This window comes from Hermetia illucens, chromosome 1 (genome assembly GCF_905115235.1).
Source record: "Hermetia illucens chromosome 1, iHerIll2.2.curated.20191125, whole genome shotgun sequence".
Classification (NCBI taxonomy): domain Eukaryota; kingdom Metazoa; phylum Arthropoda; class Insecta; order Diptera; family Stratiomyidae; genus Hermetia; species Hermetia illucens.
This window is the reverse complement of record NC_051849.1, coordinates 80,612,173-80,684,261: the sequence shown is the minus strand read 5'-3', so window position 1 is coordinate 80,684,261 and position 72,089 is coordinate 80,612,173. Positions and strand designations below refer to the sequence as shown.

Below are 72,089 nucleotides of genomic sequence, written 5' to 3'. Positions count from 1 at the left end.
GTCTCCTCGGACAATATCGGCTAAGGTCGTTCTGCTGAATATCAACTCAGCAGTCAGCAGATAGAAACGTCACGAATTATCCAATTTCCTCTCCACTCATAAACCCTTAACGGAACTAATTTTAATCCCAGACATAAGTTCTACATTCCCAATTGCACCACATTCTGCTCTAACCGAACTGCCAACGAAGGCGGAGGGACTGTCATCTTGGTAGTAACTTCCCTTCAAGCCCGACAAATTTACACTCCCGCTCATAATCAAAGCTTCTCTTGAGCAAACTATTGTCTCCGTGTCCACCCCGTCATATTTCCCTCCAGTGTCTATGGTTCTAACCAACACCTTGATCTTGCTGATATTATGCAACTAGACCGCCGCCTAAGAACACACTCAATAGGGCACAATAAATGCACCTCCCTCGTGCTAGGTGGCGAGCTAAACGCCAAACAGTTCATGGTACAATACCGCCATGAACCGGAATGGTAATAGGTTGGCAGCCTGGTACGCCCAAAACTCCCTCTCCCCCCGTCCCTATCAACCGACCGTTTTCCAACCGTCCAAACTTATCCTACATCGAACTCTTCCTAGTAAACAACAATCTTCTTACTCTGTCTTATGGCACCACTACACTTATTGGCCTTCCAACCGTCCGGGCCTCAGTGACCCCGATGGTGTAGTGCTGCTAGCCAACTTTTCAGAATAGCTACCCAAAACCCAATCCAAATTCCTTCCTTATTATGTAGCCTCTAACTGGAACCTTCTCAATCAGCGACTCGAGAACAAACTTCTCGTCGTCATTCCACCCCACCTCGCTCCATATTACTGCCCCAGATGTTGACGAAACAGTGCCCTGTTCCCAAATTCAAACCGTCACCTCCCGCACGCTAGAATCCTCAATAATTTCATACAATACCAAGAAATGCACAGACCTGGACCAGACCATTTTTATCTTTCTTCGGTTCCTTCAGCCTTTGTGTCGCCCACCAGCGGGGTCAGCTCGTCGTGATCGGTTTCGTCATTTGATTCTATGAAATGCTAATCTAGATGCAATCGCGAGGCTTTTAAGTTCCACGTCCTGGTAAACTAGAACTACCAACCAATTTCTCTCCTCAAAACCACATCCAAAGATCCACACCCCACATCTTCAAAAACAATATCGTTCCTTCTTTCCAATTTGCTAATAAGCGTACCCATAGTACGTCCCGCGCCCTCTTACCCTTAAAAGAGACATATGCTCCAACCTGAATATCTCCGCTGCTGCTAGTCTACTTGCTATTCAGAAGGACTTGGACTCCGTCTGTTACGAAGACCTCATCTTTAAACTATGTAACATTTTCAAACTCCATCCCCACATTTGCAGATTAGTTCTTAGCTATATATCCAACTGCCGCACTTCTGACTCACTATCCGATCGATATTCTCCTCCTGCAGGCATCCCATAAAGATCAGTCTTGTCAGCTACTTTTTTTTCTCTCTACACTGCTGACATCCATCTCAAACACCCCACCAACATTCCTTACGTCGTTAAAACCATCCAATACACTGACGACCTGATCCTGTATACCGCATCCCATAATATTCCAGCTGCTCAAATCAGACTTAACCTCAAAAAATTGCTTCACTCCTGGAAACTCCTTCTTAGCCCAAGTAAGTGCGAAGTGATCGTTTTCCGAGGTAGAGTCAAATTTACCCGGAAAATGACAACGGGCACACGACACCAAAACATAAATGTTGGGGCGGCTTCTATACCCTCCATTCGTTCCATAAAATACCTGGGTGTCCAGCTGAATTCCTGCTTGTCACCAATTCCCCACGTTGACTTCATCGCCTCCAATACTCGCATCGATTCAATTATTCTGTGGCTCATCCTTAACAGAAACTCCTCAACCCGCCCTGAAATAAAACTCTCTACAAAGAACTGGTAATGCCTCTAATCGCATACAGTTTCGCCGCCTTGTGCGACCTCTCGTTGTACCAAATGGAGTGACCATACTTATGCGAGAGGAGGTGCCTCCGTCTAGCAACGCCCGATTCCTATCTCCGTTCCAACCTTTATAACAATGTCAACTCACAATGCGTCAATGACACAATAGCCTCAAGTTTCCCTACAATAGGAATTTTATTTAACATTTTTCTTTAAGGGGGTCGTCCCGGGTGTCGATCTGCGGAATCGATTTCTTTTCGGGGTCAATTGTATCTAGATATAGTGTAGAATATAGTCGTACGGAAATTATAGTGTTAAACATGTAATAAGTCACATGCCAGATTTATGTCGATGGTCGTAATAATCCGGGTATTTATCAGTCTGAATGACGTTGGAATGACTTCGCTAAAAGGACAAGAAATGAAGCCAAGGCTGTACATGTGTTTCTTCAAGAAACCTAAGGTTTATGGACTAGATATAGCAGATTAATGATCAGTTAAAATGTTATGGCTAAAAAGCACATTCTGCTTTTTAAATGCTTTTTGCTCGAAACTGCATATTGAAAATCTGCTGCCACCATAGCCCAAAACCTATCTAACGAAATTCTTTGAAATTTTCACAACTTATTCAGGATAATTGCGATCCATTCGGTAGTTTTTTTAATTCATTAAAGAAGCCTTAAAAAACACCAGAAATCACAAAAAAAAATTTAACACGGCGCCAAAAATTAAGCTTTTAATATTTTTTAATAATCCTAGTTTGCGGACTATACGAGCCGACCCCGCTTGTGAACGGGACAAAGGCTGAAGAAAAAGAAGTTTGCGGACTATAGTTAAGTCTGCACGTTGAAATGCCGTTTACTTTTTTTCTTTAAGATGATCACAGCGCCACACCTTTTTTTGGAGACGGATGTGTAAATTGCTCGGTATTTCAATACTGAACTACGTTATCGGGCTGGAAGTGGAAATGGAATTACTACGCTTGCTGTAGATATTAATAAATATATAATGAAAAATTCGTATTTGTATCTCTATACATTCTTCACAAAAAATTTTTCTGATTTTTTCCTCGGTAGTCGTAAGTCTAAGTTAAGCAATAGATTAATATTTAGGTATAATTTGAAAATGTTAAGGATAAGGTTTTGTGTTAAGCCTTACACCATATCAACTTGAATAAATTGAATGAAGTCGAGAAACCGGAAGCTGGACGCTTTTGTGCATTTCTTTTATAAAAACATTTGAGTCGACATTTGTCCCATTTGTGCCTAGCACGTAGCATATCATCATCAACGGCGCAACTACCGGGAACCGATCTAGGCCTGCTTTAATAATGACCTCCAGATATTTCGGTCTCTAAGAGCCACATGGCGTCCAGGTGTATGCCATCGTTCCATCGCAGGCAGGATCTGAATCTTCCTCTTTTTCTACCATAGGTATTGTCCTTAAAGACTTTTCGGGCTGGATCAGCCTCGTTCATACGGATTAAGTGACATGCACACAGTAACCTATTGCGCCGGTTCTTATACACACCACGGCGGTCGTGGGTGTCGCTCATAGATTTCGTTGTTCTGTAGACTGCCGAATCGTTCATCCTCATGTAGGGGGACAAAAGTCGTTGGGAGGATTCTTCTCTCGAACGCGGGCAAGGGTTTGCAATTTTTTGTGTTAAACAGGGTCTGTTGGCTGTAAACAACCGTGCGCGAATTTCATCATCATAGCTGTTATAGGTTCTGATTTTCGGCCCCAAGTAGAAGAAGTTATCAACGGTCTGAAAGTTGTATTCTTCCATCCTTATTCTACCCGTTCGACCAGTGCGGTTTCATGTTGTTGGTTGGTTTTTGATTTATTTTGCTTTGGCTTCATAGATGTGCAGCCAAAGATCTCGCTCCGCCTGCTCGTTTTGAATGAAGGCAGTTTATACGTCTCGGGTTGTTCTTCCCCTCATGTCGATATCGTCACCGTATGCCAGTAATTGAGTGGACTTAGAAACGATCGTACCTCTTGCATTTACCTCAATATCACCCCATAATCTTAAAAAGGATGCATGACAGGGCATCTCCTTGTCTTAGATCGTTGTTGATGTCGAACGGTTGCGATAGAAATCCTGCTGCTTTTTTCTGGCCTCGCACATCGGTCAGGGTCAGCCTAGTCAGTCTTATCAATTTCGCCGGAACACCGAATTCTCTCACGGCCGCGTATATTTTTACCCTGGCTATGCTATTATAGGTGACCCTTTGAAAACATAAGCGAATAGCCATGCACTCGGCACTTGCGAGGCAAGTTTAGAAATATAACCCCCATTAACGTTCACGCCACTACAGAAGAGACTGCAGAGTTGGAGAAGGATACCTTCTACTAGGCAGTAGAACGAACCCTCGAAGCCCGCCTCAGATATGATATCAAAATCATACTTGGGGATTTTAACAGCCAAGTGGGGACGGAGCCCGTATTCAGGCGATACGTTGGCAACCACAGTTTACATAGGGATACCAATGATAATGGACTGTGGATTATTCAGTTAGCAGTATTGCACGAAATGGTTGTTGGAAGTACCTGGTCTGTGCGGAAAGCGGTCCACAAACATACGTGGGCCTTTCCAGACGGGACCACTTTGAACCAGATTGACCACGTGTTGACCGAACGCCGTCACCTCTCAGCCTTGGTGAAACTCAGAACATATAAGGGGGCCAATATAGACTCGGGTTACTACCTCGTTGACATGGTGCTCCGAGCTGAGAGGTGAGAGATAACACTGAAACCATCCAAAACACAGCCCTGCGCGACATCTATAAGAGGGAAATGGATGCCGCAATAACCGCAATCAACAGAGGACCTGAAGATGAAGCATCAACATGATTTTCACAACCACCTAAAGAACGTTATCATTGATACGGCCACAAACATACTTGGCCCAGCCGTAAAAAGAGTCGGAACGGCTGGTCTAACGATGTGTGTTAGCTAGCAACGGAACGGAAGAATGCTGCATACCGAGCAATGTTGCATTCTCAAAGAACGCGGGCCCGCTCAGAGTCTTATCACGAACTCCGTCGAGCGGAGAAGCGACTTTACAGACGGAAAAAGGGAGCCTGGGAGAACCACCAAGTCTCTGAACTAGAAAAATACAGGAAGCAACCGCACCAGGCGCGGAAGTTTTAGCAACAAGTCAGCAGGATGAAGCCTTATAGTCGATGCTCATCCCGCCGAGACAAAGAGAGAAATCTGATTTCCGACAGAATGGGAATATTGCAGCGATGAATTGAGTACTTTGATGGGCTACTGAATAACCAGAACATCGGCGAATTGGAGGTCGCTCCAACTGAAGACGACAAATACTGCCACCATCAAGTTTAGGAGTCCGTGAAATTCATCGGCTTAAAAATCATAAGTCGCCAGGAACCGATGAAATTACAACCGAATTCGTTAAATACCGAGGCGGCCAGTTATACCAAGTAGTTCATCAACTGGTGGTCAAGGTATGGGACAGCGAATCAACACACAGTGCAGCAATTATAGAGGTATCACGTTGCTGAGTACCATCTATAAGATATTCTCCGCTATCTTGCTTGGCCGAATAGCTCTATATGCCCAGAAAATCATTGGCCCATACCAAAGAGGCTTCACTCCAGGTAAATCAGCAACAGATCAGATTTTCTCTGTGCGGCAAGCGATGGAGATACTATTGGAATATGGACAACAGTTGCACAATCTCTTAATCGACATTGAGGCCGCCTATGATAGCGTAGCTAGGGTAAAACTGTACACGGCCATGAGAGAATTCGTTATCCCAACGAAATTGATAACACTGACTAGGCTGATCCTGACCAATGTGCGAGGCCAGATAAAAACAGCAGGAACACTCTCGACATCAGCAACGGTCTACGATACGGGGATGACCTATCATGTGCCCTCGTTAACCTGGCCCTCGAGAAAGTGATCCGTGATGCTGAGATAAATGTAAGAGGTACAATCGTTTCTAAGTCTATCAAATTACTGGCCACGCTGACGATGTCGACATCATGGGAAGAATGACCCGAGACGTACAAACTGCCTTGATCCAGATCGAGCAGGCGGCGATTGGCACGAGACCTTGGGCTGCACATCAATGAATGCAAAACAAAATATATGGTGGCAACATCAGCAGGGTCGAAAATCGCAACCGATAACAGCTACGATGATGAAATCCGCGCACGGTTGTTGTCAGCCAACAGAGTCTATTTCAGCTTACAAAAACTGCTCCGCTCGAAACGTCTCACCATAGGGTCAAAGCTCTTACTGTACAAGACAATAATCTTGCCAGTTCTCATGTATTCCTCGGACATTTGGGTTCTTAGCAAGAAGAATTGCGAACTCTTGGCCGCGTTCGAGAGAAGAATCATCCAAAGAATTTTTGGTCAACTTCCCAAAGCTCAACTCTTGTGGTTCCCAATGTCGACCCAGATGGTTACTATGCCTATCCCCAACATGTCCAGCTCATACATACTGACTACTTGTACATTACGTTAACATTTACGCGACCAAAAGCGCCGATCTTCCGGTTTCCAACCATTTATTTTACGGACTGCGATCTCCCCATTATCACACAATGATAAGCCTTTGCAACAATAAAGCAGGAAAAAGTGATTTTTCGCTCTACTGACTTCCTTGCTTGATGCTTGCTACCGACCTGAATTATATTTCTTCACTTTTTCTCTATTCAGGAATTTATTGACCAACATCTCCTTTCAGGCATCTCTACGTGCAAACAACTGTATATTGTTTATTTCCAAACGTGTTATTAATATTGCCGGAAAAAAAAGAAAAATATTAGAAAACATTTGGCCAGACGCAATATTTTCTTTTGTTTCCATTTCAATAAGCCGTAAGCTTCAATCAACCCAATTTTCCTTTGTTTCCTTATACGAGGAATCCATACGAGCCGAAAATAGAGGGAAAACAAAAAAAATTACAATGGCCCTCCTATTGACGACATTCCAAACGAAAGGAAGGAATACGATTTTATATCTACAAGAAAACTCTCATTCGATTAACTCGACTATTTACCTTTTTTCTCGTTCCCTCTCCCGGTCCTCGGCCCCCATAAAAATTTGTCCTTCGTTTATTCGGTGGACATTGGCAACATTCAGAGTTCAGATCGTTTTGAGCTCTAGTGGGCAAACTACAAAGCCTGTGATGGGATGCGAACGAAAACCTCGAAATGTTGCATGTTCTCACTGTAGTTGCTGAGGAAAACCAAAGAAAAAGATCGATATGCTGCTAATGGCCCTTCTAAAGTTTGTGATGAAACGTTATTGAGATTGCCAACTACGTAGAAGGAATCGAAGGATCAAAAACTTCTGTAGATTCGGAACGTAAAGATACTTTTAATAAGGGTTACTTCTGAAGAAAAGGGAATGCCAAATCCATCAAGGTTAGTTATTTGCAAATAAAGTTGACCAACTCGTGCGCTCGTATCGCATATGTCTATGCATTAAAATACACAAATGCATTCGCATATATGCACCAATCAACTTAAAACTCCTTGCATTCTTCCATTGATTGCCGCACTGAAAAGCAAGAATCCTGAAAATCAATGCTCGCGATTTTGTAACAAACTGTACTTCTGCAGACTTTGGCTATACATATACTCACACATTGCTCTGAAAAGGACATGTAATGGCAAGTGAGTTCTGGTGAATTCAATCAAACATAAAATTTTATGTCAAACTTTCAACATGAGCGGAAAGGAACTGTAGGAGCATGTGAGGACTGGCGTGTGTGATTGGTGCCAGAGCCAAAGTCGGCAAAGTAGCAAAAGGAAGTTGGACCAAGAATATTTGCGACATATCGTAGAAAGCATTGCAGCATCGATGAGGGAAAGGACATCTGCTCCGCAGACAAACTGAGAGCAATCCATATCAAGAAAATCACTGTAGACGTCGTTAAATGTTATCGGCAACGAAACTTTTTCAGATATGAGGGCCATTAGAAAGGACAAAACACTAAAATCAGAAAGGGTTGTAGTTCTTGTGGCTATAACAGGGCTCTCGTCGTTAAAAAGAGCCAACTAAATCAATTATATTTCTAGGAAAATGTTCTCTATTGAATTCCAATAGGGTTCGATCGATTATAAAACACTTAACTGTTGGGCGAAAGTTTGCCGAGTACGAAACTCTCAATGAAAGCTGTTCTTCGTACTTTTTGCATCGAACATTTAGGAGGGACAAAATTCGACCGTATATCGAACAGGTGGAAAAAACGGAGAAATTTATTCAAGATCAAATGGCACCAGCGTCTTTGATTGGAAGTGTGCCTCAAAGGGAGAATATGGAGCTGAAGAAGTCTATTGATATAACCCCGGCGAAGCTCGTAAATTAAATAAAAGGCAGGAGGTCATGGTCGAATTTAGCGGCAACCCTGCAAAGGAAGCTAGCTTTAATCGGACTGCGGAAATCGGTTTCATTTCCACGGAACCCAAACTGCATTCAAACTAATAGCGGCAGGTAGAGCGAAACTAAGCTGGATTATGTCCCGACTTAGGAAACAGGTAGGACTTAAGCGTTGTCTTGACAGCCGCATGCAGAATTGATAACAGTACTTCCAAACTGTGTAGAAAATGTGATACCGTAGATCATACCAAGAAGGATTTCGCTGCCGATCCAAACTCTATGCTATGCATTCAGCGAGGAAGTATGTATGTTAAAACGGTGCTTTAGATGCCTTGGCTTTGGTCACATTGCGAAGTCATGCACTAACCCAAATGACAGGTCAAAGCAATGCAGGAGATGCGGAGTGGAAGGCCACATCAGCAAGGACTGCGGAGCTGACCCAAATTGTCTACTGTGCAAAGAAAAGGAGGGTGTGGACCATCGGCACATTGCAGGCAGCAGCAGGTGCCCGGAATACAGGAGAGCCCTTAGCACAAATCGCAGATGAGGTTGATACAAATCAACCTCAACCATTGCGAGGCGGCGCAGGATCTACTCGCGCAAACCATCCGCGAGAAAAACATCGATGTGGCCATACTAAGTGAACCATACCGAAACCGCGGTGGTAGCGTTTGGGTCAAAGACCAAACGGGCCAAGCAGCGCTGTGGACTTGTGGAGAACAAGCCTTCCAGGAAATGATGGAGCACCCGGAGGAGGGCTTCATCAGAGCGAAGGTGAAGGGCATCCACATCTACAGCTGCTATGCTCCACCCAGCGCTACACTCGTCGAGTATGAGCGGATGCTTGCTGCTCTTGCTTTGGATGCAAGAGGACGTTGGCCGATCATAATAGGAGGCGATTTCAATGCGTGGGCTCTTGAATGGGGCAGCCGGATAACTAATGTGAGGGGACGTGTTCTCCTCGAAGCATTCGCGGAGCTGGACGTGGTACTGGCGAATGTTGGGTCTTCGTACACTTTCCGGGGAAGGGGCCTGGGGTCTATAGTGGACCTGACATTCGTGAGTGCCACTTTAGCCAGTAGAATCGCTTGGCATGTCAGTGAGGACTATACTCACAGCGACCACCAGGCAATCTGCATAGAGATCAAGGGCGGATCGAGCTCGAAAAAGAGTTTTCGCAAAATGCCGGTTGGTATGCTTGGCTGGACAGTGAAAGCTTTCGAGGGGAACACGTTTTCCGCGGTGCTCAAATCCGACATATCCCTGAATGGTACGGCTGGAAAGGAAGCCACCCAGATCACTCGATGGGTGACGGAAGCATGCGATGCTACTGTGCCCAGAAGGCGATTGCTCCCCAGTAGGCAACCCAACTACTGGTGGAACAACGAAATCGCAAGTTTGCGAGCCGCATGTTTTCGGGCAGGGAGGCTTTGCCAGAGGCTCAGGGGAAAACCCGGTGGCGACGGTCGAGAGGAGGCACACAAGCAATTGCGTGGCCGCCTAAAAGAAGCCATTCGGAGGAGCAAAAAGAACTGCTTCAAACAGCTGTGCCACCATGCTGACATAAACCCTTGGGGCGAGGCTTACAGAGTGGTGATGAAAAGGCTGCGGAAATCACCCCAGGTGACCTGTCCGCGCCTCCTGAAACAGATTGTTACCACTCTGTTCCCTTACCACGAAAATAGGGGAAGGCAAATTTTTATCCAGCCAAATGTCGGCATAATACCGCCTGTAACTGTGGAGGAGCTGCGGGAAATATGTGGTAGGTTCGGTGATAACAAGGCCCCAGGTTTAGATGGCATCCCCAACCGAGCTTTGAAACTGGCAGTGAAGACTAGGCCCGACCTTTTCGCCAACACCATTCGAGGCGTGCCTAAAAGAAGGAATATTCCCTGCCCAGTGGAAAAAGCAAAAGTTGGTGTTGCTTCCGAAGCCTGGCAAGCAACCTGGAAACCCAGCGTCGTATCGTTCTATCTGCCTGTTGGATACAATGGGGAAGATGATGGGGAGAGTCATCTACAACAGACTCCTGCCCATCGTCGAAGCCAGCAATGGTTTGTCGGAACGCCAGTTTGGTTTCCGACGCGCCCACTCTACAGTCGACGCAATTGGCATGGTGGTAAACCTGGCAAAAGGTGCACTGATTTCTGGCGGCTGCTGTGCCGTGGTGGCGTTAGATGTCAAAAACGCATTCAACTCGGCCAACTGGAATAGAATTAAAGGGGCGTTCGCTGACATGGGTGTCCCCGGATACTTAGCGAATTTGGTGGAAAACTACCTCTCAGAGAGGACTCTCTGGTACGGGACGGATGAGGGCCCCAAAGAGTACATTGTCACACCCGGGGTATCACAGGGATCGGTACTTGGTCCCCCGTTGTGGAATATCATGTATAATGGGGTGCTTGCTCTTCCCGTCCCAGAGGGGACTACGATTGTCGGCTTTGCTGATGACCTAGTTGCGGTTGTTGCAGCAAAATACCCAGAAGATGTGGAGGTTTACGCAACGGAAACAGTGAGAGCGGTAAAGTCCTGGCTAGAAAAGGCCGGGCTGACCTTGGCGGACGCGAAAACGGAAGCGGTCTTAATAACGAAACGCAGGAAAAATAACACTGTAAAAGTGGAGGTCGGTGGACATATGGTCGTATCAAAGCTGGCTATCAAATACCTGGGGGTAATAATTGACACCAAATTGAGTTTTAGGGAGCACCTAGAGTATGCATACCAAAAGGCAGCCAGTGCCACCACGGCACTTGCAAAAATGTTGCCAAATATTGGTGGGCCGAAACATTGCCGGAGGTTGGTGCTAGCCGGAATGGTGCGCTCCATCCTGCTCTACTCGTCGCCTGTGTGGGCAGAGGCGCTTGCAAACTCTCAGAGACGGAAGCAGGTGAACTCGGTTTACCGGCGGATGGCTTTGAGGGTTTGCAGTGCTTTTAGAACCACATCAGATGAGGCAGTATTGGTGGTGGCAGGCATGATCCCGGTTGACATTCTGGCCAAAGAAATGAGTGTCCTGTACAATGCAAGACGTACAGAGAGGCAGTCACAGCGTAGAAATGCGGCAAGGTCAGAGTCGCTTGATCTCTGGCAACGCAGATGGGACGAGTCTGTGAAAGGTCGATGGACGCACAGGCTCATTCCCAACATTAGGGTGTGGCTTGATCGAAAACATGGGGATACCAACTACCACATTACCCAGTTCCTCACGGGACACGGTGGCTGCTACAGGCAGTATCTGCACCGCTTTGGGTTGGATGATTCTCCGAACTGTCCCAGATGCGATGGCATACCGGAGGATCCAGAGCATGTGATGTTTCACTGCCCACGATTTGCGATGGAAAGAGGGAGCTTAAACCAGGTGCTGGGCAGGAGCGGGACCCCGGAGAGCTTGGTTACTGAGATGCTGGAGTCTGAGGAGAAGTGGCTTGCGGTTGGCTTCGCAATCATCCAAATGCAGGAGGAGTTGCAGAAGGAACAAAGAAGGGGGAAAGCTGCAAATAGGAGAAGGATGGGTGCCTAAGAGCAAACCTACCCCACGAAGTAATACCTCGGAGAGACCGGGGGTGGTTTTTAATGGGTGTGAATCCCACACGCGCCCGCCGTTTCGGCGGCGGAGCTGCGGCGGACGTGTCTTTCTAAGATTTTCCACCTCCGTGTACGCACAAAAAAAAAAGTATGTACCATCACAACTAGTATAAAGTGGCAAATTCTAATAATTTAGAATAGATGTCATCTCAAATCCAAGATAAATTTATACAGATACTTTCTACTTTTACGAGGAGACCGACATTCACAGGTGATTCATCCAAAAAGTATAGACCATAGAGGAACTAAGTGAGCGATAGATTCTCCATTAATAGATGCAAAAGGATGTAGCTCAAAAAAATCAGTACAGCTCAAACAATACCAGGCAATATTAATGCGGTAGCTCTCGAATGACATAGCTGAAAGAGAAATATAATGGAACAAGCTTTGCTGGCAGCATCCACAAAATTAATCTTTAATAACTGACACACTAACGCCAATATAGCGATGAGCTTGGTTCCGTATGGAGCACGAAGCTCACAAGCAAAGCGATGTGTTTCTCGAACATCTGGCTATCCTCCAAGATCTACAGTCTAATTCGGGCCTTGGCATTCGGGGTGTCCTTCCTCCAACTATCGATTTCGCCTCCAAATTTCGAAATCCGAGCAGCAATGTGCTACCTTCGCCAACAGAATCTGAGTTGTGCTTCCGGGATTTTCCCACCGGTCTTCATCTTTCTGCCTTCCCGTCCTTTTATGTCTCTAAAAGTCGTCCATACGTTGAACGTGGCCAGACCATTGCGCCTTTTGACGTTTGATTACTTTGGAGACCTCAGGGTAGTTAAATGTTTAATATATCTGGTTATATCTGATTCTTCATTGGTCGTCCTCTCATTTAGCTACTATTTTTCTCCTCAGTACCCTCCTCTCAAAGGTATTCATCCGTTTTTTTGGAAGTCTGTGTTAAAATCCATGCTTCCCATCCGTTGCATAGCAAAGATCGTATTACCGATTTGTTTATTCGGAGCTTTACTTTAATAATAATAATAATCGTTGGCGCAACAATCCATATTGGATCAGGGCCTTGAAATGTGTTAGAGCACTTCATTCAAGACCGTAGACACTAGGAGGCAATGTGGTCAGCATTGCGCTCGCCCGAGATTATTACGCTGATTTGACTCAGGTACTCATTCACAGCTGAGTCGACTGGTATCCGACGTCAAATCACGATGCAAATTCCACTGCCACCAGTGAGATTTGAACCGCGACCTTCCGTATGACAGCCTAGTGCTCTAACCACTGAGCTATCCGGACACTTTACTTTCCTGTATATATAGTTGACTTCTAAAATCAGCAGTACCGAGTAGTAGTAGAACTGAATTCGACGATATATTCCATCCACTTCACTTACATCTTTTGTCAATTGAACACCAAAGTGTATAGAGTTTCTACATTTTATACATTTTATACAAGTTATACCCACAAATGGTTATGTTTTCTTGTTTGTCAATACCAGATTTAACAGTGGTGGTGCCAGCCCATTTTCTTCCTTCAATCCGACATTTGTCTCAAACGCATCTGTCAGGCTATTATTGACCTCCCTTGTTGCGCGAGACATTCTCATCCTTACGGGGTTTACTTGTTTTGCTGGAATTTCAAAGCTACCATTACTGTACACAGTATATTCTCGTACTTGATATTTGATAGATTGGATTCTCAGCATTTCCCTAGCGGCTGTTTGAGCATAAATAAATGGTGAACTGGCGATCTTCCATTTCGAAAAACTCCTTAGCGTTCATCAATTGTCTTATCAGCGTACAGTGTAAATGTTTTCTCTAGTATTTTAGCGAAGATTCTATAGGACATTCAAGATTCAAGTGTAATTTCCTCATGCCACTTTTTCACCTTTTTTGTGAACAGGTGATATTCACCTTTTTGACCACTCTAACGGAATCTGTCCTTGGTACCAGATTGAGAGAACCATCCGATTTAATGAATTCAGTGGGGATGTCATCTATGTTTGGCACCTTGTCAATTTTTTGGCATTTGATGACTGACTGTATTTCTTTCAATGTTGGCGGTTCAATGTTCCCACTATGCTCGGCGGTAATTCTTGTAAGTTCTAGTGATTGAGTTATATGGGAGTGGTTATGGAGTTCTTTGAAATAAGGCGCCCATCTTTCACGTACTTCATTTTCTTCCGCAATGATGGCCCCGTTTTCGCTTTTATAAAAAGTGGCGTCGGCCTCTTCACTACTCTGTAGGCTTGTCTCATGTTGTTGTTTGTAAAACTGTCGTTAACTTTCTTAGATCTTCACAAAAACTATATAAGCTGCTCATCGAAAATTTCCGCAATTTTCTCTCTTCGTCGTTATGATTCGCTCTGTCAAGTACATCCTGGCTCTCATAAAGCCAATCATTTCTCGGCTGCCGTAACACATATTCAGCCATTTCAGCCAGTTACCAGGTGTCATCTATGATATTCCTCGTGAAATTCAGGAGAATAGGATCATGGTTTGGCCTTATACTTTTCCGCTATCAAATTATTTTCCAGTGTTCCAATCTTAAATTTACGAATAGGATTGGTTTTTAATCCGCGGTTCTTTGAAATTCGGCATCTGTAAACGCTTTTTACCAGAGTTGCACTTTGGTTTTCAATATGATCTCACGTCGAAGATGCTGGGGGACCATCTATTGATGGTGAAAACGTGGTCTATCAGATTGAAAGTAGTACCATTTGGTGACGTCCATGTTCTTTTATGAAATTCTTCTTTCTTTAATTAAATTTATAATTAAATTTCTGCTACTTGCAAAGTCAATAAGACATTGGCCTCCCGGTCGATTTTCGATGTGTCTGTTTTTTTAAGGTTTTGTGTAAACACAAAACATTAAAATCGGTTTACTGTCTATCTGTCTGTCCGTCTGTCTGCATGTCTGTCTGTCTGTTTGTCTGTCACACGCATTTTTCTCGGAGACGGTTGTAGCGATTGACACAAAATTTGGTAGAAAGGTGAGAACTGCGAACGCTCACGAATATAGTGAGTTACATCCTTTTACGGCGAATTTAAAGGGGTCCCCATACATGCAAAAGGGGGGTGTAAATTTTTTTTTCATCAAATATAGTCATGTGGGGTATCAAATCAAAGGTCTCGGTTAGTACTTTTCGAAGCCGGTTCTAGTTTTGACATTTGTTGAAAAGGTTGGGAGTGCGGGGGGTTGAAAGTGATAATTTGTTAACGAACCCATTCTCAGAAACTACTCAACTGAAAAAAATCAGGGGGCTGCCATTATATGGTGCCTAGGCTCCGAAATATCCTCCATACCGATACCTTTTCAAATAAAGTTAATAATAGTACATTTCTATAATTTTTAGAAATTGACAGGGAAACCCCCTTTAAGTTCACCCTTAAGGCTACAGTATAGACCATGATCCTGCGTGAAAATCGCACTATTACTAACAAAGTTATACTAGGTCAAAGCTGCCGCTCCTCTGCAAGACTATGAATGTCAATATCACTTGAAAGTGGATATTTTCACATAATATATGCATATTTTACGTGCTACATGCTAATGGGACAAATGTACACCCAAATCTCTTTATAAAAGAAATACACACAACCTTTCATACCTGAAGCGTTTAGCTTCCGGTTTCGCGACTTGTTCAAACTTGGCGATGAAGCCACCTCGTTCAGAGGTTTTTTTAGCCTATCGTAAAATTATCTTTTAACTTCGTCAACCTTTTCTTCAATTGGGGTATGTATGTTGACAAGCCCACAATCATTCGTGTATGGTTTTCAAGTCAATAGCATTTGGCACTTTAAGCCTATTTATGATGAAAGTGACTGTAGAATCACCTTTCCCTGATAGTTTCACACTTTTGCAGATTCTGTGCGACTTAATATTGGTTTTGTCGCAATCATTCCAATTCAAGTGCCCTAGCTCTTCTTCCTGGGCTTCGGATTAGCATGCTATTCACATAACATAGCGGAGTAATGATCTTGAAACTACCTCAAAGCCAATTAGAAATGAAACGGTTCTGCCAAATGAAGCTGATGGCCAAACACGTCACCACCAAGGATGGAAGGAACCGTAGGAGAATTCAATCGGCTTAAGAATTATAAGATTTATATTCTAGCTGGTTCAATATGGTAACGAGCAACTACACTGGCAGCGCATCATCTTACGGTTAAGGTTTGGGGTAACCAACCAAAGCGAAATGATTATTTACGAACTGCTATTTGTTCAATGCATAAAAAAGTTGAAATACCGAAAGCTGGATGCTTCGGGTATAAAGGTTATATATATATACATATATATATATAATGATCTTTTGTGAGAAATTCCCTATTCACATTTTCCCATTCGCGTATAGCTCCAATTCGAAATATTCCTTCATATACATACATATCTATTTCGAAACTCCTACCCCACCGTTTATATGAGTTCACTTTATATGATAATGGCATTATACAGGGTGCGGCAGCATAACTTCCTTTTTAAAAATGCGCGCCACTCAGTTAGTTGATGTCATAGCGGAGCGCTAGTGGTCTCGTTCAAGAGGGGATACTGTAAAGTTTTGTCCCGACACGGTTCAGTCGCCATCATGCGTTGGAATAGTGAGGAGCGTGCCTTTGCTGTTGAGGTTTACTTTTCAAGCGGATGTTCGGTTATTGTAACACAGCGTGCATTTCGGAATCATTTTCAGCTCAATTACAACTTCATTCCAAGCTTTCGGTGACTCCAGCATAATCTTCATTATATTTTCAAGTGTTAAGCGCCTGTCTGCGATCGCCTGCAGCCTAGTTTGGTGTGCTGGAAACCTAGGACACTCAAGTATAACATGTTTTGCATTCTCAGCCATGTTACCACATTTTGGTCACCAAGGTGGCTCGTTGTGTCCAAATCGATGTATACAGACCGCAAATCAATTGTTAAATGGGTCACTACATTCAGACAAACTGCAAATGCGACAAAAGGAAGAACATTGAAGCAGTGAGAGCGTCAATGTTGCGATCGCCACGGCGTTCTGCGCGCAAACACGCATCTGCCCTTGGACTATCCGATCGTTCTGTGAGAAGAATTCTTCGTGATGATCTTCATTTTCATCCCTATAACATGGCGATAGTGCAGGAACTTTCAGAACGTGAATTCAATACTCGGATGAACGCGTGTGAGCTTCTTCTTGATGTCGTTCCCGAGGGTGCTATTGTTTTTTTAGCGATGAAGCCCATTTTCATTTGTGTGGGTCGGTTAACAAACAAAACATGCGCTACTGGGCTGACACCAACTCTCGAGAATTGCATCAAAAGCCTTTGCATTCACCCAAAGTCACAGTGTGGTGTGCAATTTCCTCAGCTGGAGTTATTGGTCCCTGGTTTTTTGAGGAAAAAGAGGTTACAGTGACAGTGAATTCGGCCGGTATGTAAACATGCTACAGAACTTTTTTTCCCACGGCTAGAAAATTTGGATTTGGGGGACACTTGGTTCCAACAAGACGGTGCAACAGCACACACTTCAAGAGCATCGATGACTGTTTTGAGGGAACACTTTCCAGAGCGCCTTATCTCAATTAGAGGCGATTTGGAATAGTCGGCACGCTCTCCCGATCTGTCCCCTTGTGATTTTTTTCTATGGGGTTTTTTGAAATCCCGTGTTTATGTGAACCGTCCAAGAAGCCTACAAGATTTGAAGACCAACATCCAAGAAGAAATTGCCAACATAACACCTGCTATGCTAAGAAGAGTCATGACAAACGCCAGAAATCGGTTGACGCAATGTATGGAGAATGGGGGATGTCACCTAACAGATTTGATCTTCAAAACAATGTAAATAACAACTTTAGACATGTACCTACATTATAAAAAATAAATAAATATTTTCCGATGCATACAATAGTTTTTATTAAGTTTTGAAAAAAGGAAGTTATGCTGCCGCACGTCTTAGAGTGTGATAAATTTACGTGAAACACACAATTTTGACCTTCTGTAACTTTATTAATAATAACTGAATTTTTATCAAACTAATTATTAATTAGAATTATGCATTTAGTTATTATTCATAACCGTACCAAATTTGGCACTTTCAGGTAAATTTCGAAAATATGGTATTATACTATTATTAACTTTAGATGCGGTAATGGGATGTATTTCGTATTTTTTTCAGATTTTTCAGTTGGGGAACGAAACCTGTTCCACTTTTTGGGACACAGATTTTGAGCCCTCATTCCCCTATGGTTCATCCGGTATCAAAAATAGTTTCGAAAAGTACTAATTAAGCCCTTTCGTTTGATACCCCATACAACCATATTCTGTAAAATAGTATCCCTCTTTCACATATATCTGGAGGCCCTCCCCCCATGAAATTCAAAACAACATGGCGCCAATTGCTATATGTAAAGGGATTCACAGACAACACGTTTGCACCAGATTTCGTCACAATGAGTTTAGCAGTTTCCGAGTAAATCGGATGTGATAGATAGACAGACAGGAACACAGACGGACAGAAAGACATCGAATCGATACTAATAAGGATCAGGAAGTTGAAGGATTATTGCCTTCATCTTTGTTGAACAGTTCCCCCTGCCAATCAGATCAAAGGCGCGGTGCTATTTCTACAGTTTCGAAGTGTCGACCAACAGTCAGCACAACTCTGTCATCTGCATAAGCTGAGGCGAGGATTGACTGTTCTCATAGTTCACATTGGAAAAAATTGATTGGCATACTCCTTAGAAGTGGCCATAGCGCACCTCAATGGGTTTCGTTATTTATGCCGTCAGGCAGCGATCGATACCTGTTTTAACGCGGAACCCCTAGGTTAGCATAGCATAGATCAACTGAGCGGGTGTATCATCAACACCATGTTCTCGGGTTGGGTAGGTTTGATACTCAATGTGTCCTTCTCTTTGTTTTCCCCATGGATGTTACCAAATGTATAGATGATGAGGCAAATACAGCGTTCAACTGAGTAAAAGGATCGGTTATCTACTCCGATCGTGAAGAGTTTGCCTGGTTTCTAAAGACTTTCAACAATCGCGTGAGTTATTGTCAGAGTATTGCCGTATCACCAAATAAAAAACCTCTTCCGTACAATGAGTCAAATATTAGATCTTCACAATGTCTTAGAACGAATAGCATTGCAAATTCTCAGACGTCACTTGAACCTCATCAAATTGTACTTCTTTAGAATCTTGCCTTTTATGCACAAGCTTATCTCCATTAATGGTCGTCTTAACCCTTAATGGAGATAAGCTTAACGTAAATAACTAGTGTGTAACGTTAAGATAATAATGTCTTGCAAAAAAAATAAAATGAAAGTTTCCTTCACTGTATGAGTAAATTCTTATTAATTTTAGGTTAAAGAAAATAAATGCGACAGAGAAAAAAATTTGCTAGCTCCTGTTTTTCTGATATAATAAATTAAGGATTTTCATTATGCCAAATACTATTATAGTTACATATGCATAACAGGTGGCTAAATTTACGAAGAATCAGTGGCAGGCTCATGAGATCTTTGTCTTTTGGCCTTTCTCTTGTAAGTGACCTCTGGAGCATCCCCACATTTATACCAGCAGTAATCCGCAAGCAGTGTTTCATTCCAGTAACCCTGATATATTGGTTTTTTCATGGAAATGTTTCGATGGAACCTTTCGCCACTGACAGCTGCACAATTAGGTAAAAAAAAATCGAGATGGAAGTGGAGAAAATAGATTTTTAGGGACATGTTACATCCGAGTTGATGGTGTTTTTGTAGGGGTGTTGTAACCAACTGAGTTATGATCTCTTTGATTCCCTAAAAATCTATGAATGAGTATTCCAAGCTTTCTTTGCCTTCCCTTCCAAAACTAAGTCGATGGCGGAATCCTTCACCAGTTGACGAACTTGAGGACCAATCTTGGAATTTTTCTGCCAAGTATTTAAACGCTTGCCCTTCTCGGTTCATGGCTTCAACAAAATTCTCCATTAAATCCGTTTTTATATGTAGGGGTGGAAGGAGGACATCCCTTGGATCCATGAGCGGCTTGTAACAAGATTTTTGTCAGAAGAATTAAGGTTTCTTGAAGGTCACTCTGCTTGAATGTAATGTGATTCCTATCCCTATTATCCCATATACATTGAGCAGTACAGAACAGTATTTACTGTACTCTGGTTGCATGTCTAACAGTATTGGTGAATTTTCCGTGGAGAATAAATCTAAACCAACAAAAAAAATCGGCGAAATAGCACAGAAGGAGGAAAAGCTGAATGCGTTTGGGCGCAACACAAAAATGCGTCGTTCATCGCAGCGATCAGCGAAAGAGGCAGTGAGGGCTATCATACCCGATGGGACATCGGGACACCCAAATAAAGAGGAAGCCTTACCAAGTAGCGCGACTGACAGTACGAGGGCGGCAATTCCAATATTCTGTAGTGCCTCTGTTCCGGAAAAAGCTCAGTTAGAATCGCTAGTCCTGAACAGATGAATTCGGACACGAACCGAATAGACGCGGAGAACTGGAACTGGAACTGGAATAGACGGAGCAGCGGAAGACGATTGGAAGGCAGAAAAAACTGCACTCCCCGCTGAGAGCACTGCTAGCCAAACGCCAAACGAACCGCAGATAACCCACTGCAAAGTGAACTGGGAAAAAAGCGGAAAGAGGACGACGTGCCTAAATGAAAATTTATCAAAGTAGTTTCCAGGGCCCAACAAAAGAAGACAAAGGAGGATAAAAGGAAACAACTGACCACGCCAAGTCAGTAGCAGAAAAGACGAGGAACCATGGAAGGACTAGACTAGCCGACGGAAGACAAGATATTTGCGGAAATCCTTAGTGAAATCCGCTAACGGATGAAAACCGAAGGATTCTTCCATATGGAAAACGAAGGGTGGCGGAGTTCTCGTCGAGCTGGGCCCGAAAACGACCAAAAAGAGTACGTTCTGCGAAGCGGTCAAGAGGTTATTGGTGAAAAAGGCTCTAATTTCTAGCCTAGAGAGATTTTGACTTCCTTCATAAGGAACTCCAGGCATCCCAGTTTTGCGCCGATATCAATTTCCGTGGAATACATGAGGACTGGCAAGATCATTGTCCTGTACAGAGATTTTGACTGCCTCACAGAAAAGGTCAAAGTGGAGGAAGGAATAAAGCGTGACTGTCCACAGGTAGCCAATGCCCTAGTAGGTATCACCTCTGTAAATGCTCGAGGTCAAAAAATCGTCGTGGTGGAAGTCCCCGAGCAATATGAGAGGATACTCCTTAGCAGGGGGAAAATCAAAATTGGATGGGTAGTATGCAGGATACGAATGAGGTCTGGAATATGGACACACGTTAGCAACTTACGAAAATGCGGACAAGAGGACAGCATGCCGGAGATGCGGCTAAGTATGAATGAAAGCGAAAGTTGCGTTCTATGCAAGGATCGTGGCACGTCTGGTAAGATTGTCGCACACACTGTGGGCTCGGGACGATGTCCAGCCTTTAGGGGGGTACTGGAAGGGGCCAGGGCGCGACTCGCATGCTCCGCATTTTATAAATTATCAAGCGCCAGAGTGCAACAGCTCACCAGCTGATAGCTCAATTCGCTGCGGAGGTAAAGGCTGATCTAGCACTAATCAGCGAGCAATACCTGAAGAGGAACCCGGCCTCATGGCATCTTGACTTATCGGGTAACGCTGCATCTGGGTTCGGGACGACGTTTGACTTTGTGTTCTTTGGCAAGGCTGAGGAAATGGATTTGCCTAGATTTGTCTGTGTTTGCGAATGAGACGATGCCAGACTTCCGGCGCCGGCTTGATTCCCTCGAGGACGCCGTTTCGGGCACGGAGGATCAAATCCTGCTAGGTAGTGATTTTAATGTTAAAGGCCTCAGTTAGACTCCGGAGGGAAATGGATTCTGGAAATGTTGACGAGAACCGGGCTCATAGTCTTAAACACCAAATCCACGCCAAAGTTTCTGCGCTCAGGCTGCGAAGGAAGAGCATCCCTGACATCAATTTCGGGTCGGAATCATTGGCACCATTGGTGGATGGGTGGCGAGTCCTGGAAGACTTCTCGGCAAGTAATCACCAGTACGTCGGGTTGGTTGGTTGACGCTACTTTCCGGTGTGCCCCAATCTGACGCTCCTCTTGCGGAAATTCAACGAAGCTCTCGGAACAGGGGCCGCCCTGGAGAGGGGTGGAAGCGTCGGAGCTTTAGTGATGAACCTGATGACGACATTATGTGAGGCTTCCATGCTTCGAACGGCCCCAGCGGTGACAAGCCTTCAATGTACTAGTGGACGGCGGAAATTGTGGAGAGAGTGTCATAAACTACGCCAACGACAAGGATAAAGGCACAGTATAGATCATCAGAGAGGAGACTTCGCAGCGCGTTAAATAAATGCAAAGTTCACAGCTGGAAGAACCTGGTCAACGAAGTGAATGGGGACCCCTGGGGGTTTGGCTATAATCTAATCGCTCGAAAAATCGAGTCTCTGTAGATGCCCTAAATATTAAGTACCTACCAGATGGACTGCATCGTACGGGTATTATTACGCAGGCATCCTATACAGGTGGATGTCAATTGCACAGAAAGTGTTGAAGATTAACCCCTTTTTTCTATGAGAAAACTCGAAGAAATGGTTCTCACTTTGAAAAACAAGAAGACGCCAGATCCTAATGGCACCCCGGCGGAAGTTTACAAACTGGTGTTCCACCAACGGCCAGACTTGCTGCATGGAGCATTCAAAGCTTGCTTGAAGGAGGGTATTTTTCCTTATCGCTGGAAGGGGCGCTGATCAGCAAGGGAAAGGAGACCCGGAGCTTTCGTCTTCATCCCGACCACTGTGTATACTTGACACAGTCGGGAAAGTGCTCCAGGAGCTCATCAGGAGTAAGCCCGCTGAAGCGATCTGCGCTGCCGGGGGTTGGGGTTGAGAACAGGGAGATCAACAGTGGATGCTGTTGTGGAGGTGGATATGGTTCATCGAGGCGAGACACATAGCATTCGATCTCGACGGTTAGTGCCCCTCATAACACTTGGTACCAGAAATGCCATCAATTACGTAAGATGGACAGGTATGCTAGGCACATTAGAAAACTCATTCCACTCTTGCAGATATTGAGGGATTATCTCAAAGACCACTCCCTGATCTATGAGACGCCAAAAGTCAGAGGGTGATGGAAATCAGGTGGGGAGTAGCACAGGGATCCAAACTTAGGTCGGACATCTGAAACGCTTCGGTTATGCAGACGACGCTGCGAGACTTGTTGCCAGACGCATTGTTGAATAGGCGCACAGCAGACTTGGAATATTGATGCAACGGGTATACGGATGGATGATTGCTAATGGTTTCATCCGAAGTAGTCATTTCGACCAGAAAGAGAATCCCGAGCATGCGTCCCACATCGATCGGCGAGTTAACTATAGAATCAAAATCAGCGGTTAAATACCTTGGATTAATGCTCGATTCGAAGATGAACTTCTTTCAGCAAATCAAAGCAGTAGCGGACAAGACTGTAGCTGGAGTCGCGGTCTTGAGTCGGCTAATACCGGCACTGTCTCAGAACTGGCCGTGATAGTGATCGCGGGAGTGAACCCAGTCGCCCTCCCCAAGGAGCGTGAAGCTTTCTACCACCGTAAGGGCGAAAACTTAGAGAGGTGGTTGCCTTTGAAGAACGTCAACGCAGTCTCAACGAGTGGCAACTCTCTTGGCAAAATGAGCCAAGGGGCAGATGGACTAGACGGCTCATCGACAATTTAGACCTGTGGCTGAACCGAACGCACGGTAATATTGGTTACTTCCTTACCCAACCCAAGTTTTAAGTCTGACTGCACAGGATTGGGAGGGCGCGATGTTCTGATTGTGTGTACTGCAATGGAATGGCAGACGACGCTGAACACAGCTTTTTCTCTTACGAAAGGTGGGACGGACGACATCCTCTCCCGTTGGTGAAAAGGATTTCTTGACTTGAAGGCTCTCATAGCCGGGAGAGCGGGAGGGCTGGCCCGAAGTAATGTATCAAACGATTCCAGGTTAGTTTCCTAATGGCGGGGTTTAGTTGGTGATCCGATTGCGGGAGTCCAACACTTTGTGAGTAAACCCATTCACCTAGCCTATTCGCAAAAAAAGAGTGTAGCAATCACTTTTAGATCGCCATCAATTTATCACTTATATTCAGCATATTTGATTGAGTCGAGGAGGGATGTCATATTTGCATAAGTCTCCTTCGTGTGAACTGCATGACCAATAGTAATGGAAGCCATTGTTGCCATTATGAAGTAACACAGTTTTCATACTAAGCTTGGCGGAGTCTATGAATAGTCTTCATTCAGTTAGGTCATGCTCCAAATTCAAACTTTTCATTAAACCGTTCATGTCAGAACTAAAAACCAAATAGTCTTTTTTCTGAAAAGAAAGGAAGACGATCTCGTTGATGATTTCTGCACATCGAGACTCTTAACATTATTTTGCAGAAGATTCCATTGCAGTAACCTGGATCCAAGAAATGCCGCCTTCTCTTCAGACAAATCAAGATCTCGAATCAGTTCAGTCAACTCCGAATGGGTCATTTGTGCGGTTGATCACCTTTTTCTTCAAAACCAGGATCACAGAATGTTAAAAGCATGTTGACTTCTTCCTCTTCCACACTGTCTTCGCTATTTATTTCTAACACATGAATATCGGGTGAAGTAGGAACTGATAAGTTGTTTAAATGTGGAATCGGTCGAACATCAGATGAAACATTTGAGTGTTGACCTTTTTTACTTTTCAGCATTCTCGTAGCATTACTGAACATAAATTATACCATATATGTCGAGTCCACGGTTTATCTTGGTCCTCTGCTTTCATATGGCGATAGGCAGTTTACACCAAAGGAGAAGAAAACGTTATTCTACCACAAATGTAACAAAAATTTTTGCTTGAGTTTACACATTTTCGTGGTATATGGATGTTACAGTCTTTTATCATAAAAACACTCCAAAACTATGTATTCCGTATCAATCATAACAAAATGAAATTCACCGTGGCAGTTATAACATCGTTTATAAAAACCTTCAAATAGCTTCATTCATTTGTATTTTGACAGTTAACAGATGTGCCAACATCAAAAATTAAATTTCGTACAAACCATTCGAGAATATACAGAATATAGACAATAAAGAAGTCGCATCTTTAAAATTAGGACTTTTTATAGTGATTTCTTAATTGACCGGGTAAAAATATATAAGAATAGGCTATTTTTAGGTCGGAAGCATCTTGATTTTTGGACGGTGAATTGATTTGTGACAACGACAATATTTGGTGGAATAAAGACACGTTATACGTTATATTTCTGCTTATTGCATGTATTCGGACCGGCAAGTTCTGACTGATCCCCATACTCTACATAACAAGCCTGACGTAATGTTAGTTGACAAGACGGGTCGCTCCGCATATATAATTGTGGAGAATACGTGGAACAGAAAGTGAACTATGAGCCACTGGCTCGGGAAATCATCGTGCATTGTGTCAGTATTAGACATGGTCGAAAGCATATGCTGGTGAAAACGAGCTGTGCACTCCATCTCTTGCACATCTGCCTTACTACAGGGATGATTCCCTGCTCCTCCGAGTCAGTTTTTTTCTCCGGGAATTATTTTGACAGTATAGCTAGTCGGATGCTCTTCACCGCGCTAGGACAATTAACGGCGACCTCCTCGCTCCAACCTTCTCCCCAGCTTTCTGCTTTTAGGATTCAGATTTGCGTTTCTTGGGACCATTTCTCTCTTGTAGGCCGGTCCCGTCGCCTTAAGGGCTTCTTCCGGTTCCAGGTCTTCTTTTAGATAGCGTAGATACCCTACGCCAATGAAACCTGTCAGCCGGAGTGCTTAGCTATTGAACTATTGTTCAAAAGTTTTTTCTTAAATTAAATTTTAATTGAGTCCAATTTTCAACAACACCAGTTTGACAAGAATAGAGATTCATATATAGATACGCATGTTCGTTATTTCGATTTCTAAATTTAATCTATATTACATTTTTACTTTCTATACTACGGAAAATGAAAAATTTCGTTTTGCAGGCTCTTTCTTATAAACTCGACCCTACTTTGGGAACTAATAATCTCCTTAAAAATGCTTCGTACCCTTCACTTCCGTGCAAAGTGTGATAATACCAAACATTTTTATCGCCAGAAAAATGGCAGCCTATCCTTAATCTTGCTCGAATCGCAATTAAAATAAACTTTTGCCCAAACTGAAACCGGCAAAAAGGGAGAAAAATCAAAACAGAAAAACAACATAGAAAAAAATCGAAATATAATCTACCCCGGAACATCTTTTACATAGAAGCATACCATTTCGAAATGTCAGTCTTTTGCACAAGGATTAATTTGTGAAATTCAAGATAAATCAGAAAGGACGGGACACAGTCAAGAACTTAATTAAGCGATTATCATTTCTCAGTTCTACTCTGTCCACGAAATGAACTCAAGTTGACGTTAAAGTTTCATAAGAAAAAAAAACTCCTCGGATTTCCATGCTGAAATTTAAGGATTCCAAGACAGATGTTTAAAAATTGAACGTTGCCAAATAGAAAACGGTGTAATGGGTTTACATGGGTGCTCCAGTTTTGAAGGACTTTTCCCATTAAGATTATGTCAAGTCGGGAAAAGTCACGTGAAAAGTAAATTCTCTTTAGATAGGGAGTAATAGCTGAAGGATACCTTATGGAGATGTGACACATTCTGATGCAAACTTGCAACAGTAAAAACCTTCGAAAATCCTGTCCTTGGCAACGCTGTCCTTTAACAGGACTCACGCACATACATACGGATAAAACGGAAAAACTTGAGGAAAAATTCAACATGCAATCTAAAGCGGCGACAAGTGTACGAAAAGTAAGAACCGGGGCGGGACTTTTGAAAGGACGTAATGAGTTCCTTGAATGTAATATTGCGCGACACAAACTGACACTCCGAGTAATGTTAATGATACTTTGACCCTTCAGTTAATTAAGAGTCAACTCCATTCCTGCAGTGATGATGATAATGGTGATGAGAAAGACGATAGGCAAGGAACAGCTTATCTCATTCCAGGGGGTTTAAATTCCAACTGGAAACGAACGAAACGGCAAAAGAATAAAGACATTTTTAAATTTCAGAAAGAGTATTCCAGCGCCCCCGAGACATATTAGTGTCTTTTGAATTGATGTCGACACTGAAATAAGTGCAAGATTATTATTCCTTAATGGATGTTCTACCAAATTTGGTGATTAGCAAATGAGAAACTTCGAAAATTTTAGGTCGAAAATATTTTGAGTGGGGAAACTTTGGCGCAGAGTAGAAGTATCTTCGTTTACAAGGTCTATATACGTACATATACATGTTTGAAACACTCATTTAATTCAAGTTGCCTCAGATATACGTTTGGATTAAGAACAGTTATTATTATTATTATTATTCTGTTAAGGGAAAGTCGCACCGCGTCCTTGAAGAACTATTGTGCCCCTTTTACTGATTATAGTGTACCTATTGATCATAGTATCTCAAGAAGGCCTATAACCGTTAGGAACTTTAGTATTTTCCCTACTTCCAGATCTTTCAGCTTTGCATCAGGTATTAAGTGTTCTCCCAGATGCCTCGACCTACTTTGCACAAATGCCGGACACTGCCCCAGGACGTGTATAGAGGTTTCGTCCTCCTCCTCACAAAACCTGCAGGCAATGTCCGTAGATATCCCTAGCTTCCCTAGGTGATAATTCAGCCGACAATGACCAGTGAGAATTCCCACTGTGATTCGGAGGTTCTTTTTGCTGAGGTTTAAGCAATCTTTTGTGCGCATGGGTTCGTATCCCCCATTTTTTTTCTGCTATGGATCTGCAAGTCATCAGAGCCCTTGTGGCTTTCCGACATGTGTATTCCAGAGTAGTTTTTGGTCTAGCGTAATTCCCAAATATTTGACCTCTGTTTCTCGTTTCAGCTCCATATCATATAATGTTATGGCTCCTAGTGAATGGTACTATGGTGGTTTTGGCTGGGTTGATCCGCAGTCCCACCTTCCTGTACCAGGCACTAGTAACCCTTAGTCCAGTTTGGATTCTATCACATAGGGTATCTTCATATTTGCCCCTATAGATTAAAACAATGTCGTCAGCATAATCGTGGACTTGGATTTCAGTATTTGTTAACACGTCCAGGAGTTTATCCACTACCATACTCCACATCAGCGGCGATAGTTCCCCACCCTGTGGACAGCCTTGTCGGTACCTCTATTTGCCTGCTTTCTAGCATTTTGCCCATCCAGAGTGCCAGGGTGTTTCCCACTCCTTTGCGGCTCAGGGCATCTTGTATCTTTGTGTGTGATGTGTTGTCGAATGCTGCTTCGATATCCAAAAGCGCGCACAGTGCAATTTCTTTTGTTTCTAAGGCATCCCGTAGTACCTCTGTCAGCTGACACAGAGTAGTTTCAGTTGAAAGTCCTACCCGGCAAGCGTGCTGACAGAACGTTAGTTCTAATATAGTTGTCTATGACCTTCTCCACCGTTTTGAGTACGAATGATGTTAGGCAAATTAGTCTGAAAGATTTAGGGTGAAAAGAATCCATTTTTGCCCGCCTCCATGCCCTTGGTATGTATCCCAGTGCTATGCTCCCTCTTACCACCCTCAGAAGAAACTCTAAGATAATTCCTAGGCCTCTCTGGATAAGTGCTGGGAAAATGCCATTTACTCCAGGAGATTTCAGTGATTTAAAAGTTCCCACTGCCTATCTTAGCCTAGCTTCTGAGCATACCTCTTTTGCTAGTTTCCAGCTCTCTTTCCTTCCCCTTTTATTCGTTGTAACAACAGTTAACACACATAAATCATTCCAATGTTTGCAAAGGATTTAATATTAAATTAAATGAGGGCATGTTTTCTCCTTATTTCTATTCACGTAAATGTTTCAGCAACATAACTTCGCTTTAACGCTCAAGGAAAAGATGGATTTTGGGCAAAAATAACATGTCGTAGCTTTCTGGAAATATAGCCCTAGATCATAAGGAAATCCTAGCACCTTGAGATTGGTTATGCCTTTTGCAAGACATGTCGAGGAAAGATTAGCTTTCACAATCAAGAAAGGTGTGAAGAATTTATGTATATTACGTGGACGACTATCACCTAAATGTACAATCTCACAGCAATCAGAAGCTCACACACAAATCAGCAGAAGCATGCGCGAAAGGTACTGCTACTACTCAGGGGTCATCAACGACCCTTAATGGGTCGCTTACGATACGGAGAGTGGCGTCCTCGAGGTTCCTGAGCAAGTGCCTCCTAACTGGCATAATACCTGCATCCTAGGTAGTAGCGTCGAGAACGTTTATCGGTAAAAAGCGAACGACTAATGACCGATACACGCCGGGACATACTGGGAGTCCTCGCAGCCGTCGACAATTCCTTGTCGAGGTTGATGGGGTGAAGTGAACCTAGCTCTGCCAAAGTGGTGTTGCGGCGCGTATGAGCCCATTCGGGACCCTGGTCGGATAGTGTGCATTGAACCGGTATTAGTAGACCGCTTTGCCCCGAGCGAGCGGTGATCCGCCTGTGATTTCTGGGATCAGCTAATCGTAGTACAAAACTGGGGTTAGGGGCTTTATCCCCGAGGATATACCCGTTCCTGACTATTGGGGCCCGCTCCCTTGCACACAATGCACTAGAAAAAACTTAAATGGCGAATATGATCAATACGAACAAGGAGATAATGGGAATTGAAAATGAGTTGGCTGCGTTTGTACGTAGCACGAAAATGCGTCGTTTGCTCCAATGCCCAGCGAAGGATGCAGCACGGGTAAATACGAAAGGAGACATCGGGATGCAAATAGAGAAGAAGACTCGCAAAGTGATGCGGCACCTGCGACGGAGACAACAACCCAGACAGTACCATGCAGTGCTATAGTTGCGGAAACAGGCACAGTGAAACCGAATGGAAGCGCTGTAAACTACTCTGGCTAAAGCTGAATGGGAAAGGCTTACTAAAAAATGCACGGCATTTGTGAAGTGCATCTGATCTGCGACGTTCCTCCAGAAAAGTGTGCTGTGTGATAGAGTTGGGGGAGCTCCTGGACAGAACTTCGTGCTACATGCAGAGTGTGAGAAAATCCTCGGAAAGCAGAAACAATCACGCCTCGAGATGGGAACAATGCGAACGCTAAACGGATCGCAGATAGCTTGTTCCAGAGCGAACTGCGGAAAAAAACGAAAGGAGGAAGGAGCATCGGAAGGAGACTTCACTCAGGAGCTCCCCAGCGCTTAAAAGAAAAAAGGAAAGAGAGACAAGAGACAACAACATGCTTCGTCATCAGAAAAGCTCTGCCTAAAATTTAGGGGGACACGAAGGGTGGAGGACCAAATGAGAAAGTGGGGAGACGAAGGAGGACGAGATCGCAGACGGAAGGCAATACTTTCGCGAAGTGAAGTGAAATCCGTTACAAGATCAAGCCCGAAGATAGTGGAGCAGAAGCGTCTTCCATTCGAAAACGAAGGGTAGTGGAGTCTCAGTCGAATTAGAGACAACAACAAATAAATTTACGTTCTGTGAAGCAGTCAAGGGACTTCTGGAAGGGAAATCTTTGGTGTCTAGTCTGGAAATCCGAGACCTTGACTGCCTCCCAGAGAAGAACGAGGTAGAAGTGGCCATCTAATACGAATGTTTGGAGGTAACCAATGTCGAGACTGCTATGACCTCTGCGAACTCCTGGGCAAAAGCTTGCTGTGGTGGAAGTTGCCGAGCAATACGTGAAGAAGCTTGTAAATAGCGGGAAAATCAGAATTGGTTGGGCAGTGTGTAGGATATGAACCCGGGTAGTCGCAAACAAATCTTACAGATGTTTGGATAATGGCCACACATCTGTAACCTACCAGAAACCTGACAGAAGGGCAACTTTTCCTAAATGGGGTCAGGCAGACCATGCTTTGTCTGGTTTCGGTGTTTTAGGGGGAACATTTTTCAGCGTCTATCTAACACCGATTGAGACGATGGCGGACTTTCGACGCAGGCCTGATGCCCTGGAGGACAGTATCTTGGGCACAAAGGGACGGATCCTGGTCGGTGACTTCAATGCCACGGCACTTGAATGGAGCATGCTTCACCCAGACTTCAGAGGGTAACAAATTCTAGAAATAGCGGTAGGACTGGCAATTTTAAACATTGGACCCACACCAATATTCCGACGCCCAGGCTACGAGAGAAATTTTCCAGATGCAACCTTCGCGTCGGAATCACTGGTGTCGCTGTTGGACGGGTGACGAGTTCTGGAAGACTTCTTGACAAGCGACGATCAATACATTGCGTTCGAAGTGGTTGACACAGATTCTTGGTGAGCTCCACCCTGGCGCTCTTTCTGTGCATGGAATGTTGCGAAGATGAACATCGGGCGGTTTTTCGAAACTCTTAGAACAGGTGGGGCCACGTTGGAGGATACTGCTTGGGGTGGTGGCGCTGCAGCTGATACTGTCGTAGATTCCGTTAGTAACCTAATAACGATGGTCTGTGGAGCTTCTACGCCCATAAAGGCATCGAGGCATGGCAAACGTCTAAACGACCAGGAGGGGGCACGTACCATAATGATAGAGTACAGATAACCAGAAAAATTGGGGCTCTGCGGAAACCCTGTTCACTTATGGCCGATCAGATGGTCGTTCGTCGTGCGGAGATACATAGCCAACCTCGACGCGTGGTGCTCCTCGTAACGCTTGACGTCAAGAACGCCTTTAATTCAGTGTGATGGAAAGAGATTGTAGGTACACTAAACAATGCTTTCCACGCGCCGAACTATTACTTATGGATATTGAGTGTATATCTGAAGAACCGCTGTCCTATGAAACGCTAGAAGGTTAGAGGAGGATGGATATCACATCGGGGTAGCGTAGAAATCCATCGTAGGGCCGAACCTCTGGAACTCGACATGCCAGACGAGTCCCACCTGGCCGGTTATGCAGACAATGTCGCGGCGCTTGTTGCTGTCGAATGGGCACAAAGTGGACTTGGCATATTGATGCGATGGATGAGTGCTCATAGTATCAACCTTGCACTGAAAAAAACCGGAGTAGTCATCTTGACTAAAAAGAGAAATCCGACCCTGTACCTCAGATCGTTCGCCGAATCGACAATCGAATCAAAACTAACGGTAAAGTACTTTGGACTGACTCTTGATTCAAAGATGGGCTTTTTTTAGCAAATCAAAGCAGCAGCAAACAAGGCTACAGCAGGAATTTCACAGTTAAGTAGTCTAACGGAAATGTTGGGAGTCCTACGTCTAACAGGTGACGTCTCCTGATGAGTTCAACGCAGTCTGCCCTGCAGCGTGCAGAGGTGTGAACTGACTTTCTTGGCAAGGAGGTATATCGTAACCGTCTCGCGCATGCATTGAGACGGGGAGCTTTGCAGGTGGCGTCTGCCGGCCGAACGGGCCGTGATGGTGATCGCAGAATTGAACCTCGTTGCCCTTCTACTAAAGGAGCCTAAAACCATATATATGTGCAAGGGAGAAGAGCCAAGGGGGATGATTGCTCGTGAAGAACGGCAACGCACCCCAGATGAGAAATGAAATAAAACTAGAGACAGATAGAAAGGACTGGAAAGACACGATCTCTTGATTGTGTGTTTTGTAATGCAGTTGTGGACGACACCCATCACAACTTTTTGCCTTCTGGAAGGTGCAATGGTATTCATCAGCAATTTTGCCTAGGAAATGCTAAGGAGAGCTGAAAGGTGGAGCTGTGTTGCCCATTACGTTCGGGTCCTTCTCGTTGCAAAGAAGATAGAGATGGACCGGTGAAGAAGCTGGATTTCAGGCGGTTTCTTGAACTGGCAGTTCCCTTCCTCCACTCCTCTCCCATTGGTGAAAGGAATTCCTTGATTTGAAGTCTCGACAAGCAAGGAGAGTTCGGGGACTAGCCCGAAGTAATGTTAGAAATGGTTCCAGGCTAGCTGTCAGACAATGGAGAGGTCTTTAGTTGGTAGTCCGACGACGTACCGTTGATATGACAGGAAACTTAACATAAAAAAATTACTTACTGTTGTGTGTGTCCTATGAGTTATTGAAACCGCTTACTGTCTGTTAGTCTGTTTATCATCATCATCATCAACGGCGCAACAACCGGTATCCGGTCTAGGCCTGCCTTAATAAGGAACTCCAGACATCCCGGTTTTGCGCCGAGGTCCACCAATTCGATATCCCTAACAGCTGTCTGGCGTCCTGGCCCACGCCATCGCTCCATCTTAGGCAGGGTCTGCCTCGTCTTCTTTTCCTACCATAGATATTGCCCTTATAGACTTTCCGGGTGGGATCATCTTCATCCATACGGATTAAGTGACCCGCCCACCGTAACCTATTGAGCCGGATTTTATCCACAACCGGACGGTCATGGTATCGCTCATAGATTTCGTCATTGTGTAGGCTACGGAATCGTCCATCCTCATGTAGGGGGCCAAAAATTCTTCGGAGGATTCTTCTCTCGAACGCGGCCAAGAGTTCGCAATTTTTCTTGCTAAGAACCCAAGTTTCCGAGGAATACATGAGGACTGGCAAGATCATAGTCTTGTACAGTAAGAGCTTTGACCCTATGGTGAGACGTTTCGAGCGGAACAGTCTTTGTAAGCTGAAGTAGGCTCTGTTGGCTGACAACAACCGTGCGCGGATTTCATCATCGTAGTTGTTATCGGTTGTGATTTTCGACCCTAGATAGGAGAAATTGTCAACGGTCTCAAAGTTGTATTCCCCTATCCTTATTCTTGTTCGTGCTTGTGTTTGACCAGTGCGGTTTGATGTTGTTGGTTGATTCGTCTTCGGTGCTGACGTTGCCACCATGTATTTTGTCTTGCCTTCATTGATGTGCAGCCCAAGATCTCGCGCCGCCTGCTCGATCTGGATGAAGGCAGTTTGAACGTCTCGGGTGGTTCTTCCCATGATGTCGATATCGTCAGCATAGGCCAGTAGTTGGGTGGACTTGAAGAGGATCGTACCTCTTGCATTCACCTCAGCATCACGGATCACCTTCTCGAGGGCCAGGTTAAAGAGGACGCATGATAGCGCATCCCCTTGTCGTAGACCGTTGTTGATGTCAAATGGTCTTGAGAGTGATCCTGCTGCTTTTATCTGGCCTCGCACATTGGTCAGGGTCAGCCTAGTCAGTCTTATTAATTTCGTCGGGATACCGAATTCCCTCATGGCCGTGTACAGTTTTACCCTGGCTATGCTATCATAGGCGGCTTTAAAGTCGATGAACAGATGGTGCAACTGTTGTCCATATTCCAACAGTTTTTCCATCGCTTGCCGCAGAGAGAAAATCTGATCTGTTGCTGATTTGCCTGGAGTGAAGCCTCTTTGGTATGGGCCAATGATGTTCTGGGCGTATGGGGCTATCCGGCCTAGCAAGATAGTGGAGAATATCTTATAGATGGTACTCAGCAACGTGATACCTCTATAATTGCTGCACTGTGTGATATCTCCCTTTTTATGTATGAGACAGATTATGCCTCGCTGCCAATCGTCAGGCATTGATTCGCTGTCCCATACCTTGAGCACAAGTTGATGAACCACTTGGTGTAACTGGTCGCCTCCATATTTAACCAATTCGGCTGTAATTCCATCGGCTCCTGGCGACTTATGATTTTTTAGCCGATGAATTGCACGGACTGTTTCTCCTAAACTTGGTGGTGGCAGTATTTGTCCGTCGTCTTCAGTTGGCGGGACCTCCAACTCGCCGATGTTCTGGTTGTTCAGTAGCTCATCAAAGTACTCAACCCATCGCTCTAATATGCCCATTCTGTCGGAAATCAGATTTCCCTCTTTGTCTCGGCAGGATGAGCATCGAGGTGTATAAGGCTTCATCCTGCTGACTTGTTGGTAAAACTTCCGCGCCTGGTGCGGTTGCTCCCTGTACTTTTCTAGTTCACAGACTTGTTGGTTCTCCCAGGCTTCCTTTTTCCGTCTGTGAAGTCGCTTCTCCGCTCGACGGAGTTCGTGATAAGTCTCTGCGCGTGCCCGCGTTCTTTGAGAATGCAACATTACTCGGTATGCGGCATTCTTACGTTCCGTTGCTAGCTTACATTCATCGTCAAACCAGCCGTTCCGACTCCTTTTGCGGCTGGGGCCAAGTATATTTGTGGCCGTATCCATGATAACGTTCTTCAGGTGGTTGTGAAGATCATTAGTTGATGTTTCATCTCCAGGTCCTCTATTGACTGCGGTTATTGCGGCATCCATTTCCCTCTTATAGGTGTCGCGGAGGGTTGTGTTGTGGATGGCTTCAGTGTTCACTCTCACCTGATTGTCAGAGGGGATTCTAGGTGGTATTGTTATTCGAGCTCGGAGCACCATGCCAACGAGATAGTGATCCGAGTCTATATTGGCCCCCCTATATGTTCTGACATTCATCAAGGCTGAGAGGTGGCGGCGTTCGATCAACACGTGGTCAATTTGGTTGAAAGTGGTCCCGTCTGGAGAGGCCCACGTATGTTTGTGGACCGCTTTCCGCGCAAACCAGGTACTTCCAACAACCATTTCGTGTGACCCTGCTAATTGAATAGTCCGCAGTCCGTTATCATTTGTTTTTTCGTGTAAGCTATGGGAGCCAACGTATCGCCTGAATACGGGCTCCTTCCCTACTTGGCTGTTAAAATCCCCAAGTATGATTTTGATATCATATCTGGGACAGGCTTCGAGGGTTCTTTCTACTGCCTCGTAGAAGGTATCCTTCTCCGACTCTGCAGTCTCCTCTGTAGGGGCGTGAACGTTTATGAGGCTTATATTTCTAAACTTGCCTCGCAAGCGCAGAGTGCATAGCCGTTCGCTTATACTTTCAAAGCCGATAACAGCAGGTTTCATTTTTTGGCTGACTAAGAAACCTACTCCGAGCACATGGTTTACTGGATGGCCGCTATAATATATGGTGTAGTGGCTCTTCTCCAGGAAACCGGTCCCTGTCCATCGCATCTCTTGCAACGCTGTTACATCAGCCCTATATTGGGACAGGGTATCGGCTAACTGCTTATCAGCTTCATCTCTGTACAGGGAGCGCACGTTCCATGAGAAAATGCGCAAATCGTTGTTCCTTTGTCGTTGCCGGGTCCGTCGTTTTGATATCCATCCTATCCGAGGCTCCTGTTGTGGCTTCGTAACGGTTGTTTTCCGTGTAGGGTTGTCAGCCCTACCCAACCCCCAACCTGGAGGACCAGTTGGTACAATTTGTCCCGTTTTTAGGCGCGGGAGACTCGCCTTCATCCTTCTCCGTCTGCAGCTTTTCGTCAAGAAAGAGCTCCCAGCGGTCACCACGTGGAGGTGGAGATAGGGTTTGGTAGTAGAGCTGTTGGTGTTGGTTCAGCAGGCATTTCCCAGGTTTTATGCTCCATCGTGGGTACCAATCCACGTTTCGCCCCGGGACCTATACTACCCTTTGACCACCAGTCTGTTTATCAGAGAAGGGAAAAATCATTGTGCATGCTCGATGGTGTTAGTGCAGTGCATTGATGTGCGCTCACGTGGTTTCGAGCACATGTCAGCAAGGATGGGGAAACATACACAAGAAGACCATCAAAACGCCATCGATACAGCAATACATTTACCACGGGGTTTATGGGTCTCGGGCCAGTTTGCTACCAGGCCTCAACCCCGAAGATCACACAATGACATTCCGTGCCCATTTGCCACTTGGCACCTGGCCGACGTTCGGTGGACAGGCCGCCTATGTAGTGAGCGAGAATTGCATTCGCATTTCCATCGCTGGTAAATATTTTTTATAAATGTTCAAATACAAAAATATGTAAAATTTGAATCTGAATACCTTTCACGGCCAGAATTGAACTGATTGTGCTATCCAGCTTGCGGGAACGTGAATCGACTGTTCAGACGTAACTTACAGGCCAGTCGAGTAGCGTATGACTGCATCTAGAGTGCAATGAATTGACATGAAATAGAACATTTTCATCCTCTATATGAAACTTTGTTAATAATAGTTGGATTTAAGTTTCCTCACTGATGCCAAATTTTGTACTTATAGGATGAACGTAAGGCGGACCTTTAAGTAAATTAAAATAAGGTAATATACCATTATTAACTTTATTTGAGCAGATATTGGAACGGGATGTAACTTAAGGTCGTCTAGATTTCATACAAATACTGATGATTTTTTTCGAATTTTCCCGTTGATAGGTTCGGAGGATGATACCTCCCTCCTTTTTTGGGGCACCCCCTATATTTCATCAAATATCAGAAATGAGAATAGATTCGAAAAGTACTAACAGAGCCATTTCATTTTTTACCGCACATGGCTGGAGTTCAGGCGCATATTACTTTTTGACGAGCAGTGCTGCAACGCCTGTTAAGAGTGGCCGCATTTTCCTGTTTTTATTATATCTGATAATTAAAATCTTCAACTTAAACCTTGATAAATAAGGAGTCGAAATTTCAAATTCTCATCTTTTTTCGTTTTTTTTTTAATGGCGATTTAAAATAGCCACTCATTATAAGCGCTTTAACAGTAGTGCTTATTGTGAAAGGGATAGAAATTTGTGTTAGCAGCGGCTCGGATAGGGACTGACCACGCGGCGAGAAGCTTTGGTTGTCGGAATTGGCACACGATTGGTTTCTGAAATGGAGACACACTCCTTGACAATGGCATCTAGGGTTCTCCACTTCCTCCAACTCAAGCGAGAATTCCAGCGATACAAGCTGGATATTCCAGGCCTCCGGCGTGTCCGAATAGCTGAGTGGTTAGAGCACAAGGCTATCGTACGGAAGGTCGCGGTTCAAATCTCACTGGTGGCAGTGGAATTTGTATCGTGATTTGACGTCGGATACCTGTCGACTCAGCTGTGAATGAGTACCTGAGTCAAATCAGGGTAATAATCTCGGGCGAGCGCAATGTTGACCACATTGCCTCCTATAGTGTACTGTAGTGTATCGTTACGGTCTTGCATGAAGTGCTTCAAGAGCACTTGGATGAAGTGCTCTAACACACTTCGAGGCCCTGATCCAATATGGATTGTTGCACCAAAGATTATTATTATTCTACGCCTAATTGAAATAACATGGTGGCGCTCTGGAAAGTACTTTTCTTCGTCTTGCTGCAGGAAGGCGGAGCTGTGTAAACCAAAGCCACCAGTACCCGAGAGCTATTAGTTTACATAGCATGATAAGATGAAAGATAACATATATCAAATATTTAGGAATTACACTCGACCTAAAATTACTCTTTAAGATGCACGTTGCATGCGGGAAAGCTATGATGACTAGAAAGTTGAAAGCAGGAAAAAATACTACTTTGGATGTAAACTGCAACACTAAGCCAATGATTACCTATGAGGCAGTAATCTGGGCAGATAGAACTGAATTGAGCACAACAGCCAGTGAGTTACCAAACTTGAAAGACTGGCTTGCATGAGTATTAGTAAGCCAATAAGGACATACCCAACTGCATCCCTGGAGGTCCTTTTTTTATTGACTCCTTTTCATCTTCACATATAGATATAGGCAAGGCGATGCATCTTCATAATGGGCGGGAGTATCAGTGAGGCGGAAAGCTACTTAAATTGAAGGAAATTGATATTCATTCTAGGTGGCACCCCGAATTACTGATACCAAGGGATAATATAACAACGAGGTTTTATTTCGGTAAGGAGTTTGAAACACGTTGGAGTAACAGGGTAGGTAAGTGCAGCAGTGACATCCAGCGTAAACCAGCAGCTGACGGATCCCTCACAGCAAAGGATCCGGGCGCCGGGGTCATTGGTCCAAAGAACATCTACTTTGAACCAGTGGGTAAGCACACTAACATATTCCAGGTGGAAATAAACGCCATAGACTGTGCCTTCTATTTCTAAAGAAATTGTGGCGGCAGAGCATTGCTACTCTAACGAACAGACAAGCGACGATTAAAGCCCTTAAGTCCAACCAGGTGAACTCAAAACTGGGCGAAATTAAACACGCTCGGCTCGCACAATCACGTCTGGCTGCAGTCAAGTCTAGGCCATGTTGGGTGGGAAGTCAACGAAGGTGCGAATGAACTAGCCACAGAGGGAGCCGCGACGCCTCTAAATGAATCAAAACCCTCCTCTGGAATCGGAAACGAGTTTATGACTATGCCATTGAATTATACAGCAATGGAACAATCTAGGTTGCTCATGGAGGATACGAAACCAAGCCCACAAACGATTGTTTAAACCTCACCGAGAAGAACCTCCTTATTGGCCACTGCCGACTAAACTATCATCTGAGGAAGCTAGGGATATCTAGGGACGTTATATTCGTAGAGTGGTGATGTCTTCATATACGCCTTGGGGCAGTGTCTGACTCTTGCGCAAAGCAGGTCGAAGCACCTGCGGGAATACTTAATAGAGGATGCTAAGTTGAAATAGGATAGTTGAAAATGGGCAGTTTGTTAAAATTTTTGTTGATTATAGGCTTACTTAACAATTGTGGCACTATAACTAGTAAAAGAGGTGCAATAGTTTTTTAGCTTTTTCCGTTAAGAGAATAATAAGTATGAGCTTGACATACAAGGTTGCACCAAGCTGTATGCTGGTACTGATGGCCAGCTTAGAAGTCTGTCCGAATTCCAGTGGCGTGTAAAGCTGGTATTGAAATCACGTCTCTCAGTTTATGCATTTGGAATATCTGGAAAACGTCCGGCAGAAGATACGGACTACTATGTGAAAATTCTGAATGCATCGTCCAAACTCTGACGTGGAGCGGATAAACCAGTGTCGTGACATCAGAGGTAGGGGAGTGGATGACATAATGACACAAAATCATCGCCAAATTGACTCACTACGCTCTCTCTACCTCTCTGAGTGGGGTGAAGTCAGACCAAGAGTGGATCGACGAATGCACGGTAAACCCGTAAATTGCCTTTGTCAACTATTTGTCGATTTGCATTTATTGAATAGTTGAGTGCGTGCTGTGGAGCTCATTGTTGCGACGGGGGGATTGTGTAAAGTGGCGAAGAAAATCATGCTTAAAGTTTTCACAGATGTTTTTCGTTCAAAGATATTTTTAATCTTTATATTGCAGGTATACCTCGACTTATCACACAAATCATTTTTGACTTATAACACTCGAAAAATGAAGGAGCATGCTTCAAGTTAAAACGTTTTTGCTTCGAATTATCACACAGTTTTTAGATTATGTGAATATTTTTAATTCTATACACTTTCATTGTCGGGGTTCGTCTGCTTAGATAAAAGTGGATTGTAGGCAATGTGCATAATATCTTCAAGTTATGATAAAATATTTCTTCTAATTACTGGCGCCGTTTGGGCATATGTATTCTTTCTTTTTAAACGGACATTCATATTCTAAGCGAAAAATTGTTTTAACAGAAAAGGGATCAAACACCCACATAGCAGTATGCATAAAGGGTACAGCTTCTCTAGAGAGAAAAGGCTTGTCTCTTCCTTTTTAATAATTTAGAAACAAAAATGGAAATAATTAAACGTCTGGATGAAGGAAAAGGAGCCGCTCAAATTGTTGTTTCCTTAGGATTGAAGGCATATGCTATCAGACAAAGTAATGCGGAAAAAATTCGTGAGCATATTAAGGCGGGCATTTCTACACCAGGAAGTACCATATTAACAAAACACCGATCATTTGTATTAGACCGACAAATTTCTGTATGCCTAGATTCTCGACATGAACCAGAGAAACATACCAATTTTAACTACAGCCATCCAAGAAAAGGCGAAGAGTTTGTTCAATACCAACAGAAGTGAAAACGAAGCCTTTGAATTTAATGCAAATCGGCAAGTTCAAATCAAGATTTGGTCTGCATAATTTAAAATTGACTGGAGGAGCGGCTAGCGCTGATTATGAAGAAGCGAAAAAATTTCCCGACATGCTTAAAAGTATTATTGCTGAAGGCGGTGACAGCCCGAGACATGTTTTTAATGTCGATGACAGGACATTATTGGAAGCGTTTACTATCACGTACATTTATTTCCAAGGAAGAAGCTACAACACCAGGGTTCAAAGTCTCCAAAGACAGGCTTACACTTGTTTTGGGCGGAAGTGCGGCTGGCGATTTCAAACTGAAGCCTCTACTAATGTACCATTCGCAAACTCCAATATTTCGAAAACCACGCTGCCACGCTGGAGCCATAATGAAAAGGCTTGGATAGCTTCGGCGTTATTAACTGAATGGTTTAGAAATGAATTTTGTCCAATCAGCGAAGAACAACTTATCCCACAAGGTTTTGCTATTAGTCGAAAATGCTCCTGGACATCCTGCAACTGCAACCAAAGCGGTGAAAATGTGAAAGTGGCCTTCCTACCGCCAAATACCACTTCCCTGCTGCAACCCATGGACCAAGGTGTAATTGCTACCCTTAAAGCATACTATTTGCGTCGAACTTTCAGGCAGTTGGAGGAACGTTTAGACGATATAATAGCATTGGATAAAGATAGGCAATTATCAATGGTTGAGTGTTCGGATAGCTGAGTGGTTAAAGCGCAAGGCTGTCGTACGAAAGGTCACCGTTCAAATCTCACTGGTGGCAGTGAGATTTGTATCGTGATTTCTCGTCGGATACCAGTCGACTCAGCTATGAATGAGTACCTGATTCAAATCAGGGTAATAATCTCGGGCGAGCGCAATGCTGATCACACATGCATCCTACGGGTACTGTAATCTTGTAGTGTACCGTTACGGCCTTGAATGAAGTGCCCTAACACACTCCAAGGCCCTGATCCAACACGAATTGTTGCGCCAACGATTATTATTATTAATTAGCAATTAAAAAAATCCGGAAGCATTTCGATATTCTCAAGGCTGTTGAAAATATCGAAGCTTTTTGGAAAGAGGTAACTAGCGGCACAATGAACAAAGCGGTTGATTTTGACATCGACATCGATTAAGAAATCAACAGAGTAATTCTTGGGATTGCGAAAACTATAGGTTTCGACGAAATCGAAGAGGATATATTTGACGTAATTAATACTCCTCAAGTGCCACTGTCCAACCAAGAATTGCTGAATATTGTGACAGATGACACGGAATTGGTACAACAAAATTTAGATGAGGAAGAAAAAGAGTTTCCAACCAGAAAAATGTCCACATTTTTGAAACACATTGAGAAGGCGCTGGAGTATTGGAGGATGATCGAGACAACGAAAGAAAGCAGACGGTGTCCTTTTCAATAAGTAAAAGTAAAAGTGTTACCAGGAATTGTACAAAGAGAAAAGCCAGTCAGACAACTTTGACTAAATTTCAACGTCTGGGACAGCTTCTCAACTGCAAACCTCAGCAGGCATACATCGTGATTTGTCATCAAGTGATGAGGAGTGACTCATAAATATTCATATTTATATACATGTTTACTTTTATAATCATGTATACTTTTATAATATTTTCTAATAAATCCTCTTTATTTTAATAGTATAAACTAAAAACGTTTACATTTTTGTATTTAGTTTGCATTGACTCTTAATAGGTGCTACATGTGAAATGTTAGTTTGGGTACTTCATAAGCGGCAAGCGACAATTAACAAAGAATTCTACTCTTCTTTGCCCTATGCACGAGCATGTCTTTCTTAAGGTGCCTCTAAACGAGTCGATTTTCCAGGCAATTTTGCGCATGCGCACAGCGCATGCCATATTGCATATAGCGCGTGCGTGAGCCGCATGCGTTTTTTGACAAATATTGTAGCGCATGCCGCAACGCAAGCACTCCCATCACAGATGGGAGTCTTGTGCGCTTTTTCCATTGAGTAAGTAAAGAGACATCGACTGCTTTCTATTGTGCATTCGTATTTATATTATACAGTGAAAATGTCGCTCGACAGCAAAGAAACGACGTTAAATTTCATAGAAGATTATATATTAAGTGAAGTGCTATGGAAATGTGACCAGAAAGGATATTCTAATAAACAATTAAGAAGTGATGCACTTCATAAATTAAGTGAAAAATATGGTGCCGACGTTAAAGCAATAAAATGTAAAATAAAAAATTTAAGGTCATATTTTTGTAAAGAATTTCAAAAAACTCAAACAAAAAAAAGCGGCAGTGGTACAAACGAAGTGTACGAATCAAATTGGTTCGCGTATAAACATTTACTCCTTTTGAAAGATGTAAATGTACCATTGCCAACAAAAGACAGCATAGTGGAGAAGAATGCCCAACAGGGGAGCAATACACATGACATTGAAGAAGTAAGTAGTATATTTTAATCAAAAAAATATAATTTGGATAAGAGAAATTTACATGTATTTATCCTGCCATTGAACTGATCCTTCCTCGGATAGAAAATATTGTTGAAATTCGTTTCTTATTTCCTTGGCATCATTTGAAGGTTTCCTAGGAATTGAAGAAAGTGGTTGCAAACCTCTATCTGATTGTGTCGTTTTTCTCCATGAACCGGGTATAATTTCGCCACAACTGGCATCTTCCGAATCAAAAGTACCAAAGGATGCGTGTATATTTCTGGAGGAAGATTGCTTTCGTAGAAAGTTATGCAAGTAAATGCAGCATAATATAATCTATAGCAGTTTCGAGTTCTGTTAATTCTAGTGGCTTACGAAATATCCTAAAAACGGCTGCCAGTAATCCAAAAGCATTTTCAACAATTCTATGGGCTCTCGACAGCCTGTAATTAAATATTCTATTTGGCGAGTTTCTTGTTATTTCGCCTGGGAAAGGTTTCATTATATTTGTGGTTAACGGGAATGCATCGTCAGCTACTAAGACATACGGGATTGGCAGCGTTCTTCCAGGGAGGGCTTCTTCTTTGGGTAATTTTAGTTGATTCTTTTCAAGTCTCTTTCCGAATTCCGTATTTTTGAACACACCTCCATCTGAGATCCTCCCCTGGCAACCGACATTAACGTAGGTAAAACAATAATCTGCATCAACGACACCAAACAACACAATGCTAAAGGTGCCCTTGTAATTAAAAAATGTACTTCCACTATTCTGGGGGCATCGAATGAGCACATGTTTTCCGTCCATTGCTCCACAACAATGTGGGAAATTTCAGTTTTTATCAAAGTTGTTTGCAACTACCCTCCAATCTCCTGTGTCCTGAGGAAGCTGAAAATTAAATTTAAATTGTTAGACATAATTACCTAAAATAGATTGTTTTAATAGAATCAACATTTTTTCAGACAATCGCTAATGAAGGATTAGAAGAAATGGATACTTCAAATTCTTTTCGGAAACCAGCGGCAGATGGAAAAATCACAAAAAAAAGAAGGCGGAACGTCACAACTAATGTGAGTGATGAGAGAGAAGAAGAAGCTTATAATTTTATGAAAGCTGTTAGTGAAATGAAAACTATGGATGAATATTCAGCTTTTGGGGATTACATAGCGCATAAAATTCGAAAACTTAAAAGCGCTACATTGCGCAGTATCGCCCAAAACCGCATCAATAATATCATTTTTCAATTGGAAATAAGTCATGAAAATGACCAAGGTTTAATCTTAATTTCTTCGCCATCATCGGAGCAATATTCAGCGACTCCTACTCCTGAACCAGAACCTCATCCATCATCACCGATCGCTACAATGCAACACGTCAACAACAATTCTGTAATAACAGAACGTTTGAACTTTTGAATTGAGGTTATTTTTATACGTTATTTCAATTTCAATAAAGAAATGTCAGTATTAACTCTAGAATTTAATATATAATTCGGTTTATGAAGGCATATATACATACTCGTATGTACCAATTCATCAATAAACTCACCTTTATGTAATCTTTCAGTGCTGAACAAATACTTTTCGCTACTTCAGGAACAATTTTCGAAATGCTTTGTGTTGAAACTTTGAATAGGAAGCTTAGGCTTGCGTATGAGTCGCCTGTTGCCAGATAACGGAGTGTGATTGCGAGTCTGATTTCAGCAGGTATAGCCTCACGCATAACCGTATCCCTTTTTGTTATTAGCGGCCTTATCATATCCAATAGAATATTGTAATCTATTTGAGACATCCGTGTAAAATTTTTGAAAAGATAGTCGTCATTATCTATCTCTTTTAAAAACTTATTTTTATTGTCTTTAAAATAGTCACGCATCCATATCCTTTTTGACTTTGCTGTCCTTTTATCGCAGTTCCTTTTAATTATTATGTACGCTGCACATACTCCTGCTTTCATTAAACAATTCACTGACATGTTGAAAGAAACCACGAGAAAGCGAAAACAACTGATTGCAACGTGTGGACGCTGGAGTTGCATGCGCTATGACGCACGTGCGTTATTCAATTTCAGGCATGCGTTTTTACGGCGCAAGCATGCGCTTCGCGCACCAAAAAGAGGCATCGTTTGGAGGCACCTTTACACTTCGACTTATCACATTTTCGACTTATAACGCATTTTCGTCTTCTTCTTTCTCCTTTTTCTTCAGCCTTTTTCCCATTCACAAGCGGGGTCGGCTCGTCGTGATCGGTTTCACCATTTGGCTCTATCGAATGCCTGATCTGGGTTGAATCTCGAGGCTTTTCAGCGTATCAAGCCACCGTTGTTTCGGCCTGCCTTTTGGTCGTTTACCATCGAATTCGATGTTCAGACCAATATTGGCAAGTGAATTCCCGTTAACACGAAGACGCCTCCCCGGAACTTTTCCAAAACCGGTGCAACCCCATAACGATCGCGGATATCCTCACTTCAGATGTGATCAAAACGTGTGATGCCTCTAGTCCAACGTAGCATCTAGGTCTCCATTACCGCAAGACGTCGTTCATTGTCTTTTATTGTTGGCCAACAGTCAGAACCGTAGAGAGCGACAGGACGAAGGACATTCCGGTAAATTTTCGATTTGAAGCGCTCGTTGATACGTCGATCACAAAGAACACCAGTTGTGTAACGCCACTTCATCCAGGTTGCGTTAATGCGTTAAGCAATTTCATAAAGTAGTTCTCCATTGGCTGATAGTATTAACCCGAGGTATTTAAATTACTCAGTTCTGGGCAGATCACTGCCGCTGACAGTGATTGTACCGATTTCATGGGAATCAGTCGTCAAAAATTCAGTTTAGTTTAGATTCAATCTGAGACCGCATGAGGCTATCATTCCATTTGTGGATAAGTTGCTCGAGATCATTTTTCTATCAGATGCTAGGAAAATATCATCTGCATAAAGCACTGTGTAGGGCGCTGGACGTTGGATATCCCGTATGACGGTATCCATAACAAGAACAAAGAGGATTGGTGAGAGGACGCCTCCTTGATAAACACCAACAGAGACACGAAGCGGTCGAAGTATGTCTGCATATGTTTAAATATGATTTTGTTCCATAGTTTATGTACAGGGTGCGGAAGCATAATTTCCTTTTTTAAAATGCGGATCAGTCAGTTAGTTGATGTCATAGCGGAGCGCTAGTGGTCTCGTTCAAGAGGCGATACTGTAAAGTTTTGTCTCGACACGGTTCAGTTGCCATCATGCGTTAGAATAGTGAGCAGCGTGCTTTTGCCATTGAGGTTTACTTTTCAAGCGGATGTTCGGTTATTGTAACACAGCGTGCATTTCGGAATCGCTTTAATTTAGCCCCGTTGGCTCCCGTCCCAGACCGCAAATCAATTGTTACATGGGTCACTACATTCAGACAAACTGCAAGTGCGACAAAAGGAAGAACTGGAGTCCCTCGGCCCGTTAGATCACCTGAGAACATTGAAGCAGTGAGAGCGTCAATGTTGCGATCGCCACGACGTTCTGCGCGCAAACACGCATCTGCCCTTGGACTATCCGATCGTTCTGTGAGAAGAATTCTTCGTGATGATCTTCACTTTCATTCCTATAAGATGGCGATAGTGCAGGAACTTTCAGAACGTGACTTCAATTCTCGGATGAACGCATGTGAGCTTCTTCTTGATGTCGTTCCCGAGGGTGCTATTGTTTTGTTTAGCGATGAAGCCCATTTTCATTTGTGTGGGTCGGTTAACAAACAAAACATGCGCTACTGGACTGACACCAACTCTCGAGAATTGCTTCAAAAGCCTTTGCATTCACCGAAAGTCACAGTGTGGTGTGCAATCTCTTCAGCTGGAATTATTGGTCCCTGGTTTTTTGAGGAAAATGAGGTTACAGTGATAGTGAATTCGGACATATGTAAACATGCTACAGAATTTTTTTTCCCACGGCTAGAAAATTTGGATTTGGGGGACACTTGGTTCCAACAAGACGGTGCAACAGCACACACTTCAAGAGCATCGATGACTGTTTTGAGGGAACACTTTCCAGAGCGCCTTATCTCAATTAGAGGCGATTTGGAATGGCCGGCACGCTCTCCCGATCTGTCCCCTTGTGATTTTTTTCTATGGGGTTTTTTGAAATCCCGTGTTTATGTGAACCGTCCAAGAAGCCTACAAGATTTGAAGACCAACATCCAAGAAGAAATTGCCAACATAACACCTGCTATACCGACAAGAGTCATGACAAACGCCAGAAATCGGTTTACACAATGTATGGAGAATGGGGGACGTCACCTAACAGATTTGATCTTCAAAACAATGTAAATAAAAAATTTAGAGATGTACTTACATTATAAAAAATAAATAAATATTTTCCGATGCATACAATAGTTTTTATTGAGTTTTGAAAAAAGGAAGTTATGCTGCCGCATCCTGTATAAATAGAGTAGGTACTACTCGACGAGGAAGAGACCGTATATTTTGGGAGCATACATAATCAAATCCTGAAAATAAACTCATAACGAACAAATCGGAATACCAGAAACTGGGCTGCTGGACAAGTTCTGCGGACGACGTTTTTAGCCCTGTCTCTCCCACTCAATAGCGGAAATACGATTACATAATCATATTCAATGAAAAATTACACTCCTCCATCACATTTTCTCATCAAATTTGGTGCCAGTGGCTTCAGCCATTTCCGTATCAATCGGATTTGGCAGAGAGAGCTAGGAGGTACAGCTAATGTAGCAGAAACCGAGCTGAGTGCGAAAAGTTGAATAACCCATTCAAAAATGAAAAAAATAACAAGGGCAAAAAGCCATTTCTAGAAGCAAAACCGAAGACTTTAAGAGGTTATGCAAGGAAGGCGATTGCGACCTGGACAAGGCAGTCATGGAATTGATCAAGGATAAATCCTCATCACCAATCACGAACTCTTATTTTCTGCACGATATCGATACTACTCTTTTGCCACAAGTCCGAAGTTAATCGGACGCCACGAAGAAGATTGGTAAAAATAAAACGCTGGGCTTAAACAGCGTCCCGAATAAGGTGCTACTAGTGACAGTGAGTACATTTCCAAATAGGCTCGCGCAAATATTCACGGTGTGCTTCACAGGAGTCATTTTCCGGAAAACTAGGAACAACAGAAGCTGGTGCTAACTGAGGAGCCAAATAAACTTTTGGGAGATCCTTATAGGCCAGGAAGAAGCCACTTCACAGACGGAAAAAGAAAGCCTGAGAGAACCAATAAGTCTGTGAACTAGAAAAGTACAGGGAGCAACCGCACCAGGCGCGGAAGTTTTACCAACAAGTCAGCAGGATGAAGCCTTACACGAGCCTACCTCGGTGTTTATCCTGACGAGACAAAGACGGAAATCTTATTTCCGACAGAATGGGCGTATTGGAGCAATGGGTTGAGTAGTTTGATGAACTGCTCAACAACCGACAAAATAAATATGGAGGCGACCAATTACACCAAGCGATACATCAATTGATGCCCAAAGTAGGGGGCATCGAATCAGTGCCTGATGACTGGGAACGAGGCATTATCTGCCTCACATATAAAAAGGGGATATCAATTATAGAGGTACCACGTTGCTGAGCACCATTTATAAGATATTCTCCGCTATCTTGCTAGGCTGGATAGCCTCATACCCTGAGAATATCATTGGCCCATACCAAAGAGGCTTCACTCCAGTCAAATAAGCTACAGATAAGATTTCTTCTCTGCGGCAAGCGATTGAAAAACTTTTGGAATATGGACATCAATTGCACCATCGTTTCATTGACTTTAGCCGCCTATGGCAGGATAGCCAGGGTAAAACTGTACACGCCCATGAGAGAATTCAGTACCCACACGAAATTGATAAACTGATTAGGCAGACCTTGACCAATATGTAAAAGCAGCAGCATCATTCTCACGATCATTTAACATTAACAACGGTCTAAGGCAAGGAGATGCCCTATCATGCGTCCTCTTTAACCTGGCCCTGGCAGATGTAAATGCAAGAGGCACCATCCTCTTCAAGTCAACCCAACTACTGGCCTAAGCTGGCGATGGAGCGAAGGCGTAGGTCAAGACGCCAGACAGCTTTTAGGATATCAAATTTGTGGACTTTGGTACAAAACCGGGATGGCTGGAGGTCGTCATTAAGGGAGGCGTAGACCGGATATCGGTTGTTGTACCGTTGATAATGATGACCAGCTTCTTTGATTAGAAAGTCTCGGCAACGATTTGCATTTTGTAATTGCATTTTAATAAGGTAATTTAAGATATCCTTAGAAATATATAACCTAGAAAAAAAAACAATGCTCGGTCTTAATGTTATTTTATGAAAGGCAATTTTTTGGCAATGTCAGTCTCCACTGTCGAAAGTTGTTCAGGTTAATGAACTACTGATGCAGTCATGTACAGTCTGCGAGGAGACCGTCTTGCAGCTGAAACAATAGCCACATAAAGACATTCTCCACATAACATTAATCTCCAAATAACGTTAATTTTCTCCTGGGTGAAATGTTAAAATGTACGTGCAGAAAATTTAAGCATGTTGACAAGCGAATCTGACGTATCACGTTCGAGTCTGATGCAACTGGAAGAAAAGGACTCTTATTATTACCTTCTTCGTACATGGTGTCCGCAATATGATACGTGTTTGTTTCGAACGGAAACCAATAGACAGACAACAGCCACAAAAGCGTACCGTATCTAACCTTTGCACTATTAGTCAGATACCAACTCCTGAAATTACGTCCATGTAGAGCTAGTAATAATATTTCACCGAAAAACTTTCTTTCGGTTCACTTTCTTCATGTCCTTCGTGCCGCTTCCCAGAGTTGTACTCAGATTTCTTGGGAGAAAGCACAGAATTGAAAAAGTTTTCTTTTCGTTCATTCGAGATTCTTACATACATATGTAGAGGACAGTATTTTCATCATAGAATTCCTCTAGCCTTTACGTCCCCAAACATGGTGTAGTGTTTCAGGATTTAAACTTTACTTCGCACTTGCTGCTTTCAGGTCACTACTATGCTGCAGCAAGTTGCGTTCTTTATTAAATGCTTGCAATGCTCCTCCGCCTCGGCATTTTACAAACTTATACTGTCACACATGCTCGTGTACAACCGTACGACATTTGTAATAAGGATACGAAAATGATCTCGTTTCAAGGAGGGTTGTCGGGAGTGTCTTTCGGAAGAAAATTATAGCAATAACGCAATTACATCACAGTCTAATGATTTGCTTTACTTAACATCTCAGTAAAGGTACCTGCCACCTTCCTTAATAACGAATTAATAAATAATGTTCCTCTATTAGTAAAAAAACACACTTAGAAGAAAACCTCATGAAAAATAGAGAAGAAAAGAAGCACACAAAACGCTTGAGTAGAAGCAAACTGGACTAAGTTACATTCTGTTGAAATGGTAGCACCTGAGCACTTTGGGGCAGATGGCTATGCCTTAATAAAACATGTAACCTAACATTCTACTATTCTCCCTTATCCTAACTTTTCAGAACATACAATTCTCTGTGTGTTAGGAGAAACTTGGAAAAGCTATTGGTACGTCGAGTTACGACTTAGAAGCTAGTTCATCTCATAGCGAAAACTATTTTCACCTGAGGGCTAAAGGGTAAGTTCTATGTTTCGCTCCCATATACACCTCGGATAGCTGCATCCTGTACAAGGGAATGTGTGCCACGGTTATTTCGCACAGTGTGGGAATTCTACTATCAACTAGATCTTGTCATAAATGTTTCATCCGACATTCCATTGAGGAGGAATCTTAAGAATGGGGCCAGTTTCACAAGGTATTCTCTAAATCTTTCTCGGGCATGTTGAAAATTCGTTTCAGATAGCTGCTCTGGGAGAAGAAAACACCCCGACGCCGGTGGAAAGCGTTTTCTAAGTTTAACAAAGTGAATTTTTAGAATCTTCTCATATTTTCCGAGAGTTATTGGAATATTATATGAAATAAGAATATTTGTAATATTTTCAAGAGATTTTTTGAATTATTGAAATGTAAAGATTTGATTCCTCCCGAATTAGCTCAATCTGACGTATTAGATGCACCTAGTCACAGTGCATTTTGTTTTGAGCTTTATCGAAGGAGGATAAGCGACGCTATACGAAAATATACTTAACTAGATATTAACTGAGGTTCTAGAATGAATGTTGTAGTGGTATCTAGGAAGCAGGGCCGTAAAAGGATAATTGCTATCGATCTAGTTTCAGCTATTTAGTTATGTGCCTGAATTCCCCTTCTTACTGAGCCATACTTCTGGTTTAGATTGTAGGGCGATTAACTCTCCCGCTAACTACAGGAATCAATCTTAGCCCTCCGAAACCACAAGTACCTCTTTCTTCAACCATTCAAAGATCTCCAACAATTTATCGAGCAATCCCAATAGTTGATGATGATGTTCAACACGATAATTGACTTTATGGCAGCCAGTAATACTTGCTAAGATCATTGAATTGAATGTCAACTCTATAGTAGGCCAGGCTTATAGTGACCCGATGAAAGCAGGTTGTACTACCGATGCAAACCCACTTTTCCCAATATCAACCTCTCCTGTACAAACACACACTTTTATAGTTTACCCGGAAAAATCGTGATACTGGTTTTCGATAAATATATGATACCGCCCTCCCTAGAGCTTTCGCAAAATTACCTTGGAAGACATCCATTAAAAGAAAAACCCTACGATTTGGGAGAAGAAATAGATATTCTCTACCAGCCATATTCATATCTTTCCACAAATTATGGCCATCGAAAAAAAGCAAACGTCCTTGTTTCCCATTTTTCCGCGCTCCATATGTTTGACGAAAGCTGAAGTTAATGCATTTATTAATTTTTTTCGCACCTTACTGTCCTACTCTCAAAAATACAAAAAATAAAAAATGCTTACATGAGAATATTTGGGTGCGCAATTGTCCCATTTGTACGTACTTTGTAATATTTATGGATTAAGTTTCTCAGACTATCCAGTATGATACTGACATTCAAAGTCTTAAAATTCAATAAATTTACACAAAAGTGACAAATTTTACCCATTATAACTCTGTTAGTAGAATCTTGCAATCTCCATTAAACTTGATAGTATCGTGCTCTATAGTATAACTTTTATTACTGCAAAACTTGATAATTCTAGAATAAATTTAAGGAGGTTCCCAGTCAATTTCTAAAAAATATTTCTAATGAATATTATCATAATGAATATGGTAATATACCATCAATTACTTGATTTAAACAAATATCTGCGTGGAGAGTATTTTGAGGCTTTGATACCTTGCGCGTGGGTCACCAAATTTGTTTTCAGATATGCTGAGATGCTTTGGGTAAATTCTGAGAACGAAGCGTTGAATTAACTGACCCTTTTCGGACGCCCACATTCCTCCCCTTTCAAACTGATGAGAAAATTATTATCGATTTTGGAAAGTACTAATCGAGGTCTTGCATTTGATACCTCACATGACTATACCCAGTGTGTGTATGGGGATCCCCTTAAACTCAACATGGAAGTATGTCACTCACTGAATGCAAAGAGATTCACAGGTTCCACCTTTCCACCGAATTTCATATCAACAGGAGCAACCTTTTGTGAGATAAAAAGTGTAACAGACCGACAGATGGACAGACAGTCAGACGGACAGACAGACAGTAAACCGATTTTAATAAGGTTTCATTTGACACAACACCTTATGAAGAAATTCTCTTGTTTTTGGATAGTCAAGGGACCATCTGTTTCTTTTCACCCACCGCCACAATTATCTAGTGAAACATCAAGTCAAAGATGAATGAGCACTGGGATAGAGGCGTTTTTATCTTGGACTTCCAGTTCGCCAACCAAATGGATCACTAGGTTGACCATGTTCTTCAAGTCCTAAAAACCGACGTCTTACAAAACACCCACAATAGCCTACCTTCTTGACATAAGGAAAACTTATGGCTACGCATTACAATACGTATTCGTTTATAAGCTAGATAGCAATCTGCATTCCATCAGGATATTTACGAACTAATTGTTTTCTTTATAGAAGTTGTCATCCTCCAAATAAAAGTTCAGCAACAACGGTCCTCCCTTGCATAATTTCACCTGGAATTTCACAAGGATCAGTTCCCTTTGCAATTGTTTTCTTACTTTTTACCAAAGATATCCTGAAATGCCATCCACAGCTGACCCAGTAAAGATCCTTTAATATGCCAGTGAACGGTTGCACTCGTCTGAATTCGTATCTAAACGAACTCTACCGACAATTTAACAAATGGAAACAAACCCTCAATTTTAAAAATGCCAAACAATCGTCCTTAAATGAATAATAAAGATCATCCCGAAAACGGTTTCCGACATTAGAACCGTGTCCTTAAGAATTCAAACATCTTCCATCCCAGCAGTGAATTAAGTTCTACTTTGGTCTCACCATCAACTCAAGACTATCCCCCATTCCTCACATCAATAAGGCTCTGAACATCTTGCTGTTAAGTCCTATACCCCATACTTGGCACTTAGAAACCCACTTCACCAAGAATCAAGATTTTATGTAATGTAGAAGTAGTTAATCCTCTAATCTCTAGCCGCATTCAGTCTCATCTTCTGTACTTTATTTTTTAAAGTTTTGCGTCAAACAAAACATTATTAGAATAGATTGAATGTATGTGTGTCTTTCTGTTTGTTCCACAGGATATGGTCATGTAGGGAATCAACTGAAACGGGAGCCTTTTGCACATCCTTGCTGCTCCTCAGCTACTTTTTTGATATATACGGATGCGATTGGAGCATACTGCAAGTTTCTGCTTCAGCACCTCGAAGATTCCTTCGATTGGCATATCATTGGACAGATAGTAATTTCCAATGATATTCGCAACGCATCCGTGCACTCTTGGTGATGGATTTCCAAGAAGTGCTTGCGTGACACGAACAATCTCCTTTCTCAACTTTTCAACTCCTTTGTTAAGTCGAAACACGCAGAATGTCCTCCTGCGCATACCTCTGTTATTCGCTCTAAGATATTGATTATGGAAACGAATGACCGCGGTAGCTGCAACATAAATTAGGCTGTGAAAGTCTGTAGCAATAATATCACAGCCAAAATTCTGTCAATGGCAGCAATGATGTCAGTAGTTGCCGAAGTAAACTTTTGTTTTAGGATCTTTGACCTACCGTCTGGGAGAATCTCAACGTATTCTGCGAATGTGCCCTGGAATGCCGTCAAAGCCTCATTATAAATTGGGTCGACATTCCCAGTCACTAAGCTTCTCCTGATTACTAGTGCCTTATAGGTGGAATATTTCAGTTGCTCCTTTGTTCAGGGCGGTTTGTTGAAGACTCTATAGCACGTTCAAATGGAATCGTGGAATATTTGTTGCTTAGTTGGAAAGGTTACTCGATTATTTTTCACTATCACCCGGTATTGATTGGCAACCTTCTGCTTCGGAACATAACTTAGTTCTGGAAAGCGGGTTATGAACGCGATGAAGTCGATGTCTGTATTCTGATCGATTCCGTTCCAGATCTGTAACATCTGTAACACTGGGGCAGACAATAAATTAATTGAGTTGGTTCGACACCTAAGCCTTCCGTCCCTGGTGGTTGAAGGCATAACCGCCAAAATATCCAAGGGCGGTACTGTCTTCGTGTCCCTGGAGTCCCATTCTCAAAAGAATTTGAAATATTATCCCCAATTTCTTTCCGGCGAGTAAACAGTCAACCCTGCACCAGAGCTCCAACGCTACAGTATCTCATGGCTACTTCCAAAGATAGGGAAGGTATTTGGAGGGGAGCCTCTGAAATACAATGTAACGTCACTGCAATTCATCTAATAAGCGCGTTGATTACTTCACTCCAGGTTTACTCCCCCAGAAAGGGAAGAATAAGTTAGGGAAAATGAACACAAACGGAAACATTCTGCTTGTCCGCGGCTACTTATTTGCCAGATTAACCTACCACATTCGTAACTGACCCAATGGGCCATGTCATTATCCGAAACCCATGACACGCGCCCGTTTGCATGCAACTCTGCATTTGCAATCTAAGTCTGGATTTTTTTTGTGGGAGTAAGGTAGGTGAACGCGTTTACGCATGGAATAAAGGTTGTCGGATTACCAATTAAACACCTCCCTGTCATTAGAGAACTAGCCAGGAACCATTTGGCACATTTTTCGAGCTAACCCTCCTGCTCTCCCAGCTTTGGGAGCCTTGGAAACCCCTTGCCTTCCAATCCCTCCACCGGTTGAGTCCAATCTTTTTCGCAATAAGAAGAGCCCGAACGCTCCTCAGAATCTCTCTGAAAATGTTGTCTGGAGAGAGTTCACGTATGTTTGCATAAAACTGCTAACGAAAAACCCGTCCCACAATCGCACGTTCCCAATCTTTTGCGTTCGGTTCAACTACGAGTCATCTATCGATGAGCTGAGCCGAGTCCATCTGAGGTTCTTCGTGGGTGACCACCTCTGTAAGTTTTCGCCCTTACGATTGTAGATAACTTTACCTTCCTTGGAATGGAGGGCAACCGGGATCACTCCGGCGATCACCATTGCGGCCGATTCTGAGTGAGATAAGCAGACGCAACTCGCAAAGCTCCCCGTCTCTGCACTTGAGCAAGGCGCTTACGATGCACCTCTTTGCAAGGGCATTAGCCCAGAGAGCAGAACCGGCTGTGTTACTCCCATAAGGAGACGTCTCCTAGTTGATATATTGTCCCGAACATTCGCCATTCGCCTCATCTTCGAGTCGAGTATTAAACCAAGGTATGTAACCGCTGATTTTGACTCTATAGGCAACTCGCCGATCGATATGGGACGCAGGGTCGGAATTCTCTTTCTAGTCAAGATGATAGCTTTGATTTTTTTCAGCGCAAAGCTGGACCCGTGAGCAATAATCTATTTGCTTACCCATCCCATCAACATGCCAAATCTGATTTGCGCCTATTCAACAGTGCGTCCGGCAAGAAATGCTGCAACGTCGTCTGTATAACCGAGTGTGACTATGGGGCATATCGAGTCTCAGCAGATTATCATAGGAAGTTTTTCTGAGACCCGGTCTAAGTTTGGATCCCTGTACTACTCTCCACGTGGTTTTCATCCCCCTCTGGCGGAGTCCCAGGCGGCTACTCCTGGTGAGCTTTTCGAGCTTTCTCCCGGCCATGCCAACTATATACAGCGGTATGTATGCAGATGGGAGCTTCGTGTCTCCTTTTCCCTTGGTGATCAGCGCGAGTCTTGCCATTTTCCAGCGACAAGGAAAAATGCGACATTCCACAGGCAAGGGGAGCGGCGTGCATCAACGCAGGCAAGTAGGGTGAACCCCTTGGAACGCGATATACTGGTGACCACTTGCCGAGAAGACTTCCAAAACTCGCCACCCGTGCACCGATGATGCTAGAGATTCCGTTGCAAAAGTGATATCAGGGATTTTTCCTTCACAGCCAGGGCGTCGGAATGTAGATCCGATGTTTAAAACTACGAATCCGATTCCCCCTGGAGCATTAAAATCCCCGACTACCAGAATTTGCTCCTCCGCGCCCGAAACAGTGTCCTCCAGAGCCAGCGCCAGCGCCGAAAATCCGGCATCGTCTCATTCGGCGCCCGGTAAACGTTAAAAAAAGTCATCCCTAAAAACCGATTCCAGCCAATCCATTCCCTCGGCTTTGGGCAAAAAATTCAAGTTGGGATTAACAATGAATGGTTGAACTACCATGCTGGGTGTTTCCACTGAACAAAAGAGTCGAAAAGTTGAGAAAACAAAAGCAAATACGGGTTTCAAGTTAAACATGGAATATTTTTTAAATGTAGATTATTTCATTTAATATATTGTATATTGACGACATCAAATGGTGTACCAAAGACGAGGACCAACTTTGCTCCTTGCTGGACATCACCATCCAGTTCAACAGAGTTATTGGCATGTAGTTGGGTTTGGAAAAATGCCGCATAAAAACAATTGTTCGAAGAAAACAGGCCGACAACGAAGGATACAGCCACAATAACATTCAAATTGAGGGTATGGATACGGGCGACATCTGCGAATACCTCGGCATATTGCAAGCAACAACATCTGATGTGGCAATAATGAAATCTTAGTTGCTGGGGAAATTTGAACGGCCTTTGGTTCTTGTCCTGAAAACTGAGCTGTTTGGAAAAAATAAAGTCTTAGCAATCAATACGACATACAGTAACAACTCAAGCAGTTCTTCTACGAAATCTCGCCGTTCATTTCATTTGTCGCAAATCATCGTTTTGAATAATGTCCTTTTGACAGAGAACCACGTTTCTCCCTTCACGCCGATCATAAACCACCTTTCGCTACTAATTCCTTCTCCATCCTTACCCCTAATCCTAATACCTCTCTACCCATCTCTCTTTTTAAATAAATCTCCTTTAGGGACTAATTCATTTGCAATCAACAGATGATCGAGGTCGAGCTGTGACTGATTTAGGTACCATGTTCGTTTTTAACAATGTTATGGGAACTATAACTTCCCTCTCGGGATCTCAAATCTCTGATTGTATGAAATATGGCGATTGGTAAAACATGCTAGTTTCAGTACATGCCATAAGCAGAACTATGAAGAACTGCCTGCGGCTCACATCGGTAAACCGGACATGTTCCCGTGATAGGCCCACGTACCTAACTTCGCTAGTCCCGAGCCACACAAATTCGCGTCTGCAGGTTGCAAATTGGTAGCCTCACTAGTGAGAACGAGAAGATTGCAACAGCAGTTCGGAGTTGGGCCCTGAAAGAACTCGATTGTGTCGTACCAACATTGAATGTGAACCCAGTAAAATGTCAACAAAGTTCTGAACTTTGGTAGCCCACACACAGATGATGTCAGAATTGGCAATTCTGAGAGTTTTCATGACGCGATTAGATGTGAGCGATGTGATGATCAGTTGAAGGAGCCATTATTTAAGCCGATTGAAACAAGAAACAAGACCTTATCAAAATCATTTCAAAATTTCCCTTTGATCTTTCCCGTAAAATTGGTAAGATGAAAAGGCAATCAAATGGATAAAATTTGAGGAAGCAACAGGATTTAACTACATTACAACTAGCCTCTTGAAAGCGAAGAGCTATAACCCAACAGTTTGCCTCACTGAATTCTTAAATCGAGTCATTAAGGAGGTTAGAACACCGTTGGACTTGCAAGAGGCATAACCATTCTAACAAGGTAGTCAAGCAGACTGTTGAAATTAGTATTTGATTCGGTTGTTATTCCATACTATGGACATTTTAAAATGCCTTATTGGCAACTGCATTCGCGTCATCGTCCAAATAACCCTAAGCCACGTTGGTTGAACTGTAACAGTAACCGCTATGCGGTTACTCATCAAAAGCTACCGTGAGAAGTATTGTCCAATTTATATTGTATTCCGGGGTCTAGAATAGGCATTTGAACATGTACAGCCCAAACTCATCTGGTATACAGTGCGACAATACCTAGTGCCAAAGGAACTGAATTTTTGGCATACATAAATCTTCCCCGATCGGAAGAGTAAAGTTCGAAGCCTGGCCGATCCCTGCTACTTAAGAGTGGTTGTAAAGAAAACACGGGAAAACCTATTATAAAATCACGCAGTTTGTTATGGCACCTGAAAAATACCGTAAAGTGGTTCGAAGCATATAAACTTCCAACAACAGGCCTCGCTATCGATATGCTACTATTGTCTACTTATGCTACTATTGTCTACTTGAACCAGCAGTTGAATGTAGTTGAGGAGGATAGTGTCCCTCGTACTCAACTCAGCATTGCGAACCACTTTTCTAGAGGCACGTGACAAAGGATACTTGATTGAGGACGTCCTTTTCTTAGACCCTTACTGATGGTAAAATGCCTTGAAATGGACCCTATTTCTAGTAAGTTTTACTAATTTCGTCTAGATTCAGAGTATGTTATTTGCTGTTGGCAGTTTAGCAAGGCCTATTGCACGGAAGGAACTCAAAGTCGACAAAAAAGGAGATTTTAAGAGAGTTCACTGGCGAAGGAACGAGCCGGTAGACTTGTTAGCCATTCAAGTGTGGTAAAGGGTATCATGACCATTCAATCTAAATCATTCGTGGAGCAAACGTTCACTCATGACAAGCAGGAAATCATTGAAGACCTTCTTGTCGAACAGACGTACAAGGGATGGATGGTCGGGCTCGTATTCGCAAGGATATTCTTTCGGTTAGCCTTGATACCGGATACTGCACCACGGAGGACACGGCAGAATCGTCTGGGACTACACTCCCTACTTGCCAGATTAGAAGGAAGCTGAACTGTCGACATGTGCTGGAAATGATATACTTGGAGCATCATCGGCGCAACAACCGGTATCCGGTGTAGGCCTGCCTTAATAAGGAACTCCAGACATCCCGGTTTTGCGTCGAGGTCCACTAATTTGATATCCCCAAAAGCTGTCTGGCGTCCTGGCCTACGCCATCGCTCCATCTTAGGCAGGGTCTGCCTCGTCTTCTTTTTCTACCATAGATATTGCCCTTATAGACTTTCCGGGTGGGATCATCCTCATCCATACGGATTAAGTGACCCGCCCACCGTAACCTATTGAGCCGGATTTTATCCACAACTTGACGGCCATGGTATCGCTCATAGATTTCGTCGTTATATAGGCTACGGAATCGTCCATCCTCATATTCTTCTTGCTAAGAACCCAAGTCTCCGAGGAATACATGAGGACTGGCAAGATCATAGTCTTGTACAGTAAGAGCTTTGACCCTATGGTGAGACGTTTCAAGCGGAACAGTTTTTGTAAGCTGAAATATGCTCTGTTGGCTACTTGGAGCATACATGGTAACAATCTACTTACTCAAAGCTGTACTGATGAAAAGAAGGAGCTTCTGAACTTCTTAATCGTTTGAAATGGGGGCCTCCAGACACGTTGTAAAGGGTACTCAGAAGCAATCGTAAAGGAAAGACAAAATCTTCGCGATTGGGGTAAATGACCTACCTCTGCAGGTAATCAAAAACCACAAGCTCCACATTAACAGCAAGTGAGTTAACGTTAATGAAATACTTTGCTATTTGGTAACGTTATTTTATTACTTGTTGCAGAGGGCCAGACTATACAGGCTGGAGGTACTCAAACAACTGCTTTGTTTCTTACATTCTAGTCTCTTAAATAGTATTGCTTATGTCTAATGAGTAGATAGGGAAAATACATAACACATTTCCCTATGACTCATGATCCTAATTATTTTATTATCAATATGGAAAATACACAAACCTTATCTCTAACAGATTCATTGGAAAAATATACAAAACATATTTCTCTATGACCCGTGAATTTTATTGCTTTACAACATAAGATACACAAGATAAGGTTTATCTACTAATGTGTTGTCGCTAACATGTGTTTCGGCATCTTTCTTGGAAGAAGGGTCGTTTGTGATCATCTTCTCATCACGTGATGACTAGTGCATCTGCACGAGGGAAAACGGAGAAAGATATTGTACTTTTAAGGATACTTCAGATTTGAAGCCTACCAAGATCCCTGCAGAAACCCTGGAGATTATGGGAACAGGGAGGTGGACCTGTTACTGAGAAAGAGTGACTGGACGATCTCGGGGTGGATTTCCTAAGCCCCAAAAGGCGGATAACGGGCACAGAGGCCAGGAGGCTACTAAGACACTTAGGTCCGATCGGATGATCTCTAAACTCATATGAGAATGCCTTGAAGCAGAAGCAAGAAATAGATTTTTTGTAGCCTAAATTGGTAACCTAACTGCCCAGAGAAAGCTGCAAAAGTTTCAAAGTGAAATTCGTATTCCTTAAGGTGAGAGTGGATCGAGCGCTTATTGGGTGCAAGCTTCAACTTGAGCGCCGAGGAGGTAGCCGCTTTGTGTACTTAAGAAATCTTGCAACGCTCTTTTAACTGACTTTGTTGGCATTTGCGGGAATTATAACCCAGATCATTATGAAATTTGGAAGTATGATGTTTTATAAAACTACGCAGAACATGAATCAACCTTTGGGATGATGTTATCATTTCAAGGGCACTTTTTCATAATTAATTAAATGAAACGGTGAAAGTGAAATATTTCTTTTAACAGCTTGAACATTTTTCATTTTTATTATTTTCATTTGCATTGAGTTTACCATTCTTATAAAATATGTATGTAATGTAAAATTAAAATCTTTTTAGCTTCAAATAAAAATTGTAGACACTAAATTGGAAAACTCTAGTTGCGACCTTCAACGGACTAATGTCGCGTAACTTTGTTATTTTTGGCTTAAATTTCCGAAGTATGACTAAGATGATGTCAAAATTTGATTCTATTTCACATTCATTGTTCCAACTAAAAAAGTTATAGAAAATACATGAAAAAAAAAAAGTTTAAATGTGGTTTCCTCACACCCGGTCTGTTCAATAAAGACTAGGTACCCTGTCTTCCAGACCATATTGGGTATTGGATAGGAACAACCACGGCTACTGCGTGCTAAAGCTTCTGATTTTTGCGTGCTGAGTCTGGAAACTCTGTGAGGAGAATAATGAAACTTTCCCTACATATTCTGGAACTTTGGCCGCCACTTATGCAAAGCATATGGAAGAATACTTAATACCAGTTGATAGGCTCAAACACCTGCAAGTAGAAAATATTGTGAAATTTATGTCAGTACACTACAATTATTAAAGGGACGCAATAGCTGTTTTAGGGTTGTTTAAGATGCCTCTTAGCACTCAGATTGCGCTGGTCCATTATTCCTGACTCACCTGTCTAATAAAATATCCCAGTTATGTTTATGTGTCATAGGATTTCCGTTAGTGGATGAGATATTACCCGCAGCCACTACAGTACATTTGCACGAAAAATCTGACGTCTGATGCCGTCATAGAAAGTGCTCCACAGATTGCGCTTCCGCATAACAAGAAGGACATGTATTATCTGGTATAGTTCCTATTCTGAACATACGCCCCAAAAGAATTATGACCAGTCAGAATGCCCACAATGCATTTTCGTTTGGAGTATGGAGTATGTTTGTTACGTTCTGATGAGAAAAGTTTGTTGAGTCTAGCAGTATTTAGGCTCTGCAACCTGTCGGTCCATCCCGCCCGGTTGTGGATAAAATCCGGCTTAATAGGTTACGGTGGGCGGGTCACTTAATCCATATGGATGAGAATGATCCCAACCGGAAAGTCTATAAGAGCATTATCTATGGTAGAAAAAGAGAACTAAGCAGACTCTGCCTAAGATGGAGCGATAGCGTAGGTCAGGACGCCAGACAGCTTTTAGGGATATCGAATTGGTGGACCTCGGCGCCAAACCCGGATGTCTGGGGCTCCTTATTAAGGCAGGCCTAGACTGGATACCGGTTGTTGCGCCGTTAATGAGGATGATAATGAACCTGTTGGTAACTTGTTCCTAATTCTTGGAGCATCCTTACTGAATGCAACTCATACTTTAATTACTTGTTCTGATTCCGGCAAGGATAATTTTTTTGCAAATCTTTTCGCTCTACAACACAGTGATCAGGCACCCAGAGTAGCGCCACTATATTGAAAGTGGAAACAAAGTTCATTCGGTTACTCATCGCCCCTAATGCAGCATAGCAATCGCTACAGACTGCATACACTTCAGCCTGTCGTAAGGGATACCATTTCGCCTTCCAGTTCCGCACACTATGTTCTAAAGTGGTTTTGTTTCGTGCACTTAACGGACCTGTTATATTCACGCTGTGGGTTCCGAAAGTCTAACCAGTCTTTATTTATATTGCTTTCACAAAAACGATTTAGAAGTCATCTGGTTGATTTCCTGAATTGTTGTACTTCTCGAAGGAAAGAAGCGTTTTACCGCGGTTGCCTCCGGTGATATTATAGAGCAAATGTTTTTAAAATACTCGGAAAGTGTGCGAATCAGAGTTCCCGATTAACTTTCTTTCGTCAAAGAACTCCTCAACTGCCTAGGGAGCGGCAGTATATTCCCAAGTTCATTGAACTTTGTCCAACCCATTTTCCTACGATTTCATCTTTGTATTACAGTCTGTTCGCCTAGAATAGTCACTGACTGAATTCTAAGTATCGGTGATATGACAGTGAGATTTTGTCTAGTACTCGCCAGTTTTTAAACAGCTCCAACATTTTGTGTGAGTGATAAAACCAAATAGCTTCTCTCCTTCATATCCTATAGCCCCATCAAATAGGCTGATCGTTCGCACATCATCATCATCATCAACAGCGCAACAACCGGTATCCGGTCTAGGCCTGCCGGTTTTGCGCCGAGGTCCATCAATTCAATATCCGTAAAGCTGTCTGCCGTCGTGACCTACGCTATCGCCCCATCTTAGGCAGGGTCTGCCTCGTCTTCTTTTTCTACCATAGATATTGCCCTTATAGACTTTCCGGGCTGGATCATCGTCACCCATACGGATCAAGTGACCCGCCCACCGCAACCTGTTGGGCCGGATTTTATCCACAACCTGACGGTCATGGTATCGCTCATAGATTTCGTTTTTATGTAGGCTACGGAATCGTCCACCCTCATATTAGGGGCAAAAAATTCTTCGGAGGATTTTTCTCTCGAACGCGGCCAAGGGTTCGCAATTTTTCTTGCTAAGAACCCAAGTCTCCGAGGAATATATAAGGACTGGCAGGATCATTGTTTTGGACAGTAAGAGCTTCGACCCTATAGTGAGACGTTTCGAGCGGAACAGTTTCGCAGTTCGCACATCACAACTTATTAAAAGTTCAAGACCCTGATTCTGCATACAGTACCAGACCTCTTAGTTTTTGAGTCGACGGAGGACACAAAGAATCATAGGGTAAGTAAGAAGAGGCAACTATAACGTTTTTCCTCTTGCCATTAACCTGGTATTGTAAGTTCTGGGGGCAGAATTTTTTTAAACACAGTTGCCTCTAGCCGTTTCTGCACAAGCTCGATCTTGCAGGTTTTTCATTGTAAAAGATGCTAACCCCCACAACTGATTCAATACCACACATTATTAAATTGAACTCATGGCTCTTATACCAAACAAAATATAAGGACAATCCAACAGCTCGATCATCCTTGTAGCCAGCAGATAGGAGGCTTTGGCACGCTGCAGATTAATTTGACAAATCGTAATAGTTCTCGACATAAGCTTAGTCTAATAGATACTAAAACGCATTTGGAAACAGCTTTCCCTCACACCGTTAAAGACTCTTTCCTGTCATAATTGATTTCTCTTCAAATTTACCACATTTTGAGGTGCAGCCGTGCTCATGTCCGCATCCATAGAGGGCCACGTCTTTTTACATAGGGCACTCTTCTGTTTTCCACTTAACACTTTCTTTGGTTTACGGTGTCCGGTCTGCTTAAACCGTTCCCAGAAACTGACATTAAGCCAGTTTCGGTCGTCTCTAGCTCCTTTCCGCTTGTTCCGTCAAGGAGCAGTTACAAACAGGTAGGATTTACTCTATACTTCCACTTTCCACTCTACTTCGCGCGCAGTTCAATTGTGGAGAAGCGCACTGAAGATGCTATAATTTGATTTATTTTGTATGAATCGAAAACAGCCATTGCCACGCTTGTAGATTTGTCATTCCTTTACTCTCCAATAGTGTCTGATATAAAACGCTCGGATTCTGTTTAGCCATCAGGCGAATGATATCCCAAGCTTTTTCATTCGGGGTCAGGTATCCAACATCTGACATGTGCACAATGGCGAACTCGGCGCCGACTGCCAGAACTCAAAGATTACCTGCTGAAGTCACTTTAAGACAGCCTCATTATAATAATAATAATAATGGTTTTGCAATAAAATATGGCCTACGTGCTAAGTGCGAACTGACACACATGATGTACCTAGATGACATCAAGCTGTATGCTGGTACTGACGACCATCTTAGAAGTCTGTTGCGAATAATAGACATGTTCAGCCGTGATATTCGGATGGAGTTTGGATTAGACAGATGTCGAATCCAAGCCATTCGCAAAGGTCATCACGAGCCGCATGCCGGACATAGCATTGGTGACCTCCACATCGAAGCTATGACCGAGACAGACTTCTACAAGTACCTAGGAATTCTGCAAGGAACCCATGCTCGAGTTGGTGATCTGAAGGAAGCTCTGCTGTCCGAATTCCTGCGACGTGTAAAGCTGGTGCTGAAATCGCATCTCTCGCGGAAGAATAAAATAAGCGCGTTGAATGTATTCGCCATCCCTTCACTGGCTTATGCATTCGGAATATTGCCGTGGACGAAGACCGACCTGGAAAACGTCCAGCGGCAGATACGGACAACTATGTCCAAATTCCGAATGCATCACCCAAAGTCTGCCGTGGAGCGGATGAACCTGCCTCGTGACATCGGAGGTAGGGGCGTGGTTGACGTGGCGGCACAACATCATCGCCAAGTCGACTCGCTGCGCGCTTATTTTTACAGTAAAGAGCAGACGAGCCCCTTGCATGCAGCTGTCTGTAAGGCAGACTGTGGACTGACTCCACTTAACTTGAAGGATCGATCTTTCAATCCTCTGAGTGGGGTGAAGTCGGACCAGGAGCGGATCGAGGAATGGGAGTCGAAGGCAATGCACGGTAAACACGTGAATTGTCTTTGGCAGCCATTTGTCGATTTGCATTTGTCGAACAGATGGCTGTGTGCTGGGGAGCTCTTTGCTGAGACGGAGGGGTTCATGTGTGCCATTCAGGATGGCGTGGTCGCCACCCGAGCTTATAAAAAGCTCATCATGAAAGAACGGGTGGAGAACGACCAGTGCAGAATGTGTGGTTCGGCGTTAGAGACGTTGGACCATCTCATTTCTGGCTGTACTGTTATGGCACCGGTGCAATACATCACCAGGCATAATGCTGTATGCAAGGTTATTCATCAAAACCTTGCATATAAGCATGGGCTGATCACGGGAACATGTCCGGTTTACCGATATGAGCCGCAAGCAGTACTTGATAGTTCTGCTTACAGCATGTATTGGGACCGGCAAGTTCTGACTGATCGCCATACCGCACACAACAGCAGTACGTCAGCTAGTTGACAAGACCGGTCGCTCCGCGTATATTATTGATGTTGCTATCCCTCATAATAGCAACATTGAACGGAATTACGTGGAGAAGAAGGTGAACTATGAGCCATTGGCTCGTGAAATCAAAGAAATTTGGCGTCTCGAGCGGGTGGTTGTAGTTTCCACAATATTGTCAGCTACAGGTATTGTACCTAAATCCCTGACGGCTTCCCTTGATGTCCTGGGACTTTCGCACAGTCTGGTTCAAACCATGCAGAAGTACACCATTCTGCATACGTGCTCGATGTTGCGGGGAGTACTCGACGGATTCTCCCACTGACCTACCACCGGCCACCACCACCAGTGCCCCTTTAGTTTTTAAGTAGGTAGGATCGTCCGAGCCTAAATGCTTGGCACTTAGTGCTAGTATTAGGTAAAATCCGGCATCTGCCGAGATTGTGATAACTCGGAAATAATAATAATCGTTGGTGCAACAATTCCCTTGAAGTGTGTTAGAGCACTTCATTCAAGACCGTAACGGTACACTAGGAGGCAATGTGGTCAGCATTGCGCTCGCCCGCGATTATTACCCTGATTTGACTCAGGTACTCATTCACAGCTGAGTCGGCTGGTATCCGACGTCAAATCACGATACAAATTCCACTGCCACCAGTGAGATTTGAACCGCGATCTTCCGTACGACAGCCTTGCGTTCTAACCACTTAGCTATCCGGACACCTCATTAGTAGCCTCAGACAGCCTCATTAGTAGGCTTAAAATCGAGGACCCATCGCGAGAACCTTGATTGTTGAATCTCGGCTTGGTTCGAGGCCCGAACGTTTTGTTCCGGAGGCACTACCGGAGGTTGAAAATTTGTTTCTCAGAACATTTTTCAATCTTTGGAAGAAACTACCACGGCAGCGGTAAGAAATGAGGCTGCGACCTGCGTATACGTCCTTCTTCCCCACCGTCGTACTCTATTACTATGGGATGCACCAGCTTCATTAATATCTCTCCAGCCGATTTGAGAACCTCCCGACATACCCGTCCTAGTCCCAACGAGAAGCGTGCACGTGGGCCCTAGTGCGGAGCACAGTAATGCGTTGTCTACAACAAATGTATTGGTCCTGCATTTCCTGCGCGTATTACTACTAACTGTGGTACGGCCACTTCCATGCCCTAATTACCAATGATCTTCGCCTTCTTCCATACGTCCAGGGTGTATGTAATCTTCCCTCCTTAGTGACTGAAATTTCCTTTCACCGAGCCTTCCTCTTCCGTTCACGGGTCAATTTAGGCATAAGTATCGCGGACTGATAGACCCTAATCGGATTTCCCCAAGAGAAGGCATTGACGTGCTTTTCTTTGTGGCTGGCTACACCGTAGACACTAAATCCAACCCAATGGAAAGCATGCCTTCCACGGATTTATCAATAGATTGACATGAATTTGGTGAGGCCTCAAAAATCCGCGCACCGGCCGTGACTTGATTGTTCATAATGGCGGATGGATTCGAAATCTTAATGCAATTATTATTAATATATATAAGACGCCAGGAGAAGGATTATATATTGAACAGTTAGTTGAATAGTGCTCAATAATTGCAAATAATCATCTTGGCAAAACCTTTCCAGTCCACGTCGGGGATGACACCTATACCGGATGATATCTCCCTGGTAATATCTTCCCCTCCCAAACGAGAAAGTTGGTAAACTGACTTCCTGCCACTCGGCATCATATCAACCCGCTTCCTTATGGGAGAAGACCACTGAAAAGGCGTTTTTTGCGATTTTGTTTTATGGAAGAGAAAGCCGGAGAGGAATGCAAGTGGGGCTGATTATTATGCATATATTTAAGTACCTGGACCTGTATTTTAGCGTTTATTAGCTCGGCTAGGAGTTCGTTTACTACTATACAAAAGATTTTATATAGAATTTTAGAATTTTTTTACTATACAAAAGAGTATTTCTGCTTGCTTACTCCCATCCAACTCCAACATTTTGCCCATCAAGAAAGACAGGATGTTTCCCACTCCCTTGCGGATCAGGGCATCTTTTGTATCTGTGTGCGATTTGTTATCGAATGCTTCTTTGATATCCAAAAACGTACACAATGCTATTTCCTCTGTTTCATGTAGGACGTCCGTAAGCATCCCACGGCATTATGTAGGACGTCCGTAAGCAGAGACTGGCCAGTTTCGGTTGACCGTCCTAACCGGAAAGCGTGTTGACATCAATGTAGGGGCTTATGCTTTAGATCGTTAGTTCTAATATAGTTGTCTATGACCTTCTCCACCGTTTTGAGTACGAACGCCATTGGGCAAATTGGTCTGAAAAATTTAGGGCGAAAAAGACCCTTTTTACCCGTTTTCGGGATAAGGACCACTTTCGCCTACTTTCATGCCCTTGGTATACATCCCATGGTAATATTTCCCCTTACAACCTTTAGAAGAAATTCTAATATGATTACTAAGCCTCTCTGGATTGGTGCTGGGAAGATACCATTAAATCCGGGTAATTTCAGTGGTTTAAAAGTTCCCACTGCCCACCTTACCTTATCTTCCGAGCATACCTATTTTGCAAGTTTCCAGTTTTCCTTTCTTCCCCTTTTATTCCTTGATAGGGCGTCAGGCAGAATGTTGTCGCCTTCCGCCGTGCGGTAAGACCCCGAGAAATAAGTTGTGAGGGGCAGGTATACTCTCTCTTCGTCTTTCTCGATAAATGTCCCATTCTCCTTCTGCAAACAGAGAAGATAATCCCCCATCTTTGACAATAGCTTTATAAAGTCTGATTACTTCTGTGGTTTGTTCGATCCCTTCACAGAATTCTCTGAAGCTATTCCGTTTTGCTTCCCTGATGGCGTTGCAATACACAGTCAGTGCATTTTCGTATCTCTGCCAGTCACCGTCTTGTTTGGCCGGTTGAAGAGTTTTCGTACATCTGCTCTCCTTCTGCTTAGGTTCCTATTCCACCCTTGATGATTTAACCGTCTTAGCCGGGCAGCTGCTCATATGCGTCAATGACGACTGTGTTGAAATTTTCAACCACTATCTCTAGTTCCAGTTCGGTCCTGATGTTAGCGCTACTTTTAAGGCGTGCCATGTTTTTGCTCACATGCTTTGCATAGGAATCCTAATCCCTTCTCCTGGGATTCCTTATTATTATGTATTTTTATTTCGGAGTTGCCCTCAATGTCGAATCTGATAATTTTGCGATCCGACATAAAGGGCTCATTCGACCCCCTCCAATTCCTGACCGCCCGGTCCCCCTGGGGAGAAGTGGTAACGCGCTCCTCTCACAGTACTTCACCAGTTTCGCGACCAGCTCCGGTGGGACCAGGATGTCGTTCCCTGGGGAGTAGCCCGATGCCACGACTGCCTCTCGAGTGCTCCTTCCGGCCTCCAATGAGACTTGGTTCCCGGTCAGGAACTCTGAAAAGCACATATATTTTAAATTACGTTTGAGAATTATGCAGTTAGTTAGTTTTTCCTCCTGCAGACGGCAAATTTACCCCCTTGCAATTATTACAGATGCAGCTTTCGCCTGGTGGAGGTTTATCTGGGCTATCTTAGTGCAGGCCATTGACTTCGTTATTGTTTGGAGCTCTTTTCCACTGTCGGAGTATCGCCCTCCTCTTCCGATATGGCGCTTTCCTGCGTGTCGCTGTCCACCCTGAACCCCAGGAGTCCTAGGTCTAGGTCGTCCAGCTTCTGCTCTTCACTGGGCAGCAGGTCTACTTCCCTAACTGATCCAGCCCTTTCCGCCTCTATGGCTTCCGAGATTCCTCCGGGGACCTCGTTAAGTTTTCCACACGGTGTCTCCTCCGAGGTGTCTTTCTCGGCTTTTCCCTATGCGCGGATGTTGCCAAATCGATAAATAATATGGGCAACTGCGATGTGTGATTGCCTTCAGGGATCGGTCATCCACCCCGATCGCCAGGAGTGCCACCTTGCTTCTGAAGACTCACCATAATCGCGTTTGGAAATCCTCATTCTGATGGATTAGGAGGCCCATGGCATCTTCCGTCTCTATTATTGCGGCTGTCGGGAGAAACACTGTCACCATGCGTGCTCCTGATATATCATTCCCAGTACATGTTGACAGTTCTGCTCTTTCCCAGCCTGGCAATTTAGGAACTATGATTCTAAGCCATTTCACAGTGTCCTTCGTCGCGCAGTCCACCAGTATGTGACAAGGTGGAAAGCGTATCCCGGTGATCACAAGTTTCGCAGTCCACCCCTTGCCTGACGACATGGTTTTCGATAGTGTCCTACTCCTCACGAGTGAATATTTGCTCAGGAAACATTTTTGGCAATATGGACAGTCGAATGTCCTTGACCGCACTAGCATAGTTAATGGCGGGCTTCCTGATTCCTGCCTTCACCCCTGACCTACCTGGGTTTTCTCCCCACTTAGGTTCAGGTTCAGCTTTTCAGGAGTATTCCCCTCTTGCGGGCTAATCTCCGCAACTTAGGTCTGTCCTGGGCCTCCTTAAGGGCCTCTTCTGATTTTAGGTCTTCCTTCAGATAACGCAGGAACGGTTTAGCACCTGCGCTATTGAGATCTATCTCCTTCCTGACGTCTGATACATTGATCTCAGACGTGCTTTTGCTTATCCCTGCGCTTTGAGCAGTGGTCTTTGTTGGTTGTTGTCCTCGTAATATACCAATGTTAACCTTGGATCTACTTCCTAACGTGAGGCTTATTTCCTCAGTGAGGCTAATTTCATACATCATTCTCTTTAGATTTTGTTGGGAAGATGTGATTGGATTTTCAAAAAAAGTATTGAAAATTGTTTGAGTTGCGCTGCCTGAATTCAATCAAAAAATTGTGTTTTTCGAAATTTCAGCCATTGCCTCATATTCTTCAAAGTTCAAAGTATACTTCTAGTCAATAAAAAAAATCGATTCCTGGAAAATTCCACAATGGTGGTATTCCGCAAATGGGGTGCTCGGACGAAAGTCGACAGGTGAACGCCAATAGGTTACTCGTAAATCATTAACCCGTCCCTGGTACTTTCTTGATTACGTTCAGAGACTTCTGAATTGACAATTAAAAGTTCATAAATATATTATTCAAAGGTAATACAATTTCGATTCGATGATATGCTTATCCAGTCGAAAGTCAATTTCTGGAAGACATAAAATTTATGGGTCTTTGCCTGCAGCTATTGTGATAATTCACTTTTCCGGGATGATGCTTTAAAGCCCATAATACCAATACAGCAAGTTTTCCAATAAACACACCCCGCCAAGTAATCTCTCTTACAGACATCAATATAATAAAACCTAGCTCGATACGGCCCCAAGAGGACTGAGCAGAATATAATTTATAAGAAACCCCAAACACAGGATAATTTTGGAGCAATATTAAAAATGTATTTAGCACGCACCCGGTGCATACTTGAACAGATCCAGCAGCAAAAAGGAGCCAGCATACCAAGGAAATGTGATAAAACGTCGAAGAGATATCTTAGTCTTTAACAGTACATTGGTCATCTCGCCGCAGAAGATTGTCAGGACAGGATACAAGAATGAAACCCTTTGAAATATGTATTGCAACATAGATCGTAAAACTGCTACCCCTAAATGTAAGTGTGCTTGGCTTGTTTCCATTTTTTTCTGGCTCCGATGTTTTATTTTCAAAGAGACATCTTTTGGTCGTAAAAGAGATAATCAGATATTCACAAAGTCGTTCTGCTCACATAAAAAGGGTAGAGGTATTAATGTTATGGAGTGGAAATCAATTTGTGGTAAAAGCTTTTACTCTTAAGACAGTCTTCCGTCATGTACGCTTGCCGGTTTGAGTCAAGGTGTTTTATTCAGGGATATGATGTGGTGCATATTAGAAAGAGGGTGCACGTTAGGAAAAGGGTGCGTACATACAAATATCAATAGACGAGAGAATACCAGCAGGGACAGTGAATGCTTTTCTCGAAAATCTTAAATTCTCTGATGTATTATTATTGATTTTGAAAATACTGATTACTATAAAAACCCTGTCCCTCCACTCCGTTTGCCCGACCTTTTACACCATTTCCAAACTATCAAATTGTTTTTATCAAGCAATTGAAACCAGCCAATTGACCAATCCATAGCTTATGTGCTTCCTTACTTACCAAATTCATCATATATCGTTATTAGTTGGCGCTCATTGGTATTTTCTGCAAACATTACGCCAGCAAGTCAGCATTCATAAAGCGAAAATTCTCGCAAATACTCGATACTCACAAAAATAGAGTCCTTCTAGGGAAACTAAC

At 43.3% G+C, this 72,089-nt stretch overlaps 2 protein-coding genes across 3 annotated transcripts; one reads left to right on the top strand and one right to left on the bottom strand.

The window, feature by feature from the left end:
• Positions 1–29,451: 29,451 nt before the first annotated feature.
• LOC119653758 (tigger transposable element-derived protein 1-like) lies at positions 29,452–41,216 on the top strand. Its single transcript, XM_038058763.1, has 2 exons — positions 29,452–29,571; positions 40,446–41,216. Exons 1-2 carry the CDS (start codon positions 29,452–29,454, stop codon positions 41,214–41,216), a joined length of 891 nt encoding a protein of 296 aa, XP_037914691.1.
• Positions 41,217–43,294: 2,078 nt separating this feature from the next.
• On the bottom strand, positions 43,295–44,818 carry LOC119646352. Of its 2 annotated transcripts, none has more exons than XM_038046788.1 (2): positions 44,464–44,818; positions 43,295–43,803 (listed from the first exon to the last, which is right to left on the bottom strand). In XM_038046788.1, the coding sequence occupies exons 1-2, from the start codon at positions 44,788–44,790 to the stop codon at positions 43,747–43,749; spliced, it is 384 nt and encodes a 127-aa protein (XP_037902716.1). In that variant the 5' UTR covers positions 44,791–44,818; the 3' UTR covers positions 43,295–43,746. The 2 variants fall into 2 exon arrangements, with proteins under 2 accessions (XP_037902716.1, XP_037902717.1); XM_038046789.1 differs by having other exon boundaries at positions 43,295–43,794.
• Positions 44,819–72,089: the final 27,271 nt, after the last annotated feature.

What these genes read in the sequence shown, in the direction of transcription:
- LOC119653758 (XM_038058763.1), top strand. Translation starts at nt 29,452, where the DNA reads ATGGCGAATATGATCAATACGAACAAGGAGATAATGGGAATTGAAAAT. An exon ending in CAGCGAAGGATGCAGCACGG is followed by an intron (nt 29,572 to 40,445) that starts GTAAATACGAAA and finishes TTTTAACTACAG; the next exon opens with CCATCCAAGAAAAGGCGAAG.
- LOC119646352 (XM_038046788.1), bottom strand. Translation starts at nt 44,790, where the DNA reads ATGCGTGACTATTTTAAAGACAATAAAAATAAGTTTTTAAAAGAGATA. An exon ending in CACTGAAAGATTACATAAAG is followed by an intron (nt 43,804 to 44,463) that starts GTGAGTTTATTG and finishes TTTAATTTTCAG; the next exon opens with CTTCCTCAGGACACAGGAGA.